This window comes from Cottoperca gobio, unplaced genomic scaffold, assembly GCF_900634415.1.
Source record: "Cottoperca gobio unplaced genomic scaffold, fCotGob3.1 fCotGob3_30arrow_ctg1, whole genome shotgun sequence".
Classification (NCBI taxonomy): domain Eukaryota; kingdom Metazoa; phylum Chordata; class Actinopteri; order Perciformes; family Bovichtidae; genus Cottoperca; species Cottoperca gobio.
Window position 1 is genome coordinate 137,586 of NW_021166920.1, and position 72,089 is coordinate 209,674.

At 45.0% G+C, this 72,089-nt stretch overlaps 2 protein-coding genes across 6 annotated transcripts; both read right to left on the reverse strand.

Moving 5' to 3' along the window:
* Positions 1–11,177: 11,177 nt before the first annotated feature.
* tab1 (TGF-beta activated kinase 1/MAP3K7 binding protein 1) lies at positions 11,178–24,762 on the reverse strand. 4 transcript variants are annotated; one of them, XM_029427321.1, is made up of 11 exons: positions 24,440–24,762; positions 22,906–23,036; positions 22,326–22,479; positions 21,660–21,755; positions 18,854–18,974; positions 16,963–17,079; positions 15,060–15,171; positions 14,028–14,172; positions 13,691–13,904; positions 12,811–12,964; positions 11,178–11,750 (listed from the first exon to the last, which is right to left on the reverse strand). In XM_029427321.1, the coding sequence occupies exons 1-11, from the start codon at positions 24,470–24,472 to the stop codon at positions 11,528–11,530; spliced, it is 1,500 nt and encodes a 499-aa protein (XP_029283181.1). In that variant the 5' UTR covers positions 24,473–24,762; the 3' UTR covers positions 11,178–11,527. The 4 variants fall into 4 exon arrangements, with proteins under 4 accessions (XP_029283181.1, XP_029283180.1, XP_029283179.1 ...); XM_029427320.1 differs by having other exon boundaries at positions 11,178–11,753; XM_029427319.1 differs by having other exon boundaries at positions 18,854–18,992.
* A 719-nt stretch (positions 24,763–25,481) lies between these two features.
* Positions 25,482–53,230, reverse strand: LOC115005502 (synaptogyrin-1). 2 transcript variants are annotated; one of them, XM_029427350.1, is made up of 4 exons: positions 52,791–53,229; positions 32,046–32,283; positions 29,593–29,738; positions 25,482–27,557 (listed from the first exon to the last, which is right to left on the reverse strand). In XM_029427350.1, exons 1-4 carry the CDS (start codon positions 52,890–52,892, stop codon positions 27,330–27,332), a joined length of 714 nt encoding a protein of 237 aa, XP_029283210.1. In that variant the 5' UTR covers positions 52,893–53,229; the 3' UTR covers positions 25,482–27,329. The 2 variants fall into 2 exon arrangements, with proteins under 2 accessions (XP_029283210.1, XP_029283211.1); XM_029427351.1 differs by having other exon boundaries at positions 27,416–28,969; positions 52,791–53,230.
* Positions 53,231–72,089: the final 18,859 nt, after the last annotated feature.

The following is a 72,089-nucleotide window of genomic DNA, read 5'->3' on the forward strand; positions in this document are numbered from 1 at the left end:
ACAACGTTCTCGTCAGAGCTTTCTTCTGTCTTCCCTGCCGTCGGGATGTAAAGAGTATTTCAACAAATGTCTCTGAAAACTCACCACTGTGTCCGCCGTGACAGCTTCCTCTTGGGTGACGATCTGTCACGAGGTTCTTTATAAAGGTTGACGCCCAGAAAAGCAAATAAAAAGATAAACAGGAACAGAAACACACACACACACACACACACACACCCTTCTCGTGTGATGACTGAGGGGATGATTGCTGTACATACAGAAGAAGTCTTCTCATTGTGCCTTTAAAAGAACGAGTCATTCTGTGTTCACGTCTTTACTGGGAGTCAGAAGAGAAGGTCAATATGTTTTATTAGCTCAGCTCGCGACTTCAACCACACAAAGAACATTTGTACATCAATTACTACGTTCTTGAATCAAACATCACGTTTCAATCGGACATGACTGAGCTGGAATATGTGAGTGTGTAACAGGACAACTCCTGCACGAGTCACGAGGAGACTTCCTGTCAAGTTTAGCTATCGATGCATTCATCTCAATAACAACTCCCTGCACTGGCATGTCTCACACACACACACACACACACACACACACACACACACACACACGCACGCACGCGCGCGCACGCACACACACACAGACACACACACACACACACGTACACACACACACACACACACACACACACACACACACACACACACACACGCACGCACACACACACACACACGCACGCACGCACGCACGCACACGCACGCACACACACACAGACACACACACACACACACACACACACACACACACGATTAACTGCATTACTAACTGCACTTACACTAAATGAGTTGGTGGACGCTTCCTCCCAGAACTCAAACCACCGACACACCTTTGATCTCCAGGTGATCAAAGAGCCACACATGTATTATATGCTTGGAATGAACCGTGTGTGTGTGTGTGTGTGTGTGTGTGTGTGTGTGTGTGTGTGTGTGTGTGTGTGTGTGTGTGTAAATCTATGTTGGAACACTTTGACTTCTTGTATTACATAAAAAAGGATGTTCCTATAAAAACATGTTGAAATAAATCATTTTGATATTTAAAACTCGTCACACATACAACAGTCACCGTCTCCTAGCAACAGAATGCTAAGTACCTGATGAGAAGCATGTCTGACATCATGTTCGGCAGATTGAAAGGATGCCACATTACGTCTTTAGTCATTCACAGCACTAACAATCGCAGCACTTTTAAATCACTCGTTGCACGAACACGTTCAGTTCTAGTTTCGTCTGTGAAGTCGCACCGACCTGTGTCTACCGATGTTTCCCAGAGTGCACTCTGTTATGATGTGTGCAGTGTCGATGCCGGAGCAGCCGCCCGCGCGAGGTTCCGTTACGCTGAACTTGACCTTTTTCAGAGTCACCCACTCGTCGTCTCCAGTGGATTAACGGGCGCTGAGTCACGAAGAGAACGGCCTGTTGACTTTTCGTGGAACACAATTCTGTCGTCCGATTGTCGGAGGAAATAATAAAACACATTATTTTATGATTTTGCAGCTTCACAGTTGGCTCACTTTGTATCAGCCTGCAGCCTGAGGGAGGCTGTCCACTCATGAGAACAAGAAGTCAATGGGCTCATTATTTGGCAGCAGTGATACAGCTCAGACGCACAATGGCTTATGGCCTACTCTCTTTTGAACACGTGTCTGTGTTCACGCAGTGAGTCAGGAGAGGTTGGCCTCACTTGTCAGGTAGACCTATACATTCAACAGCTTGATGAGCTTCCTGCAGCGCAACATTCTCAGACGCACACTCAGACTTTTGATCAAATACTGATATGAGGGGACTGTTGATGCAGCGGGGTCAGAGGTCAGAGGTCAGAGTGGACGCATCTAATCTGGAACAAGCTTTTATTCTTAAAAACATTTGAGCAGCACATGAGGTGTTTTTATTGAACAGTTTGAAACATATAGAGTTGATATTCCAGCGTTCTTATTCCCACTAAACTTACATTCGGCTACTTTTAGACCATAAGACAGAAGAGTATTGTTATCGAGTGAAACGTTATAATAATCGTCATTAATAAATGGTAATTAATAGTTAATGAATAAAGTGTTACAAATAGATATTTTTACAATTTGTTTGGTTATCATTAACAAATACTTAATACAGTAAAATGTTATAATGTGTGCAACAACAAACGGGTAAAATTAAGTTTTTCATTAATATCTTTAATATAAATATATTAATATATATATATATATATTAATATATTTAAAATATATATATTCATATATATTTTATATATATATTAAATATATTAATATATATATTAATATATATATATATATTAATATATATATATTAAATATATTAATGTATATATATTAATATATTAATATATATATATTCATATATATATATATATAAAATATATTAATGTATATATATTAATATATATATATATATATATATATATATATATTAATATTTATATTAATATATATTTTTTTTAAAGGGTGTTCTTCCTGCGTCCTTTGACATTATGTTGGTTATGTAATATGCAATTTATTTATCTATTAATGCTGATTATTCTAGCGTTAGTGTTGATACCTTACTTTGGGGAAAATACCTTTCTGTCATTGATTAAATCATTAATAAATATAGAACAATGCCTGCAGTTACACAATAACCCTTCATGAAGCCTTTACAAGCTGCAGTAACTAATAACTCACTCGTGTTCCTTGTTAAAGTCTTTCAGCTGCACCACGACCAGGCTGTGAAGCTGCTGCGTTACAGAACCTAACAGAGTTTACTCTTCGTCGCCTTGCAGGGTTTATTCATATCAGCATCATTTGCAAAACTGAAGTCCAATCAGCTTTCTGCATTTCCATAGAGCAGATAAACAAACTATAAACTTCAATTACATCTGTGAAGCTAAAGCTGCTAATCGTGTGTTCAGGGACTGGAGTCATTCCAAGACATCTAAAACTACAGTTTGCAAAACAAACATCCTGTGAACAAAGAAAAGGTTTATTTGCATCATGTTTCAGAGCAGAGAATCATCACCAAACGAGCAAGAGGGAACGCTGACGGGAGAAACTGAATACGTGAAAAGCTCAACGCTACAAAAAAGGTCAAATTTAAAACTGTGAGCGAAGACAGCGAGCTTCTGTCTCCACGTACAAACACTGACTGCTCAGGAGGCCCAGAGAAAGTGGGGAAATCTGCCAGCTTTCAACATGAATCTCATGTTCCAAGATGTACAAGTGTGCACACACACACACACACACACACACACACACACACACACACACACACACACACACACACACACACACACACACACACACAGAATGTAAAGTATTCTGCAACAGAGCCTCCTCAGATGACACTGGAGATATGAGGGTTACAGAGACGATCTGAACCGCTTCAGTCGGCTGCAGATTTCACCCCCACGACATCGAGCTTCCCTCTGATAAAATTCAAGAGTGACAGGACAGAAACCTGGAGACAGACCACCAGTCTGAACTCAAGGTTAAATACACATGGAGGTGTGTGTGTGTGTGTGTGTGTACAAAGAGAACTTGATCCAGCGCTGTTACACCTCTGAGAATATCATCCCGCTTCACGAGGGTTTCCTTTAACGATCCTTTAGTGATTTCAATCAGTGCTATTCACTGCTATCAATGTTCAAACTGACCTTTATTCACAGACTCCTCTTCCTCATGTAAGCTCATGAGTGAACCAAACAAATCCATCTTACTTCTACTTAAGTCTACTTTGTCCAACTCTCAGCGAGAACGCTAAAAGGGTTTATTTCCTAAAGATGTCAAACTAGTTCTTCAATCAAATGCCACAACAAACAGGTTCCATGAAGAACTGTGAAGAAACTACTCGTGTGAAATCTTCCTGAAAACACGTCTTCATCGGAGTTCATGCAGGTAACACACTTTACACTCACAGCAATGAGTCGCAGACCCCCTGTTGTAGGTCACACACGCACACGCACACACACACACGCACACGCACACGCACACGCACACACGCACACACACGTTTCACTTGGTGAGCAGAAATGATAGAGTCTTTACCTTTAATCTTGTCCACAGTCCAACCTGCAGCCCTCTCCAGGTGCACAACGCTCTGCCATCGAAGGTGAGAACACTCCGGTGGACAAACAGGACAGACAGGACAGACATGCATCTCCAACACACCCACATGCCGCCGGCGGTTACTTTTTAACTCCTATCCAGAGAATCGTAATAAAAAATAGGTCATCGCTTAATCAGTGACCGTCACCGCTGCTTAAATCAACAACCTGCTGCAGGATGTCCGAGAGGCGGTCAGGGAGTCGCACAACATTTAATATCGCTTGCCGTCTTGAATCATCCACGCATCAGGTTACAGTCTCCAACATGTGGACGCCACGCTGCCAAATTCAAATTCAAGTTCAGTCAAATCAAATGTATTTATACAGCCCAATATCACAAGTTACACATTTGTCTCAGTGTTTACAGACTGTACAGGATACGACACCCTCTGTCCTTAGACCCTCTGTCCTTAGACCCTCTGTCCTTAGACCCTCTGTCCTCAGACCCTCTGTCCTCAGACCCTCTGTCCTTAGACCCTCTGTCCTTAGACCCTCTGTCCTCAGACCCTCTGTCCTCAGACCCTCTGTCCTTAGACCCTCTGTCCTCATACCCTCTGTCCTTAGACCCTCTGTCCTTAGACCCTCTGTCCTCTGTCCTTAGACCCTCTGTCCTAATATCCTCTGTCCTTAGACCCTCTGTCTTTAGACCCTCTGTCCTTAGACCCTCTGTCCTCAGACCCTCTGTTCTCAGACCCTCTGTCCTTAGACCCTCTGTCCTCATACCCTCTGTCCTTAGACCCTCTGTCCTTAGACCCTCTGTCCTCTGTCCTTAGACCCTCTGTCCTCATACCCTCTGTCCTTAGACCCTCTGTCTTTAGACCCTCTGTCCTCTGTCCTTAGACCCTCTGTCCTCATACCCTCTGTCCTTAGACCCTCTGTCCTTAGACCCTCTGTCTTTAGACCCTCTGTCCTTAGACCCTCTGTCCTTATAACCTCTGTCCTTAGACCCTCTGTCTTTAGACCCTCTGTCCTTAGACCCTCTGTCTTTAGACCCTCTGTCCTCTGTCCTTAGACCCTCTGTCCTCAGACCCTCTGTCCTTAGACCCTCTGTCCTCATACCCTCTGTCCTTAGACCCTCTGTCCTTAGACCCTCTGTCCTCTGTCCTTAGACCCTCTGTCCTCATACCCTCTGTCCTTAGACCCTCTGTCTTTAGACCCTCTGTTCTCTGTCCTTAGACCCTCTGTCCTCATACCCTCTGTCCTTAGACCCTCTGTCCTTAGACCCTCTGTCCTCTGTCCTTAGACCCTCTGTCCTCATACCCTCTGTCCTTAGACCCTCTGTCCTCAGACCCTCTGTCCTTAGACCCTCTGTCCTCATACCCTCTGTCCTTAGACCCTCTGTCCTCAGACCCTCTGTCCTTAGACCCTCTGTCCTTAGACCCTCTGTCCTCTGTCCTTAGACCCTCTGTCCTTAGACCCTCTGTCCTCAGACCCTCTGTCCTTAGACCCTCTGTCCTCATACCCCCTGTCCTCAGACCCTCTGTCCTTAGACCCTCTATCCTCAGACCCTCTGTCCTTAGACCCTCTGTCCTTAGACCCTCTGTCCTCTGTCCTTAGACCCTCTGTCCTTAGACCCTCTGTCCTTAGACCCTCTGTCCTCATACCCCCTGTCCTCAGACCCTCTGTCCTTAGACCCTCTGTCCTCAGACCCTCTGTCCTTAGACCCTCTGTCCTTAGACCCTCTGTCCTCTGTCCTTAGACCCTCTGTCCTTAGACCCTCTGTCCTCAGACCCTCTGTCCTTAGACCCTCTGTCCTTAGACCCTCTGTCCTCAGACCCTCTGTCCTTAGACCCTCTGTCCTCATACCCCCTGTCCTCAGACCCTCTGTCCTTAGACCCTCTGTCCTTAGACCCTCTGTCCTCTGTCCTTAGACCCTCTGTCCTTAGACCCTCTGTCCTCAGACCCTCTGTCCTTAGACCCTCTTTCCTTAGACCCTCTGTCCTCAGACCCTCTGTCCTTAGACCCTCTGTCCTCATACCCCCTGTCCTTAGACCCTCTGTCCTTAGACCCTCTGTCCTTAGACCCTCTGTCCTCAGACCCTCTGTCCTCAGACCCTCTGTCCTTAGACCCTCTGTCCTCAGACCCTCTGTCCTTAGACCCTCTTTCCTTAGACCCTCTGTCCTCAGACCCTCTGTCCTTAGACCCTCTGTCCTCATACCCCCTGTCCTTAGACCCTCTGTCCTTAGACCCTCTTTCCTTAGACCCTCTGTCCTCAGACCCTCTGTCCTTAGACCCTCTGTCCTCATACCCTCTGTCCTTAGACCCTCTGTCCTCATACCCTCTGTCCTTAGACCCTCTGTCTTAGACCCTCTGTCCTCAGACCCTCTGTCCTCAGACCCTCTGTCCTTAGACCCTCTGTCCTCATACCCTCTGTCCTTAGACCCTCTGTCCTTAGACCCTCTGTCCTCTGTCCTTAGACCCTCTGTCCTCATACCCTCTGTCCTTAGACCCTCTGTCTTTAGACCCTCTGTCCTCTGTCCTTAGACCCTCTGTCCTCATACCCTCTGTCCTTAGACCCTCTGTCTTTAGACCCTCTGTCCTTAGACCCTCTGTCCTTATAACCTCTGTCCTTAGACCCTCTGTCTTTAGACCCTCTGTCCTTAGACCCTCTGTCTTTAGACCCTCTGTCCTCTGTCCTTAGACCCTCTGTCCTCATACCCTCTGTCCTTAGACCCTCTATCCTCATACCCTCTGTCCTTAGACCCTCTGTCCTTAGACCCTCTGTCCTCTGTCCTTAGACCCTCTGTCCTCATACCCTCTGTCCTTAGACCCTCTGTCTTTAGACCCTCTGTCCTCTGTCCTTAGACCCTCTGTCCTCATACCCTCTGTCCTTAGACCCTCTGTCCTTAGACCCTCTGTCCTCTGTCCTTAGACCCTCTGTCCTCATACCCTCTGTCCTTAGACCCTCTGTCCTTAGACCCTCTGTCCTCAGACCCTCTGTCCTTAGACCCTCTGTCCTCATACCCTCTGTCCTTAGACCCTCTGTCCTCAGACCCTCTGTCCTTAGACCCTCTGTCCTTAGACCCTCTGTCCTCTGTCCTTAGACCCTCTGTCCTTAGACCCTCTGTCCTCAGACCCTCTGTCCTTAGACCCTCTGTCCTTAGACCCTCTGTCCTCAGACCCTCTGTCCTTAGACCCTCTGTCCTCATACCCCCTGTCCTCAGACCCTCTGTCCTTAGACCCTCTGTCCTTAGACCCTCTGTCCTCTGTCCTTACACCCTCTGTCCTTAGACCCTCTGTCCTCAGACCCTCTGTCCTTAGACCCTCTTTCCTTAGACCCTCTGTCCTCAGACCCTCTGTCCTTAGACCCTCTGTCCTCATACCCCCTGTCCTTAGACCCTCTGTCCTTAGACCCTCTGTCCTTAGACCCTCTGTCCTTAGACCCTCTGTCCTCAGACCCTCTGTCCTTAGACCCTCTGTCCTTAGACCCTCTGTCCTTAGACCCTCTGTCCTCAGACCCTCTGTCCTTAGACCCTCTGTCCTCATACCCCCTGTCCTCAGACCCTCTGTCCTTAGAACCTCTGTCCTTAGACCCTCTGTCCTCTGTCCTTAGACCCTCTGTCCTTAGACCCTCTGTCCTCAGACCCTCTGTCCTTAGACCCTCTTTCCTTAGACCCTCTGTCCTCAGACCCTCTGTCCTTAGACCCTCTGTCCTCATACCCCCTGTCCTTAGACCCTCTGTCCTTAGACCCTCTGTCCTTAGACCCTCTGTCCTCAGACCCTCTGTCCTTAGACCCTCTGTCCTTAGACCCTCTGTCCTCAGACCCTCTGTCCTTAGACCCTCTGTCCTTAGACCCTCTGTCCTCTGTCCTTAGACCCTCTGTCCTTAGACCCTCTGTCCTCAGACCCTCTGTCCTTAGACCCTCTGTCCTCAGACCCTCTGTCCTTAGACCCTCTGTCCTTAGACCCTCTGTCCTCTGTCCTTAGACCCTCTGTCCTTAGACCCTCTGTCCTCAGACCCTCTGTCCTTAGACCCTCTTTCCTTAGACCCTCTGTCCTCTGTCCTTAGACCCTCTGTCCTTAGACCCTCTGTCCTCAGACCCTCTGTCCTTAGACCCTCTGTCCTCAGACCCTCTGTCCTTAGACCCTCTGTCCTTAGACCCTCTGTCCTCTGTCCTTAGACCTTCTGTCCTTAGACCCTCTGTCCTCAGACCCTCTGTCCTTAGACCCTCTTTCCTTAGACCCTCTGTCCTCAGACCCTCTGTCCTTAGACCCTCTGTCCTCATACCCCCTGTCCTTAGACCCTCTGTCCTTAGACCCTCTTTCCTTAGACCCTCTGTCCTCAGACCCTCTGTCCTTAGACCCTCTGTCCTCATACCCCCTGTCCTTAGACCCTCTGTCCTTAGACCCTCTGTCCTTAGACCCTCTGTCCTCAGACCCTCTGTCCTTAGACCCTCTGTCCTTAGACCCTCTGTCCTCAGACCCTCTGTCCTTAGACCCTCTGTCCTTAGACCCTCTGTCCTTAGACCCTCTGTCCTTAAATCCTCTATAATTAAAGGGGGAGAAATGGAAGAAACCTCACGGAGAGACTGAGGAGGGATCCCTCTCCCAGGACGGACAGACGTGCAGTAGATGTCGTGTGTACAGGATAAACAACATAGTACAAATACAACATTTGACAGAAATGATGTTGTGTTGGAAAAGAGAAAGTTTGGATGAATCCAGGAAAATGTCTAAAAGGCTTCCCGGTGTCCAGCAGGACCAGGGCAGCAGGCGCAGCCACGATTCCTGATCCTGACGTAAAGTCAGAACCTGAAGGTGCAGGTTGACCTGAAGATACTGTGACAGACGCATGCAGCTCCACGCCGCCCTCTGATGGACGCACACCAGCAGCCACAGGTGAGCTGTGAATGTGACCAGATAAGGTGCGAGTGTGAAGTTGTTGCTGTGGACCCTGAGCTGAGATGTACTGACTAACTGTGGTCGTAAAGACCTCGAAGGTTCAGTCCTTCTGAAGATGGCTGAAGACACCAAAGATGAAACCGTGCCAAGAGGCGTGGACACGCTTACCGCACCAACAAAGGCCATTGGACGGCGGCCTGCATCGACCAATAAGAAGGGACATTCCTCTTGTGATAGAGTTCATACGCTAAATGTAAAAACTCATTCGGGGCCTTAATTGTGTTCTGTGGAGCGACGCCGACGTCCTCACGAGGAAAACTTTATACCGTGTCCGTCTCTTTGCAGATATTTATACGCAACACTTCTCCACATTATTAGAAAGCTTTAAATATCAAGACACATATCGGATTATAAAATATGATTCAGTTTTAACATACAACACAGTTCTCACCAGTGCTCTACACTCTGCGTCTTATTTATACTTCATTAAATACTTTTCAGCATTTACATTATTGTAAACATTATATTGTAAATATAATATATATAATAATATACTAAACGGATATTACCTGTGCATCATGTGATAACACTGTGCAAGATTACACTGCTGTATTTACTGTCGTCCTACTTCGACGTGTGTTTCTTCCTTAGAGACTTGTACAGCAGGCGTGTCCTGTAATATTCATTGTCTTCGTCTCTTTGTCCTCTTATCCATAAATGCTCACCTGATCTCACCTGAAGAACACGCTGGTGCTCTCCCCACTCCTGCCTCTCCTGTATAAGCACTTTGTGTGTCATCAGTTAGACGCACGAGGGGAGATGTAATCTTTACTGTGTTCTGCTTTCGACTTCACTGCAGACTGCAGGAATAAAGCTTCTTTAACCCACTCTCTGTTTCACTGTCATCACTTTGAGTTTCAGATTGAGGTTTTGTTTTGTATTAGAAAACAAAAAGAGTTCAAAGTGTGAGTGCTCACGTGACTTCTCACATTTATTATTTTGTTTCTAACCCGTCTCCTGATGAAAGCGATTAGTTTCATAACAGTGTGAAGTTCATTAAGGGACCGAGATCACCTCCTGGAAGTAACGCAGGACGGTGAATAGAAGTTCAAGTCGTACAAATGTGGAATAAATACAAATACTGGAGGACCTTTTGCCCCAATTGTCTAAAATAATTGAGCATTTTCAAAATCTTGGAATTTAAAATATTTAAAAGTGTAAAATTTCTGTTTTTTATGTGAAATGAGAAAAAAATATTTTCAGTAACATGTGAAAATAACAAACAAGTTATTAATCATCTGTGTGTCCACACACACACACACACACACACACACACACACACAGTGAACAGCTGATCAAATATTAATAAATCTTATTTTTGGGTTTGAAAAATCAGTTAAAATTATTGAGCAAAAAAACATTATTTTAAAGCACTTGGCGAGAAGAGTGACTGCTCTGATGGATGGACCCCCCCTCGTCACATGATGGTCCATTAGACTTCACTGTGTTATGAACAGTCTGCTGCTGAGTCTTCCTCGTTCCTCTTCATCGTCAGTCCCCCTCTCCTCACACTGGAGCTCGCTTTGCTTTACGCAGCTCATGCATCACCTCGCTGGTGATCCCTGACACCTGCAGGTTCTTCTTTGTTGGTATTTGTGCCCGCAGATCCAGGGTAACATGCAATATTACCGCCGTCCGGATCTGCCTGACTTTACAGCGAGAGGTCAATTTAAAAATAATAATAATACCAATTATTTAGATTTTCTTTTGTTGCATTTTTAATACTTTTGATTTAAGAAATGTTTATACAAATTAAAGCCTGATTTTATATTTCTTTAGATAATTAATTCAATGCTTTTTAAGACTTTTCAAGGACTTTCACAGTTAACTCTTCACAGTTTGTTTCCTGCGCTGGTCAATGTGTTTGTGTTTCATTACATATTAAACATGAGCACGTGTAATATAAACATGTTAATGTGTTAATGTGGGGACGCTTCATGATCTCTGAGTTACATGTTTGACCCCCTGCAGTGCTTCTTTATATATTAGTGTCTGTTTCTAACTATAGGAACTGAGCGGTGCACGCACAGGACAGGATGCATGTTGGAGGAGGAGGGACGGTGGCCTGTTTTAATAAAGAGTCAAACACAACATCAACCCCCCCCCCCATGAAGAGAAGCCAGGAGAACCTGTTGAGTCACCTGGAGATATACTTTCATTACAAATTAAAAAGTACTTTCAAATCACATTCAGTCGACTGTAAGGCCTTACATTATGGAACGTCCTGTTTGCAGATACACGTTTTACATCATGGCTACAATCTGGATGCATGTTCACAATCACTCATCACCAGCATCTGAAACATCCTCGTGCGGCGCAGTCTCTGGGTTCCACCGTCTTCCTCCATGCGTCCCCTGCACCTTTAGGTCACTTGAGTCATCGTACATTAAAAGCATCTCAACCCTTTTAAAATCTTTGTCCTTTCACAAATCCATGAGCCAGAAAACAAAACCAGTCTGTCTCTTTCCAACTGTCACCCTCCTCACTGGGGTCCCAGTCCTCCCTGCGTGCTCTGCCCGTCGCCGTGGTCATTTCCCCACAGGCGGTAAAACTGACTGAAGTCCACGTACGGCGGGACCCTGCCCGTCTCGTCGGGCTGCGCCGCCTGGCTGCCTCTCTGCCGGAACAGGCTGCCGTCTCCAGAGCTGGAGCTGGAGCTCTGCGTCTGGGTGTTGGTGGACTGGAGGGTGGCCGTGGGGCTCTGACTGCTGGGGAGAGTGGAGAGAGAGAAGAGGGAGGAGGAGAGAGGGAGGGAGTGGGGAGGAGCGGTGGAGAGAGAGAAGAGGGAGGAGGAGAGAGGGAGGGAGTGGGGAGGAGCGGTGGAGAGAGAGAAGAGGGAGGAGGAGAGAGGGAGGGAGTGGGGAGGAGCGGTGGAGAGAGAGAAGAGGGAGGAAAGAGGGAGTTCAATTATGGGCTGCAGGATGTCGACGGACAGGTTGAAGGTGAAACGTGCTAAAGGAGAGAGGACACAGACCGCCGCAGCCCGAGAGGAAGAGAAACACAGACGTGAGTCAGACGGAGAGCGACAGGACGCAGTCACAAAGGAAGAGACGATCGTTGTGGGCGAGCAAAGGAAGGACAACGAAAGTGTAAACATGCAGTGAACATAAAGCGTGAGGAGCGTTAGAGCATGTTTGAAACCCTTCCTGCCAACACGTGGCCACCGTGCACCATGATTGTGTAATAACGTGCATTAATCTCCACGATGTTTCTGTCGTGTGCTGGGATTTACATTCAAGGTGAAGGTGGAAGTGCTTCCATCTAATCTTTTAAACGCTGTTTCTGTTGCAACTCTGACGCGTGTATATTCATACGCATGTTGTCCACTTCATGCTCATCTGGAAGCTCAATATTTAGATGTTCTTCAGCTGGTCGATCAGAGTCTGAGGACGGGAACTCACAGCGAACAATGGGGAAGGGAAAACTACGCTTACACATAAATAAGCAGAGCAGTGGAGGGACACGGGGGAGGAGAAATCAAGCTTACCTAAAATAAATACAGAGAGGGAAGAACGGGGGAGTTATCTGAAAACAGTCAGGGGGGGGTCACATGGTAGAAACACAGATTCCCAGTCTGTGCACTTAGACTCTTAGATTTCTTGTGATATTTTAGTGGATCTACTTTTTCGTAAATAAAAGGATCCGGCTGCTTCTTCAGCTCTTCACGAGAATACAGAGATTGTGAATCAGGGGACAACCAAGCTCATGCAGAGGAGTACAAATCAAGCGTACCCAGAGAAACAAACAGAGGGAACACGAGCTCACCCTGGCGTGGGGGTGCCCTCCTCCAGCGTGGAGGCCGTGTTGGTACCGTTGGTGAGAGTATTCTGGGAGGGCATGACCAGCGAGAGGGTGACGCTGGTTTTACTGGTGCTCTGGCTGTTGGAGTACGGCACTGACACGGGGTAGATACGTCCACCTGAAGGAGTCACACACACGTTCAGCACACGTTAAATTCAAGATGTTGAGATTACAGAGAGACACTCGCGCTGCAGCGTGTGATGGGGCATCTTGGGAACCTGGAGAAAATAGATTCTTTGTGTGTGTTTGGCTGCGTGTGGTGCTGCTGGCTCCGCCCCTCCACGTTTGATTTGTTTCTCAGGGCGGCTCAGCGTCTATTTAAAGACTCATTTGACGTGGAGTTTCCACTGGACTAGAATCTTTCTATATTTGAGAATAAATCCAAATAAAGCAGGTTTCCAACATTTCAATAAGCTCTTAATGATTCTGAGATCCTAACATCTAGTGCTTACTATAGAGGGTTAAATATATAAATACATATTAAATCTATGAAGCAGTGGCTACCACCTGGAACACGTTAGGAAAGAATAATAATAACAATAATAATAACAATAAATAATAATAATAATAATAAATAAACTCTATAAGATCTAAGCTATTATATTGTTTTCAGGCCTTATTTTAATTGTATTATTATTATTATTTTAACGTCTCAGACTCGTTTAAAGAGGCTTAGCGTTGCTGTAATTCACTTTATATTTTAGTTTTCTCCTTTTACCAACATATTTTCTTGTTTTGCACGGGTGTCTCTATAATTTCTTATAAACTTTATATTTATTTTGTATTCTTATGTTAGGGTCAGAAATGATCATCTTCCATCTTATTGTACCGGCCCCCGCCCTACCCTGTGTGGGCGGGAGTCCTCCGTCAGCCAGCGGGTAGTTGAGCGTGCGGATGAGCAGCGTCATGTCCTCGTGCCGAGAACAGTAGGTCGCCCTCTGACGGCCGGACACGTAGACGTCGTGGTGCAGCCGCTTGACGCGCTCCACCACCGACTGAGCCACCGCCTCCAGACTGGTCTGCAGGGCGAGCTCTGCTGCTACCATGGCAACGATTTCCTTACGGTGGACAGCAGAGGAGACGAGGAGACAGAAAGACCGAAGTTAGAGAAGGAGCAACGGATACAAACAGGAAGCAACGTTGTTGAGGTGGGAAGAAAGTGTCAGGATGAACGTGCTCACCTGATTGGCTTGTTCCGGGCCGTGGGCGGACTCGAGGGCGTTGATGAGACCTTCGGACATCAGCAACAAGAAGCCCGTCACGCTGTCCAAAGACTGGCTGCCGTGAATCTCTGGCTCCGCGACGACGGGCCTCGTCTTGGCCGCGCTGATGGCGTGGGAGGACAGGAGAAGGAAGTTAGAGTGCACCTGAGCGTAACACAAGAACCATAATCTCTCAGAGCGCTCGCACTTTGTCCACATCACATCACCTCTCTCTCTGTGAGTGTTACTGAGGATCATAAGTGGAATGACTCGGAGATATTTGAGCCTGATTTGCTCGGAACAGTGCAGACAGGAACAGGAAATGAGAAGGGGGGGGGGCTGGGAGTTCAAGAGGCTCAGCTGTGGTAACAGAGTCAGATCTGATAACAAAGACTCCACTGTCCAGACACACACACACACACACACACACACACACACACCTTTAAAAGGTCTCGTTAGCTGCTCCACTGGAACCTCACTTCTTAAAGGGACAGTGCACTTATTCCATTTCTAGCTGAGACGTAGTTAACGAGCTCGACTCCGCCCTCCTGCCTGTCAACACGATATGAAGCAACGCCGCGTGACAAGGAGCCGAGAGCATCTCAGTAGTTAGAATAACTTGCGGAGTGTGAAGAAATATTTAGGTTCAACCTGTTTTGTGTATGTTTGTAACATTTGCTGAAAAGATCAATTACTTTGGTTTGTTGACCTTACAGATGTTACGGATCATTTAAAGCATTAATAAACACTCAATAAATGACATCACAGTAAGCAAAGATACTAATATATCTACTATAATACTAATAAATCTAATATAATACGAATATATATATATATATATCTAATATAATACTAATATATCTAATATAATACTAATATATCTAATATAATACTAATATATTTTCTAAAAACGCTGCCGCCCACCAAATAACTTATTTCAAAAACTCTGAACGTTATTAACTTCTGTGTCTGCTCAGGTTCACGGTGCAGTTCTGAGTGTTCTGACTTCACCTGAGTAGGTCGATTTCATTGTAGTTGAACTTCACGCGGTAGTCTCCGAGCCTCCTGGTGCTGTTCTGACCCGTAATCTGCCCCGCCTGCCGCACACGGGCTGAATCCACACCTGTATAAAGAGCGAGAGGAGACGCATCAGAGACGGGCGGAAGTGGAGGACAAACAAAGGAGACGAAGCTAATTCTCCATTAAACTCATCACAGGTGACTCAACCTCCCGCTCTTCTGAGGTGATCACAACGTATGCATTTCCTGTTACACACACGACCCTCGTTACTGGACCATTAGCTCTGCAGCCCACCGTGCACGCTCCTCGAGTGTGTCAGTGGAAGCTGGTGCTGAATGCAAAGCACGGATGTGAAGTAAATGTGACTGTGACAATCAGATTTGTGTCTGGACTAAGATACAAGTCAAAACCAGAGTCAGTTAAGTAAAAACTAACTGAAATACGTCAACGTTTGTCCTCATTAGACGCAAAACATGAGCAAGTAGGGTCCAGGTTGAAGAACACAGAAGTCAGCAGAGCGCAGGACAGAGGAGGCCGCCCAGTGGTTTACATTCCCAAAGTGTTCATTAAAACGTTGTCCGAGTCTAAAATGTGAAGAAGTTGTGATAAGTATCGAACAAGATAATAATATTGCAGAAAAAGAATCTAAAAAACGAGATGAAAATAAGAAAAGTTCATATAACTGTGGAAAATAAATCTTAAATAATGAAGTGCACCAAACTGACCCTGGAAGGATGGTCAGCCTGTCTGTCTGTCTGTCAGCCTGTCTGTCTGTCTGTCAGCCTGTCTGTCACCCTGTCTGTCTGTCTGTCAGCCTGTCTGTCTGTCAGCCTGTCTGTCACCCTGTCTGTCTGTCAGCCTGTCTGTCTGTCACCCTGTCTGTCTGTCTGTCACCCTGTCTGTCTGTCTGTCAGCCTGTCTGTCTGTCTGTCAGCCTGTCTGTCACCCTGTCTGTCTGTCTGTCAGCCTGTCTGTCTGTCAGCCTGTCTGTCACCCTGTCTGTCTGTCTGTCAGCCTGTCTGTCTGTCAGCCTGTCTGTCACCCTGTCTGTCTGTCTGTCAGCCTGTCTGTCTGTCAGCCTGTCTGTCACCCTGTCTGTCTGTCAGCCTGTCTGTCACCCTGTCTGTCTGTCAGCCTGTCTGTCTGCCTGCCTGTCAGCCTGTCTGTCTGTCTGTCAGCCTGTCTGTCTGTCTGTCAGCCTGTCTGTCTGTCTGTCAGCCTGTCTGTCTGTCTGTCACCCTGTCTGTCTGTCTGTCACCCTGTCTGTCTGTCTGTCACCCTGTCTGTCTGTCTGTCAGCTGTCTGTCTGCCTGTCAGCTGTCTGTCAGCCTGTCTGTCTGCCTATCAGCTGTCTGTCAGCCTGTCTGTCTGCCTATCAGCTGTCTGTCAGCCTGTCTGTCTGCCTATCAGCTGTCTGTCAGCCTGTCTGTCCGCCTGTCTGTCTGTCACCCTGTCTGTCTGTCAGCTGTCTGTCTGTCTGTCTGTCTGTCTGTCAGTCAGCCTGTATGTCAGCCTGTCTGTCTGTCAGTCAGCTGTCTGTCTGTCTGTCTGTCTGTCAGTCAGCCTGTATGTCAGCCTGTCTGTCTGTCTGTCAGCTGTCTGTCTGCCTATCAGCTGTCTGTCAGCCTGTCTGTCTGCCTGTCTGTCTGTCACCCTGTCTGCCTGTCAGCTGTCTGTCAGCCTGTCTGTCTGTCTGTCAGTCAGCCTGTATGTCAGCCTGTCTGTCTGTCTGTCTGTCTGTCTGTCTGTCTGTCTGTCTGTCAGCTGTCTGTCAGCTGTCAGCTGTCAGCTGTCAGCTGTCTGTCTGTCTGTCTGTCAGCCTGTCAGCTGTCTGTCAGCTGTCTGTCAGCTGTCTGTGTGTGTGTGTGTCTGTGTGTGTGTGTGTGTGTCTCACCCAGTGCAGCCAGCCTCTGCAGCTCGTCTTCATTGTCGGTGCTGTGTGGACGGCCGATCTGGAGAACCTGGTTCTGCCCGTCGCTGCTGGACTTGCAGAGCAGAGCCCGGTTGGTGCCTGACAGTGAAACAAAGAAGGCTGAGGAGCTTCCTCAAACATGCTGCCTTCAGGAAACGTAGGTAACGCGAGAACTATGACTCAACACTTTCTGCACAACATGTTCTCGTGATCGGCAGTAAAACAACTGACAGCAGTGACACACGCTGCGTTCACGTTCCTACGTTTCAACGCCACCGGAAGAAAACACGATTGGAAACTTAAAATATCAAAATATAAGTGAAGAATTACAAAACTGGATCAAAATAATATTTGTTACTTTTCATGCACTTATGTTGAGTTTGAATATATTGTTGTATTTTATAAAGTTTTCAAATGATTTAGACTTTTGTCCTGGATTTATCTGCAGAGTCTGAGGTGACGTCTTGAAGACATAAAGCAGAGAACACACACACACACACACACACACACACACACACACACACACAGCTGGAAGAGCTTCTTAGAGAAAACGTACTTATGTTTAAACCTCTGGGATTCATGTTCTGTCAACTTTGAACTCTTGACCCTCACACAACAGAGCAGTGCGGAGACGGTCCCCCCCCCCCCCCCCACATGTTCTGCTCTGTGTCCTTCAGGACAAAGGAAAATGAAATCCCAGAGGGGGCTCTGCTCTGCTGCAGAAGGTAGGGTGTTAGAAACAGACTCAACACAAACTACAGTTACTTTTAATTAGTGCAGCATTACGATAAGATTCATCCCTTAATTAATGTTTACATGGAACAACTTCACTTTGAGGATTCTTAAAGAGAAATACTAAGGAATAACAGGGGCTGCTGTGTGTGTGTGTGTGTGTGGGGGGGGGGGGGTTCAAGGTAACACGGGGTGAGAAGCTGAAATTATCATTTTGTGGGTGAAGTTCTCCTTTCAGGATCTTCAAAGGTCTGAAGATAAGTGCAGTCAAATATCAACAACACATCTGTTCTGTATCTTACACACACACACACACACACACACACACACACACACACACACACACACACACACACACACACGATGAATGAGTTCTTTACACACTTTAATGTGCGTTAGTGTGTAAGCAGTGTGCAGCCTGGAGATCCGTCTCTGTATTGGACAGTACGCAGGTTGTCCTGCACTCAAACAAACTACCTGAGCTTTAGTCAACAACCCTTAAAAATGTCACATTTCTCTCCCTCGTAATATCAAAGTACCTCAAATATAACCCCCCCGTGTTGAGGGGCCTCCGCACTGCTGAAGTGCCCTCGAGCAGCACACGGAGGAACATCATTGCACATGAGACTGCAGCTTTAACATAAAGGCTGCACAAAGTTGTGAAACTAAACAAGACAAACGAGATAAAAGGCTCACAGTGGACGAGCATTAGCCCCCCAGCTGTTTTTATGTAACAGCAGAACTCGTTATTGTTGCAGTCACTGAGAAATATTAAGACCTTTGAGTTTCACGTGTTATTTGTTTCCTCTCAGGGTTGCTTTTCATTCCACCGGTGCATTTTCTTATTACTTGGACGTGAGCTAAATGTGTCCCTGCTTCCTCCAGTACCTCACAAAGCTCCCCCCCCCCCTGGGAAAGTTCCTGCGGTGGAGATGAACTCTCAAGTCCTGATCTGCTTCCTGTGAACACCACGCAACGAGTCTCAAAGCCTTAAAGCACAAGCTGTGTGAGTCTGACATCTACTGGTGTAAAGCAGCCGTCTTGTTATTACTGCATCTCTCAAGCTGGGAGTAAGAAATGTGTGTGTGTGTGTGTGTGTGTGTGTGTGTGTGTGTGTGTGTGTGTGTGTGTGTGTCCATACCGACACTGGCGATGTAGAGCTTGTTGTTGAGGATCAGCGCCACCACGGCCGTCGCTCCTCCTGACACCTCCTGCTCCAGCTCCTTCAGACGCTCCTGCACCTTCTGACTCTGCGCAGAAAGCTGGTGGAATGACACATTCTGACAACCGGGGGGAGGAGAGGAGCAGGGGGGGGAGGGGGGAGTGAGGAAGATAAGTGAAGAAAGTGTAGTGAGTGGGAGGGGAGAGAATCAGTAGGGTTAGGCAGAGAGGGAAGGAGACGTGTGATAAAGGAGCATTGAGCAAGAGACAAGAGGGAAGAGGAGGCAGGCAGGTGGGAGGCAGGAGGGAGGCAGGCAGGTGGGAGGCAGGAGGGAGGCAGGCAGGTGGGAGGCAGGTGGGAGGCAGGTGGGAGGCATGAGGGAGGCAGGAGGGAGGCAGGAGGCAGGAGGGAGGCAGGAGGCAGGAGGGAGGCAGGAGGGAGGCAGGAGGGAGGGCAGGCAGGTGGGAGGCAGGAGGGAGGCAGGCAGGTGGGAGGCAGGTGGAGGCAGGTGGGAGGCATGAGGGAGGCAGGAGGGAGGCAGGAGGGCAGGAGGAGGAGGGAGAGGAGGAGGAGAGGAGGAGGAGGAAGGAGGGAGGAAGGAGGAGGAGGGAGGAAGGGAGGGAGGGAGGAGGCAGGAGGGAGGCAGGCAGGGGGGAGGAAGGGGGGAGGAAGGGGGGGGAGGAAGGAGGGAGAGAGGAGGAGGAGGAGGAGGGGGAGAGGAGGAAGGAGGGGAGGAGGAGGAGGAGGTGGGAGGCAGGTGGGAGGCAGGAGGGAGGCAGGAGGCAGGAGGGAGGCAGGAGGCAGGCAGGTGGGAGGCAGGAGGGAGGCAGGCAGGTGGGAGGCAGGAGGGAGGCAGGAGGGGCAGGAGGCAGGTGGGAGGCAGGAGGGAGGCAGGAGGCAGGAGGCAGGAGGGAGGCAGGAGGGAGGCAGGAGGCAGGAGGGAGGCAGGAGGCAGGAGGGAGGCAGGAGGCAGGAGGGAGGCAGGGAGGGAGGCAGGCAGGTGGGAGGCAGGTGGGAGGCAGGTGGGAGGCAGGAGGGAGGCAGGAGGGAGGCAGGAGGCAGGAGGGAGGCAGGAGGCAGGAGGGAGGCAGGCAGGTGGGAGGCAGGTGGGAGGCAGGAGGGAGGCAGGAGGGAGGCAGGAGGCAGGAGGGAGGCAGGAGGCAGGCAGGTGGGAGGCAGGAGGCAGGAGGCAGGAGGGAGGCAGGAGGCAGGCAGGTGGGAGGCAGGAGGCAGGAGGCAGGTGGGAGGCAGGAGGCAGGAGGCAGGTGGGAGGCAGGAGGCAGGAGGCAGGTGGGAGGCAGGAGGCAGGTGGGAGGCAGGAGGCAGGTGGCAGGTGGGAGGCAGGAGGCAGGTGGGAGGCAGGAGGCAGGTGGGAGGCAGGAGGCAGGTGGCAGGTGGGAGGCAGGAGGCAGGTGGGAGGCAGGGAGGGCAGGAGGCAGGTGGGAGGCAGGAGGCAGGAGGCAGGTGGGAGGCAGGAGGCAGGTGGGAGGCAGGAGGGAGGCAGGAGGCAGGAGGGAGGCAGGAGGCAGGAGGCAGGTGGGAGGCAGGAGGCAGGTGGGAGGCAGGAGGCAGGTGGCAGGTGGGAGGCAGGAGGCAGGTGGGAGGCAGGAGGCAGGTGGGAGGCAGGAGGCAGGAGGCAGGTGGGAGGCAGGAGGCAGGTGGGAGGCAGGAGGCAGGTGGCAGGTGGGAGGCAGGAGGCAGGTGGGAGGCAGGAGGCAGGTGGGAGGCAGGAGGCAGGTGGCAGGTGGGAGGCAGGAGGCAGGTGGGAGGCAGGAGGCAGGAGGCAGGTGGGAGGCAGGAGGCAGGAGGCAGGTGGGAGGCAGGAGGCAGGTGGGAGGCATGAGGGAGGCAGGAGGCAGGAGGGAGGCAGGAGGGAGGCAGGCAGGTGGGAGGCAGGAGGCAGGAGGGAGGCAGGTGGGAGGCAGGCAGGAGGGAGGCAGGTGGGAGGCAGGCAGGAGGGAGGCAGGAGGCAGGAGGCAGGAGGGAGGCAGGAGGCAGGCAGGTGGGAGGCAGGCAGGAGGCAGGTGGGAGACAGGCAGGAGGGAGGCAGGTGGGAGGCAGGCAGGTGGGAGGCAGGAGGGAGGCAGGTGGGAGGCAGGTGGGAGGCAGGCAGGTGGGAGGCAGGAGGGAGGCAGGTGGGAGGCAGGTGGGAGGGCAGGAGGCAGGTGGGAGGCAGGTGGGAGGCATGAGGGAGGCAGGAGACAGGAGGGAGGCAGGAGGCAGGCAGGTGGGAGGCAGGTGGGAGGCATGAGGGAGGCAGGAGGGAGGCAGGAGACAGGAGGGAGGCAGGAGGGAGGCAGGTGGGAGGCAGGTGGGAGGCAGGTGGGAGGCAGGAGGCAGGTGGGAGGCAGGAGGGAGGCAGGTGGGAGGCAGGTGGGAGGCATGAGGGAGGCAGGAGGCAGGAGGCAGGAGGGAGGCAGGAGGGAGGCAGGAGGGAGGCAGGAGGGAGGCAGGAGGGAGGCAGGTGGGAGGCAGGTGGGAGGCATGAGGGAGGCAGGTGGGAGGCAGGAGGCAGGAGGCAGGAGGGAGGCAGGTGGGAGGCAGGTGACACCAGGTGAGTCAGAGCACAGGAGACAGATATAGAAAAGTGTGAGAACAGAGAGGAGATTGTGACTCGATGTTCTTAATGAACTTACAGCAACAGTGACTAACATCTGAGAACAACGCCGACAGCAGCATCACATACAAGAGAAGCATGGGTGTGTGTGTGTGTGTGTGTGTGTGTGTGTGTGTGTGTGTGTGTGTGTGTGTGTGTGTGTGTGTGTGTGTGTGTGTGTGTGTGTACCTCATTGTGTGGTAGCAGGTAGTTGGACAGGTCAGCTTTCTCAGCCAGAGCGTCGTCTATCGTCTCAAAGTAGCTCTTCTCCACCACATCGAAGGCCTGCCACAACGAGAGCACGTGGGGGGGGTAATTAGTGTTGGTGCATGGTCTTTGTTAGGGCAGACACATCCACGCTGCAGTAAACTGGGTCCTCAGGTCGGCTTGTGAAAGACTTCCAGTGAACTTCAGGATTTGAAGGTTTTACTTTTCTTAAAGCACGACATGATTTACATCTGTGCACTTTTATAAAGCGACTCACCGTCAACAGAGCGCTCGGACCGCACACCTGCACTCCAACAGTTGCTACGAAGAACTCATTTGCATAAACGTTTAGTACGTCTCCTGATCGGCTCCAAACCTCAAACTTTAAAAGATCTTTGAGTTCATACTGTAAACGGAGTGAATGTGTTTGTACTGCGCCAACATTTCACATTTAAATGTGACGAAATATTCACTTTAAACTCTGAGAGAGAAGCTTCACTACTTGCTATCTGGTCATTGAAGGGCCTGGACGTGTTTAACACTGCACCAATGTCACAGACTGTTGTCCCCATTAGTCCCTGAAACATGGGAGCAGGTACAGGACGTTACCCTTCCACACGTGACGTGCGTAACGGCGTATGAACACACCTGCGTGAGGATCCTGCGGACGTCGTTGTCTGTGTGGCTGGAGTTCAGCTGTCCGAGCAGCAGTTCAGCCGTCAGACACTGGGACGCATAACTGGCCACTCTGCTGCCGTCGTAACCGTTAAACACGCCGTACAGGAAGCAGCCGTCCTCGCCTCTGATTGGTGGAGGAGGAGAAACTTCAATGGAGGGAAGAAACTAAACATCCTTCATCTAAAACTCTTAGGATTGTAACATCTTATGTTTAAGTCCCTGTAAATGTTGAAGTGCAGCTTCATACCACACTCTTCCTCGTGCGGTATGTGTCCGTCATCAAGCATCCAATAATAGGACGTGTAGTGTGCGTACAGGTGTTTGGACACACCTGACTGTGTGTAAGTCAGTGATCAGAAGTGTAATCACACACCTGATGTACTGTAACTGAGGATTATACATGTTGGAAAGAGACTTGCTTACAGACGGGTGCAAAAGGAATCCCTCTCCATCATAACGTACGACTGGAAGTGTGTGTTGTCTGCAGACATCCTGCAGACGGGTAATAACGTGCGACTGGATTCTCTTTTCTTATTTCAGGGCGTCTCACCTGAACCTGAGGTGTCCGTCCTCGTTGGGGTGGCTCTCGGTTCCTTTACCGTCCGGGCCGTACACACAGTTGGTCGCTGTGCCAACCCCGCACATCTGACACAGCGGCAGGTCATCTGTCCAGCTCTGATGCTGGCGAGGGAAAGAAGGAATAAAGGAAACATCAGCACACTACATTCAGACTCACTGTGTCTCCGCTGATATCCTTCGACGGTCTTGTAAAACACATCATGAGATGTTTACACTCGTTATGCTTCAAGGTCTGCAGCTCACACACACGGAGGTTATTATGACACCTCGTGGAAACCATCCATTGACTTCACTTGATATAATCTTTATGCAACAACAATAGATCTGCCTTGTTATGGTTTAATTAACTCCAGGCATTCAAACATCGTGACAAATTTACTTTAGAAATACTTTTCTTAAACATTAAGGCAGATAATCTCAATTATCTTGCATTTAAACCTTTGAGTTGCTCTAGAAAGTGTTGACTACTATTACACCAGAAGATTAATGGGATCAAAACCAACAACCAGCAGCTGTTTCCGGAGGCTACAAACTGTAATAACTCATATAAATCTGTATTCAATGCAATTTACAAAATGCATGTCCCCCAAAATAATGATTTTGTAAAACTTTTCTAGGAGTTCTTCACGGCATCCGTTCTTTTTGTGTTGTTTGTTACAGTTTGGCCCTTTGTTGTGCACCTTCTCCTGGACAGGATACGTGTTTGTGTGCATGCATTTGACAAGCCAGGTTTAACTTGTAATAGAGAGTAAATGTGCAGCTGCTGGTAGTTACTGTGTGTACCAGGTTACTGCTGACACCCAGCGTTAGCAGGGTGATAACATGCACGAGTCACCAACACTACGCTAACATTAGATTTCTATTTGTTTTTAATTCCTACATGTAAAAAAAGATGTAAATAAAAGTAAGGAAACTAAAAAAGCAAACTCTCTTTAAAGGACATCATTCAGTGTTTAAAGGAGCAGGAAGTGAATCACCACCTGCTCCTTTAAACATATATATTATATTAATGATACTTTGCATTAATCCTCACTTTGTTTCCTTGCTCTTTATATCATTTGAGCTATTTGGAAGTCAACCAAATATTCAAATGTTAGTGCTTTTAATTTGATCCAGAGTTTCTTGTAACTTAAAAAGGATGGACTGAGGTGGAGGAAGAACTTCTCTTGTTATCACTGAGTCATGCTTGTTAGCCGACATGTGTGTGAAAGATATGCCACATAGGTATTTATATCTTGCTATCATTAGTAATATGAGCGAGCTGTGCGTTGTGGTTACACACCAACTCATCGCATTACGTGAGAGTGAAGTGTATGTAGCTAGCTGCTAGCTAACCTCAACTAAACTAGCTAGCACTAGCATCACAGAGCGACACGAACCAACACTGAAGAGAACAGAACAAACAGAGAGGCCCCCCAGGGAGACGGCTGAGAGCTAGCCCCTCGTTAAGGTGTTTCAACAGGAACATTACGTGTGCGTGAGAGGGATAAAGAGAGTTCACATACGCTCTGCATCAAATTCCTACGCTGGGCCGCCATGTTGGACGGGACACGTTGCGTTCACGGGTTCATTTCAACGTCCGAATCTTTAAGTTTCGATGTGAAAAGCATGCCTAACGTCGCATTTAGTGGACAATAATTCATAATTAAATGAAATAAAAAATGAAATTGAATAACACGACACGTTAGTGGATGCTGTGATATTGCATCGTTACTAATTAATAAGAACACACGTAAATAAAAATGTAAAACCTTAACGCGGACGACTCTATATAATCACAGACTTTATATTGTTAGACCAGGTGTTGACACAGGTGTCGCGTTCTCTCCTATATGTCTGCCCTCCTCGTGCCTTGTGGCCTTTTATACCTTGATTATTCACCAATCATCAATTGTCTTTTAAAATTCCGACAGACGTTTAAGGCAGCATCCGTGTCATTTTTACAAACTCGTGAGTTTTTAATTTTAATTTCGATGTTTTCTCTGTTCACTTGTTATTTAAAACGTTTACGCTTCAACTCTTAATTTAGTTAATTTATAAAAAGGAGACTAAACTAATTGATACCACTTCCGTTGTGTTGCTACGCTGGATTTATTTGACAATATCGCCACCGTATGGGTTTATTATGAACTACAATAAACTACATGTTGCTGTTGGAGCGTCGTTATTTACAGCAAGAAGTACACTTGGAAGTTTTACTTTCCCCAAACCATTAATAGGTATTTGTAGGCCTATATATATATATACACATTTATTCTTGTAAAATAATGAGAAATTATTTTAAATATTTTATATTAATCAATTGATTGCTGGATAATGCTCCTAAATTAATATTTTAAAGCTTATTATATGCTTGGAATTTATGGATCTAATCTAAATCCCACTTATAAGCAGCTTCATTATTGTTTCATCTGTCTCCCTGCAGCTGCTCAATATCACAACTGGACTGAAAACACTTGTTTACATCTACAGTCCATTGATTTAAAAAGCCCTTTACTGAAACGTAGCATGTTATTAACAACCATAGAAGAAAATGCAAGTCGTTCATATCTTTATCAGTATTTCCTTTATTTTTATTGGTTAAAATCAAACACAACAAAAACATACATTTGCACACAATCTTTTTCTAAAATCTAACCTTTTCTAACGTTTTCACAAAGGAACGCCACACATTTATACGTCTACATGGTTGTACAGTATAAAGTATATGTGCATATATACTTTGGTAATTTGGTCACATTTTTTGTTGCTGTATTTTCTTTTATAGTTAGTATTATTATCTCAAAATAAAAGCATCTCCTTACCCTGAAAGCAACATAATGGACGACCTCACCAGATATCTTATCACAATAACACTCAACAGAACATCGATCTTCTTTCTTTTGTCTTTTCTTTTTTATACAGAACTAGCATAATGCCCTAAAATAAAGCAAAATCTTTTTTCAAACACTCTAATGAATTATAGATTTACATATATTTATAGAGATAGATATACTTTATTCTTTAAGAAAACGGACCAATGCATGTTCATAAATACTCAGGAAGTTCATGGTTGCCTCATCCGTAGATTTGTTGAAGTGAAGTGGAAAACACAATCGATAAATAACCTGTAAGTAAGTCTGTCAGCCTGCTGATATGAAACGCTCATGTTTGTATTAATTGGGATGCTCTTAATCAAGACAAATTATGGTTTTGTTCCGGGGTTTTATGCGCTTAAGGACAAAAATAAGACAACATTTAATTATCTATACTTTTGCTCTGAAGACGCCGAAAGAGAACTGTGACACTGTGCATGGTGGGTTCATGTTGCCCTGTGTTCCTTGGATGTAGCTTGGCAGTCAGCACTAAGGCAACAATAGAGGAAAGAAAAAGCGGGAAACAAGAAAAACAAGACTGTCCAACATCCACGCATAAAAAAAAGGAGACTTTCAACCCACGCACAAACACACTCCTGTGTCACAGCTGCCGGATATGCCGCTTGTTTGATATCCTGTCATGCACCTCTAAGGAGTTTCACCAGCAGAAACGAGTGTTGTCTGTTAAAAATCCATTTGCTATGTGCTTGCATGTGTGTTTGTGTGTTTCAACTAACACTGATTGCAGTCATTTCGCTGGAGGATGAAGGCAACGTGGTCACCAGCGCTGATCTGCTACAGAGTGACCTGTCTGCAAACCCCTGACCCCAAACCATTCTTCCATCTTGTCCCAAAACCTGGAAAGTTCCCCACAATTTCTGACTTCGAGATGAATTCAGCTTTTTATTGGAAATTAGCCCAATAACTGAAATGAAACAGGTGTGGAACCCCCCCCAGCTAAAAGCATTAATTGTTGCATCTACACATAAAGAAATCACGATGTCAAAACGGACACCATTTGGGTGAATATAAAACCAAATCCCCCAAACAGGGGGTTGTTCTGAGCCAGCAGGAGTTGTATTTGTCGTATTACTACAGGACCCAACGGTAATGTTTTGTTTTTGGGTCAGAAATTTACCCACCGCCATTTTAGCACTTTTTAGCATTTATTTCCGTCTAGACTTACTGGCCCAACGTGGCCTTTTGACTTGCTCTGTGCAATAATTATTGTTGAGCGCTGTAAACAACAGTTCTACAGTTAGTACTGGGTTTGAACCCGCATGTAACTATGTGCTGCTAAATGTTAAGACATGCTTTGCAGTTGTAAAAGTCTTCGTGTTGTACTTGTGTGACAGCTTTAAGGTAAAACACGAGCTTGCTGTGTCCGGGTCAAACGATCCCGTTGGTACTGGTATTGTGTGAATGCTATATTTACCCAAACTGTGATTTCTTTATGCAACAGAGACGAAACCTTCTCTAAATTAGGAACGATGGGTAACTTCACCAGCCCCCCCCCCTTAGTATATTTCCCTTCAATATCTCAGTAGTCCTGACGCTGGTAGCCTGTGGTGCCGTCAAAGGCCCCGTCGCTGTTGGCCTGTCCCCCCCCTTCTCCTCCTCCTCCTCCCGGGCTCTCCAGGTCGTCCCCACCGAAGGAGGTGTAAGGGGCTCCGGCTGCGTCCTGGCTGGGGTCCGTGTATTCCTGGGAGAAGAGGGCTGAGTCGGCCCCCAGCTTGTACCTCTGGAAGCCCAGGAAGGCCTGGCCCGCCTGAGGGACGCGGGGATCGGACAGGAAGGCAAAGAGGATAAAGAAAGATGGATGAAATGGAAAGATGTGGAAGCAGAGATGCAGAAGTGTTAGAGAGAACAAAGAGAGACAAGGAAACATTGATTAGTTGGCTTGGAAAGCTTGTGAAGCTTGTTAGATAGTTGGAGTCATTTAGTCAGAGCAGGTTAGTTCTACAGGCAGCGGTGCAACAAAGGCCATTGTTCAGCTCCAGGATGAGAAACACCGCCTCACTAAGGGACCGAGCGATGAAACGGCGTGTGCATTATTAAACAGCTGAAGCCCTGCACTGTAGAACACCACACATCTCATTTTATTGTAGATGATTACAGGTTTGGACGAAAGCCAAAGATGTCAGGAGTTCAGCGAGCAAACGCAGACACTCAGGGAGCGGAAGACAAAACCACAGAGTAGATTTATCTGCGTTTCATGAGCGTCTCGGCTCCATCAGAACACTTTACACTCTTTTGTCGGGTTGGTTGATCGGATAATATGAAAACAAGTCAATACATCTGAAGAATTCTTTTGTTATTGTTTGATAAAATAAAATACTTTTCAGAAACCTTAACGTTTCTAGATTGTTTGTTAATATGGATGTGGAACATCTTTCTATTATTTTGACCGATAACATGCATCAAGCCATAGAAATGAATCCAATGCAATAAAAACTGTTTATTACTTCAATTAAAGTGTCTTAAAAACTGTCCGGCTTAACTGTGAAGTCAATCTCAAAGAAACAACCTGCTGAACTTAATAAAACAGTTGCTGAGGGGATTATTCCACTTTAACGTCTGTCTGTTTAATATGAAGCTGGAGCCAGCAGCTGTGAACTTAGCGTAGCCTAGCGTAGCTTAGCATAAAGACTAAAAACAGGGGAACCAGCGAATAAGTGTATTTCTCAAAATGTTGAAAACTCTGAATGTAACAAGAACCAAAATAAATACAAAACAGTAAAAATCAATGCACAGTGAGATCACGTTTTAAATAAAGTTGTCGCGCATAAAAACTCCTTAATAACTCCGACCTCTACAGCAAAGAGACAAAGCACGACCCCAGCTGGGCTGGCGATGTTATTGTTGAGTCATAGTTATAGATCAACCTGCAGATACATTATGATTATGAACACGTTATTGAACTACGGCAGGAGGCAACAACTGTTGCTCTTACTGCTGCATTACAAATACAAACGGGCAAAACGTCAGCGGGCGCCGTTAAACAAGTGCAGTCAAGCAGCAGCAGTGTGTCGGACGAGCTGTGGAGGGTTAAGGCAGCGGGGGGGAGACAGAGCAGAGTCAGACAAGAGGCTGGTGGGGCTGGGGGGGGAACAGCTTGGTGTATTCCTCTTCAAACGACACATTCTTTAACTTCTCCAGAGAGAAGAGAGTCTGAGCGCCCTGTTGGAACAACATCTTATCAGTTCACATGTGCACAGATTGACAGGATCACACGCAGCCAAACACTGACCACAAAGAAGATGGAGGAACATTAGTCAATATTCAATAGTCAAACAAACAGTGAACTAGAATTACCGCCTCGTGGTTGTAAACCTCCGCCAACCAGCCAGGTTGCAGTTTACATCCATGTCCGTCCAAAAATGTCATCCTATCCTTTTATACATGTGAAGTCATCATAATTAGCATTAGAGTTCGTGAGTTATGGCCAACAATGTGTCTCGTGAGGTCACAGTGACCTTTGACCACAAACATCAGTTCACCCTTCAGTCCAAGTGGACGTGTGTGTCAAAATGAAAGAAATTCCCTGAAGCCGTTAATAGGACGGACAGACGTACAGACAAACCGAACTTTCTCAAAGTCCAAGGTGATGTCTTTATATTTCTTGTTGTGTCAGTCAAACCCAAACATACATCACTTTAACATGATATAAACATCTCCATGTTTGAGAAGCTGAAAACCACATTTCCGGCCATTTTTGATTTTGAATCTATTATCAAAATAGTCGGCAGGTGTTATGTCATGTTGTGTTGTACTGTGCACCAATGAGATGTGGAGGCCCTTACCCAGGTGAAGATGGAGAAGAAGGAGAAGGTGATGGCTGCCCGGGCAGCGTCCCCTCCCTCCCTCAGCGGGTTGTCCTCATGCTTGGTCACCTGCCACTGGTTTGCCAAGAAACAGAAACCTACAAACCACATGAAGGACCAGAACGCTGGGAAGAGAGACAGGTACACAAGAAAGTGTTAAAGTAATGATATAAATGTAATAATACTCATATGTCCAGTGCAGACACAAGAGGGCATCAATCTTCTCTTCCAAGTTTCAGAAAGAAAACAAATTACTCCAATGTTAAAGGATTCCTTGTGTGTAGTTTATCCCTCATCTGAATCGAGGGTCAAAGAATACAAAGTTCTTTATCCTGTATATATTGTAAAGCCCTCTAAGACAACGTCTTTAGACTGTATAAATAAAATGCTTTGACTTGACACTGACAGGAAAGGCAGGCCAAGAAAGCTTAACTTCTACAGTTGGAGATCTAGAGTGGGAAATGAAATTGAATATCATCAGCATAACAATGAAGGAGACAGTTGTGTATCATTTGAAAACAACAAGGGACCAAGGATTGACCCTTGTGGAACCCCACAAAAAACAGGAATTACCCTCAAAACCAGATTCAATCCTGCTGGACTAATATATCGAGGGGGTTCAAACATCATCCCACATCCACTGAAGTGAGACCTTTGAGGAGACAGAAGCTAAAACTTAATCAGTACATCATGTACCACCTGTTCTCTTGCTTCAGAAAGGTGCAAAGCCTTTCAGAGTACAACACAGTGAGTGTGTGAGGGATGAAAATAAGGAGAATTTAGTCTGTGACAGGAACGGCCTCATTAAGCTACTCAACACTTGAATATCTTGTCATTATGAGTTCACTGCAGCAGCGGTGCAGCCGAGGAGGAGAGGAATGTTCAGTCCGAGGCACCAAAGCACTCTCAGACGCTTGTTAGCACCAGAAAGGTGCTTCTCCACTTATTATCCACTCACAATGGATTTTTTATAGACTGGAAGTGCTCGTTTCTTCTCTGAGGTTGGGGCATTTTGGGGCTTTTAATGAGCTGACTAAATCTGTCTAGGAAAAAGGGAATAATAAACTTTTAACCTGATATCACATCCGCAAGAAAAGCACCTTGACCCCCTCCCCCAATACATGCCGTCCGGTAGCACAAGACTGGTGTGAAAGAGTAGAAATGTATGAGTTGTGCAGAGAGCAATGCTGACACACGTCTTTCTTATATCAGAATTTAATTTATTTTGTAACTTTTCAAAGCCGACTCATGCGGCTGCAGCGGTCGGTGGCACCATGAACTTTTTCTTGTTTACATGTTTTGCCTGTTTGCTTGCACGTACGGCCTAAGACAGAGATACTTCTAACAACATCGAAGAAGGCAGTGTTGGGATTGAGGAGCAGTGGACCTTGAGATGATAACTGCCCACGGCATCTTTACGACCACCCAGCCAGTGAGCCAGACGGATCAAACACCACCGAGGGCGGAATGACCGCCCCAGGAAGAGAGGGAGGAGAGCCGAGATTGACCCTAAGCTAACCCAATTAAACTTAAGGCTTTTCCACTACCCAGATTGCTCCTGGCTGGTAGTTTGGGAGGAAAATAAGATGAAATAAGACTCGGGCTAACCCATCAACGTCAGTCATGAGCGACTGTTGTGCCCACATCTGTACAGAGACTTTGCTCCATCGTGGCATGTTTTTCTTGGGCAGCATAAATGGACTACAACTGCGTTTCGTTGTGCGACCCTTCGTGCAGAATAAGAATAAATGATCCTTGCATCTCTGAATATGCACAAGCATGTTACGCATCTCTCTGATTAATATAGCAACAAGCCCAAGAAGTTCCTTTAGGTTAAAATTGGTTTCAGCTGGTTTTATTTGACGGAGATAATCTGTTTAACCTCTATGCTATCTCTCCCCAGCATCCTGTGTCATCTTGTAGCTGTCTCGTTAGTAACATCAGGCTGTGTGTTGGGTTGCAGTACGGACATCCAGACCCCTGTAAAATTAGATATCTCAAAACCTTAGGAAAGATTTCCATAAAACAAGATTTGTTTGGTGTGCTTATCTTTAGGGTACATTTGCACAGTCAATAAATCTATTTCTGTAAATCATGTCTCTGTGTACACAAAGCTAGAACACTCTGATTGTCTTTTACTCATTTATTTTATTAGCGTTTTTAAGTTGTTGCCTTACAAACTGTGACTTTATGAATCAAAGAGTTTTTCAACTTGAAATGATTTGTTCAGGTTCATCATTTCTCCAGCAGTCAGTGTCTTCATGCATCCGTCTGTGTTCGTGTTATACACTCAAGATTTAAGGTATGTGGGAAGTAAATTTAGGGACATTAATTGATTTTATTTTATTTCTATTGACTAGTTCAGTAATAAATGTGTAAAAGAAAAAAGAAAAACAAGCTGCGATGTATCTTTAGTATGAATATGAGTTTACCTGACAGCCCGACATCAGCCAGCACGGCTTTCTTGCGGTCTTTGACACTGCTGATCTGGGGGAAGTAGACGTCCAGAGCCAGGAAGGCCATGCAGCAGAGGAAGGCCATGGAGCCCATAAAGACGCCATAATTACAGGCGTTCTGGTTGCGGTTGAAGATGCAGAATTCCTCCATTTCGTTGGGGCGGTTGATGTAGCCCTCGTTGGCGATGCAGCCGAAGATCACGATGGAGAAGACCTGCAGGGGAGAGGAAGGGACCGTAAGAGTATCGTATCTCATGGTACTGTCAGCATGGAAGACCATCAATAAACAGGAAACAATTTAGGTGAGACCTGTCTTTAGTTATATTTACTTCACTTGCCTATTGACCTGTAGGAGAGTCTGTCTAAGACACGTTGTTGTACAGCTTTGGGAATTTGAGTTCTGTCTGGTAAACAATTACAAGGGCTTTTATTTTGAAAGGCAAGAGCAGAATGGATCTGGTATGCGCTGCCTTTGTCAAGATTAACAGAAGTAATAAAGTTTGTGATTTTGGTTTGGACTACGGAGCCTCCACGATTACGGACACTCGTTTTGAACTTGTCTCCTCCGCACAACGTGATTGGTTGATGCTTTTATTCAACCAATCACGTTGAAATCAACCTTACCGAAACAAAAACACCGATCAACTACAAAATCATTGATAACTATCAACAATTCATTTTCTCTTATAAGATTTATCGATATTTCAACGATAATAACTATTGAAATAAATACTAAATACTAAATTGCAGTAATAAAACAACCCTTACTTAAATGTAGACATTGTACACAACAATTTAAGTAAATACTTGTCTTGTTTTAATTTCCTCATAATAATCACCGTCATGCTTCTATATACATATATAATCCCTGTATTCAGCATGTACATTTATATACATATATAATCCCTGTATTCAGCATGTACATTTATATACATATATAATCCCTGTATTCAGTGTGTAAATGTATATACATATATAATCCCTGTATTCATCATGTACATTTATATACATATATAATCCCTGTATTCAACATGTAATTTTATATACATATATAATCTCTGTATTCAGTGTGTAAATTTATATATATAATCCCTGTATTCAGTGTGTAAATGTATTTACATATATAATCCCTGTATTCAGCATGTACATTTATATACATATATAATCCCTGTATTCAGCATGTAAATATATATACATATATAATCCCTGTATTCAGCGTTTAAATTTATATACATATATAATCCCTGTATTCAGCATGTAATCTTGCATACATATATAATCCCTGTATTCAGCATGTAATATTGTATACATATATAATCCCTGTATTCAGCATGTAATATTGTATACATATAAAATCCCTGTATTCAGCATGTAATCTTGTATACATATATAATCCCTGTATTCAGCATGTAATCTTGTATACATATATAATCCCTGTATTCAGCATGTAATATTGTATACATATAAAATCCCTGTATTCAGCATGTAATCTTGTATTCATATCTAGTCCATGCAGAGTCTGCGAGCAACTAGAGGAGCCAGGTTGATAACTTCAGAGGAAACATCCCCAGAAGGATATGTGCAGGTTCAACACACCACATACAACAGTAGGGCTGCATGTAGGTCAGGACACCATAACGCTGAAGTCAGCAGCAGCCACGAGAGTGACATCACATCACACCTGCGACCTACATAAACGTGCTGAAAGAGCAAGTCTGTAAGAAAGAGGAGGATCGTAATACAAGTCGAGCAACATTTCTTCCGTGTGTTTTCGAGGCGGACTCTGGTTTTGTGCTTTGTTTTAGAATAAAACTCTGTTTGTCTCCAGTGAAGTCTTTTCTCACTTGTCTTCAGATACTAGTGGATTGTGGTGAAGACTCAAAGTGTTGGTGAAGAGGTCCAGACTCTTCCTCTGAATAGCTGAGCGTATTTTCATCCCCTGATCTGAACTCTGTCCTCGGTGTATTCGTTCAGCAACACCTCACCCTGTCACCATGTTCTGTAAGATTTAATAAAAGCCTTTACAGCCCAAAAGAACTGCTGTCGTCAGACGGTATATTTAGACTGACTGGGTAATTTATGAATAAGGAAAAACTTCATCGCGCTGCTCTCAGCCCATAATGTCACGACAGCCCTGCAGCGGAGTTTTATGAATAATCCCTCATGTCTTTATCAAATAGTTTGGCTAAATGTGCCTCTGGGTTTTCTCTTAAAATACGGGTTTAACTGCGGAAAGATTCTCTGCTAGTCTGCATTTTAGTGTGACAGCCACTGAACACACAACAGTACAGTTGTATGTTAAAGTTAAAGTTGTGTGAAAATATGATTTAATCTAATTTGGCAGAGTAACCATTAATTGCATTTTTAAACTCCATATTTTATCGCACCGAAATGTCTTTGAAATCACATTCTGTTGTATTATTGTGTTTTCTGCACAACTTTTGTATCACTGTGGTGATCGTGGTCATCATTATATCTCTGCTCATAAGTCTATATCAGGGGGGGGAACCTTTTTCATGTCAAGGGCCATTTACAGTATATCTCAAAAGTGAGTACACCCTTTAGATTTTTGCAAATATTCTGTTATATCCTTTCAGGGGATAACATTATCCTACTGAAACTTTGATATAACTTAAAGTAGTCAGTGTGCTGCTTGAATAACAGTATAGATTTATTGTCCTTTGAAAATTACTCAGTACACAGCTGTTAATGTCTAAACAGCTGGCAACAAAAGTGAGTACACCCCATAGTGAACATGTCTAAATTGTGCCCAAAGTGTCAATGTTTTGTGTGACCACCATTGTTATCTAGCACTGCTTTAACCCTCCTGGGCATGGAATTCACCAGAGCTGCACAGGTTGCTTCTGGAATCTTCTTCCACTCCTCCACGACGACATCACGGAGCGCACGGATGTTGGACACCTTGCACTCCTCCACCTTCCTCTTGAGGATGCCCCACATGTGCTCAATCGGGTTTAGGTCTGGAGACATACTTGGCCAGTCCATCACCTTAACCTTCAGCTTCTTCAGCAAGGCCGTTGTCATCTTGGAGGTGTGTTTAGGGTCATTATCATGTTGGAAAACTGCCCTACGGCCCAGTTTCCGAAGAGAGGGGATCATGCTCTGCTGCAGGATGTCACAGTATATATTGGAATTCATGTGTCCCTCAATGAAATGCAGCTCCCCAGTGCCGGCAGCACTCATGCAGCCCCAGACCATGATGCTGCCACCACCATGCTTGACTGTAGGCAAAACACATTTGTCTTGGTACTCCTCACCAGGGTGCCGCCACACACGCCGGACACCATCTGACCCAAACAGGTTTATTTTGGTCTCATCAGACCACAGGACATGGTTCCAGTAACTCATGTTCTTGGATTCATTGTCTTCAGCAAACTGTTTGCGGGCTTTCTTATGCATCGGTTTCAGAAGGGGCTTCTGTCTGGGGCGACGGCCATACAAACCGATTTGATGCAGTGTGCGGCGTATGGTCTGGGCACTGACAGGCTGACATCCCACTTCTGCAACCTCTGCAGCAATGCTGGAAGCACTCGCACGTCTATTTTTGGAAACCAACCTCTGGATATGACGCTGAGCACGTGGACTCAACTTCTTTGGTCGACCCTGGCGAGGCCTGTTCCGAGTGGAACCTGTCCTGGAAAACCGCTGTATGATCTTAGCCACTGTGCTGCAACTCATTTTCATGGTGTTGGCAATCTTCTTATAGCCAAGGCCATCTTTGTGAAGCGCAATAATCCTTTTTTTCAGCCGCTCAGAGAGTTCCTTGAGGTGCCATGTTGTCCAGCATTCAGAGAGAATTGTGCCCAAAACACCAAATTTAACAGCCCTGCTTATCATTTACACCTGAATCCTTGTAACACTAACGAGTCACATGACACCAGGGCGGGAAAACAACATCATTGGGCACAATTAGGACATGTTCACTATGGGGTGTACTCACTTTTGTTGCCAGCTGTTTAGACATTAACAGCTGTGTACTGAGTAATTTTCAAAGGACAATAAATCTATACTGTTATTCAAGCAGCACACTGACTACTTTAAGTTATATCAAAGTTTCAGTAGGATAATGTTATCCCCTGAAAGGATATAACAGAATATTTGCAAAAATCTAAAGGGTGTACTCACTTTTGAGATATACTGTATTTGTTACAACATCCTTCGAGGGCCGTACTAATTATTGAACTCATAACCTCTGCACGTTGTTTTAAGACGCAGCTCATTCATTTCATTCTGTATCTTCTGTTTTATTATAAATCCTTTATTAGTCCCACAACGGGGACATTTATCTCGTCACAGCAGAAGAACATATGAAGTAAAAAAACACAATAATTAAATAGAATAAAAGATAATATAAGTACCAAGTGATATAAATAAAGTGAGTATTGCACATGGCAGTGATAACTGCACAGCAGTGGTGGAACAGTGTGTTCTTGGTGGGGGGGTCTACCTCTCTATCTGTCCATGTTTGTATGTTCCGCTCTGCAGAAAGCTGCTTGTTGGGACAAACTCCACCGAAGAGCGTTAACTTTATCCAAACACTCGTCCTCTCAGCTCCTGCAGTTTGACATGTCTCGTGCTGTAATGATGCTCGAGATTATTTTTTATCACCGCAAGTACGTGCGCACAAATTCGACTCACTGGCCTTTAACTTCCACAGAGAACTAATCATTCGTCCATTTCTCCTGGAAAGTGACATTCCACATACAGCTTTCTCTTGTTTACACTCGCCACGCTGCGTTCACTGATGTCAATGACTCTCGTTTAGTATTGAAGTTTTTTGACATGACCTGACCACGTGATGACACGTTCCACTCGTGTTGTGTTCAAGGACCCTGACCTTGACCAGGAAAAACAGTCAATCGTGTTTATGAATGACCTCGAGGTCCGGATCAAATGGTCTCGCGGGCCGGAGGCCGGAGGTTCCCCAACCCTGGACTATACTGAACTGGAGAGCGTGACCACCTTTTTATTGGTTTACTTTCCCCCCTTTGCATTCTTTATGGACGAGACATTGCATATGAAAATCAAGTAACTAAAATATTGTGTTGACAGATTGCACAGCACATCTACATCTATGTCACTGATGTAATCACATATACGCATTATACATGTTCCTACATTTACATCACAAAGTGACAGGGGATGAAATACACATCTCAATGGATTCAAGAGTTTTGACAGAAGCCTAAAGAAACCAGAAGGTTATTTTACTTTATAATATACAATTATTTATTATCAGAACACTGCTGCACGCTACTTTTGAGCACGAGTGCTGCTGCCAGCTAACTTCCGGTTAGCCATATGGGAGTGGTGATGGCCTAGTGGTCTAGTGGTACACCTTCAAACAAACAAACAAAACACTAGAAGGTCACGAGTTCAATACTAGGCACCATTGTACCCCTGAGCAAGGCACTTAACCCTGAGCTGCTCCAGGGAGACTGTCCCTGTACTTAGTTCAATGCAAGTCACTCTGGATAAGAGTGTCTGCTAGATGACCTGTAATGTAATATGCTAGCCTCCGGTTAGCCATATGCTAACTTCCAAGGGGATAAAACTAATTCACTCGTGTAGACTTATTATTGGTATAACATTTATCAAATGCTGATAGTGAAACGAATCATTTTGCAGATGTTTGACACTTCCACTGTTTAACTTCATTGAAAATAAATCTCACTGATCTGTATCATCGTCCTGGTTGAAGCTCAGCCCTACAAAGAACACAGACTAACATTTCTCCTGCTCTTCAGCAGAATCTTTGAAAGTAAAATTGCACTTCAGGTGGATATCAATATCTATTTGTCTCTTTTTCGGTCTGAAAAACACTTATCTGCTTTCCTGCCAGGAGTGAGAGGAAGAATATCTAACTTACTCTCTCGTCTGTGTCGATGAAAGCAGCCGGTTAGCTTGTCTCTCCACGCTGAGTTGCATAATACAAGTCTAATGTATTATAATTATTATTATTATTATTATAAGCATTGATGATTGTAATATGATATATATATGATATGATATATAATATGAATATGATCATGTTTAAGTCCCACTTGTGAATGTGGTTCCGGAGAGCTTGGGTCTGTCTACGGTGGCGACAAAGTGGAGTCAGTCAAAGTGTCGGAGGAGGTTCTGATCCTTTACGCTCCTCTGGAGGTCTCAACTGGAGACACAAAGCTTTACAAAATGGAGTCAGTAACCAGAGCAGGTTCCTAAGATACCATCTCATCCCTGTCTCCTCTCCTCCCATCAGTACAGCATCTCTCTCTCTCACTCTCTCTCTCTCTCTCTCTCTCTCTCTCACACACACACACACACACACACACAGTGTTGGCGCTCCCCCCTGTAGCGCAGTGTAGAAGTCTCCTTTGTACTTCACCTGACAAACCCTCACACCAAAGCAGAGAGAGATCTGTCTGGAGCTCGGGTCGGTCAGCTGCTTGGACAGTTTACCCAGCTGCTGTGTCTGTGTGTATGTGATACATGACAGCGATACAAAGGGAGAGCACACACCAGTCTGACGGCCCTGAGCACGAAGGCCAGCAGCCGGGCGGGAACAGGGACGTCAGTCAGGACGGGGATTACAGCAGAGTCTCTCCTTCACTCTTTATCTGCAGCCAAATCCACTGGTTCACACTCGGGAAGACACATTCCTGCCGCCGAAGCAGAGTATAATCTGTTAAATGAACTAAACGCAGACTTCATTATTTAAAGACTGAGATCCATTGGAGACCTTCCTCTGCTGTTGTCTTTGAGGGAATTCCCTGTTGTCCATGCTGTGCTTTACAGTTAGCACCAGTGTGTGTATTGCACTGTACACCGTATTAAACCTGATTCTCGTGTGGTTAGCATGTGGACGTTAGCGTTCATTCAAAGCCTTGCTGCTTCAGTTGAACACACAGTACTGAAGGGGAAGTCTTTGAGGTTTTACTGCAGCACAATACAAACTGCAGGGTGTTGTGGATCACGTGACTCTTGTTCATAGTTGAAATGTTTTACTAAAATCTGGTTTGTTGAAGCTCTCTTGAGTTTTCTGTGTACATGTAAAGAAAGAGCATCAGATAGTTTTGACAGCTGTAAGTATTACTACCTGCTGAAGTAATGCAACATACTGAGTCAGCTGTATTAACTCAGTATGTTATGGTATTTATATAAATATACATATACATACATCTGTAGATATCTGTGGACATCTGTAAACATCTGTAGACATATGTGGACATCTGTGGACATCTGTAGACATCTGTGGACATCTGTAGACATCTGTGGACATCTGTAAACATCTGTGGACATCTGTGGACATCTGTGGACATCTGTAGACATCTGTGGACATCTGTAGACATCTGTGGACATCTGTATACATCTGTGGACATATGTAGACATCTGTAGACATCTGTAGACATCTGTGGACATCTGTATACATCTGTGGACATCTGTAGACATCTGTGGACATCTGTATACATCTGTAGACATCTGTGGACATCTGTGGACATCTGTAGACATATGTAGACATCTGTAGACATCTGTATACATCTGTGGACATCTGTAGACATCTGTGGACATCTGTAGACATATGTGGATATCTGTGGACATATGTAGACATCTGTAGACATTTGTAGACATCTGTGGACATCTGTGGACATCTGTAGACATTTGTAGACATCTGTGGACATCTGTAGACATCTGTATACATTTGTGGACATCTGTGGACATCTGTAGACATCTGTAGACATCTGTGGACATCTGTAGACATTTGTAGACATATGTGGACATCTGTAAACATCTGTGGACATCTGTAGACATCTGTGGACATCTGTATACATCTGTGGACATATGTAGACATCTGTAGACATCTGTAGACATCTGTGGACATCTGTATACATCTGTGGACATCTGTAGACATCTGTGGACATCTGTGGACATCTGTGGACATCTGTAGACATATGTAGACATCTGTAGACATCTGTATACATCTGTGGACATCTGTAGACATCTGTGGACATCTGTAGACATATGTGGATATCTGTGGACATATGTAGACATCTGTAGACATTTGTAAACATCTGTGGACATCTGTAAACATTTGTGGACATCTGTGGACATCTGTGGACATCTGTAGACATTTGTAGACATCTGTGGACATCTGTATACATCTGTGGACATCTGTGGACATCTGTAGACATCTGTAGATATCTGTGGACATCTGTAGACATCTGTAGACATCTGTGGACATCTGTGGACATCTGTAGACATCTGTGGACATCTGTGGACATCTGTATACATCTGTGGACATCTGTATACATCTGTGGACATCTGTGGACATCTGTGGACATCTGTAGACATTTGTAGACATATGTGGACATCTGTAAACATCTGTGGACATCTGTGGACATCTGTAGACATCTGTAGACATCTGTGGACATCTGTATACATCTGTGGACATATATAGACATCTGTAGACATCTGTGGACATCTGTATACATCTGTGGACATCTGTAGACATCTGTGGACATCTGTATACATCTGTAGACATCTGTGGACATCTGTAGACATCTGTAGACATCTGTAGACATTTGTAGACATCTGTGGACATCTGTAAACATTTGTAGACATCTGTGGACATCTGTGGACATCTGTAGACATTTGTAGACATCTGTGGACATCTGTAAACATTTGTGGACATCTGTGGACATCTGTGGACATCTGTAGACATTTGTAGACATCTGTAGACATCTGTATACATCTGTGGACATCTGTGGACATCTGTAGACATCTGTAGATATCTGTGGACATCTGTAGACATCTTTAGACATCTGTGGACATCTGTGGACATCTGTAGACATCTGTAGACATTTGTAGACATCTGTAAACATCTGTGGACATCTGTAGACATCTGTGGACATCTGTGGACATCTGTAGACATCTGTAGACATCTGTAGACATCTGTGGACATCTGTATACATCTGTGGACATCTGTATACATCTGTAGACATCTGTGGACATCTGTAGACATCTGTATACATCTGTGGACATCTGTAGACATCTGTGGACATATGTGGATATCTGTGGACATATGAAGACAACTGTAGACATCTGTAGACATCTGTGGACATCTGTAGACATCTGTAGACATCTGTAGACATTTGTAGACATCTGTAGACATCTGTGGACATCTGTGGACATCTGTAGACATCTGTAGACATCTGTGGACATCTGTATACATCTGTGGACATCTGTATACATCTGTAGACATCTGTGGACATCTGTAGACATCTGTAGACATCTGTAGACATCTGTATACATCTGTGGACATCTGTAGACATCTGTGGACATATGTGGATATCTGTGGACATATGAAGACATCTGTAGACATTTGTAGACATCTGTGGACATCTGTAAACATCTGTAAACATCTATGGACATCTGTAGACATCTGTGGACATCTGTAGACATTTGTAGACATCTGTGGACATCTGTAGACATCTGTATACATCTGTGGACATCTGTAGACATCTGTGGACATCTGTGGACATCTGTAGACATCTGTGGACATCTGTAGACATCTGTAGACATCTGTGGACATCTGTAGACATTTGTGGACATCTGTAGACATCTGTAGACATCTGTGGACATCTGTGGACATCTGTAGACATCTGTAGACATCTGTAGACATTTGTAGACATCTGTGGACATCTGTAAACATTTGTGGACATCTGTGGACATCTGTGGACATCTGTAGACATTTGTAGACATCTGTGGACATCTGTAAACATTTGTGGACATCTGTGGACATCTGTGGACATCTGTAGACATTTGTAGACATCTGTGGACATCTGTAGACATCTGTATACATCTGTGGACATCTGTGGACATCTGTAGACATCTGTAGATATCTGTGGACATCTGTAGACATCTGTAGACATCTGTAGATATCTGTGGACATCTGTAGACATCTGTGGACATCTGTGGACATCTGTAGACATCTGTAGACATTTGTAGACATCTGTAAACATCTGTGGACATCTGTAGACATATGTGGATATCTGTGGACATATGTAGACATCTGTAGACATTTGTAGACATCTGTGGACATCTGTAAACATTTGTGGACATCTGTGGACATCTGTGGACATCTGTAGACATTTGTAGACATCTGTAGACATCTGTATACATCTGTGGACATCTGTGGACATCTGTAGACATCTGTAGATATCTGTGGACATCTGTAGACATCTTTAGACATCTGTGGACATCTGTGGACATCTGTAGAAATCTGTAGACATTTGTAGACATCTGTAAACATCTGTGGACATCTGTAGACATCTGTGGACATCTGTGGACATCTGTAGACATCTGTAGACATCTGTAGACATCTGTGGACATCTGTATACATCTGTGGACATCTGTATACATCTGTATACATCTGTAGACATCTGTGGACATCTGTAGACATCTGTATACATCTGTGGACATCTGTAGACATCTGTGGACATATGTGGATATCTGTGGACATATGAAGACAACTGTAGACATCTGTAGACATCTGTGGACATCTGTAGACATCTGTAGACATCTGTAGACATTTGTAGACATCTGTAGACATCTGTGGACATCTGTGGACATCTGTAGACATCTGTAGACATCTGTGGACATCTGTATACATCTGCGGACATCTGTATACATCTGTAGACATCTGTGGACATCTGTAGACATCTGTAGACATCTGTAGACATCTGTATACATCTGTGGACATCTGTAGACATCTGTGGACATATGTGGATATCTGTGGACATATGAAGACATCTGTAGACATTTGTAGACATCTGTGGACATCTGTAAACATCTGTAAACATCTATGGACATCTGTAGACATCTGTGGACATCTGTAGACATCTGTAGACATTTGTAGACATCTGTGGACATCTGTAGACATCTGTATACATCTGTGGACATCTGTAGACATCTGTGGACATCTGTGGACATCTGTAGACATCTGTGGACATCTGTAGACATCTGTAGACATCTGTGGACATCTGTAGACATTTGTGGACATCTGTAGACATCTGTAGACATCTGTGGACATCTGTGGACATCTGTAGACATCTGTAGACATTTGTAGACATCTGTGGACATCTGTGGACATCTGTAGACATCTGTGGACATCTGTAGACATCTGTGGACATCTGTAGACATCTGTGGACATCTGTGGACATCTGTAGACATCTGTGGACATCTGTAGACATCTGTAGACATCTGTGGACATCTGTGGACATCTGTGGACGTCTGGGGACATCTGTAGACATCTGTTGACATCTGTAGACATATGTGGACATCTGTAGACATCTGTGGACATCTGTGGACATCTGTAGACATATGTGGACATCTATAGACATATGTGGACATCTGTGGACATCTATAGACATCTATAGACATCTGTGGACATCTATAGACATCTGTAGACATCTGTGGACACCTGTAGCTGTCTACAGCACGCAGAGAGGACGCATGATTTGAAATTTGGAGTTTGTGTCTCGTCTTAGCATGCACAACCTTTCTGTCCCCCCCCATCCCCTTTTCCCCCTCTCATGCCTCGTCCGTCTTGAACCTCACGCACTCCTCTCTCCATGGAACGAAGGATGTGTGGAGGTAACACCTCTACCCCCCCATCTCCCCATCAGCCTTTTTCATTAAGGAGAGAGATGAGGAAGAGATGAAGGGATTGCGTAGGGGACGAGCGGAGGGGACGAGCGGAGGGGACGAGCGGAGGGGACGAGCGGAGGGAAGCGTTGCGGGGCAGAAGGGGAATGGAGGCGGTGTTATTTTTAGACGGGCTGCATCATCGCTCGCTCCCTCCTCTCTTGTCTTCTCCCCTCATAACTGGCCCGGCCTCTGCCCACGAGCAGTCTTAGAAATTAGTGCTCTGTGACACACACACTAACACACACACACACACACACACACACTCACTCAACCATGTGCAGCTCAGTTAGTCCACCACTTCACATGCCCGGCGTACTTCAAGATTCAGGTCAGGAAGCACAACATCACACACATGATGCACAAAGACACACACAGTCAATCACATGATGTCAGGAGAATAGACCTCGGCAGCAGACGCACACTGAGAAGAAAATGTTCTCTTGCCACTTTAGAATATATTTTCCTTTCAGATTACATTTCCTTGCCTCTCGCAGACATTCTGGCTTTGAGGCTTTGCATGTAAAGCACAACTGCACTGTATTATCATATGCATATCACACACGGCTGCACTGGGAGGGACTGCTCAGATCAGGTGTAAAGAAAATCAGGTCGATGACACTGAGACAAAAGCTCTGGAGAAGAGGAGCCATAGTTTTCCAGGGGTGAACGTCTTTGTTGCACGTTTTGCCCTTCTCTCTCTCGCTGCTCGTTTACTGCTGGTTAAGGCATAAAGAGCCCAGAACACACAGTAGTAGCTTCACATATAACTGGTGGTGCTCTGTGTTTCGGACCTGCAGGGCCGTCAGGTTTTACTGCGACGACAAAGTTTGATTTTATGATCTTTCTCTATTTTCTTGAAATAAGCATTGCTTTCAGCACAGCCTAGTTTGTTGGGTTTGAAAACACGCATCGTCTTCAGGGTCACAATTGTATCTGCTTCCACATGGCAGGAGGCAGATTGAATTACTGAGCTTTCTCTGCGTCTGCAAGCACAGATGCAGCTGGCTTTGTGATGGCTGGAGCGTGTCCTTCAAATGCATATCGCAAGATGTGACGGTCGTATTTATCCCATGCCTGTCCCGCTCACACACATGTAAGCTCTGAAGGATACTTTGTAAACATGCATATGGAATTGCAAACGAGTGAAATGTGGAGAGTGCTTGAACTCATTGCACCGAAAACATTCTTCTCTTGCTTTCGAGCCATGAGAAGGAGCATGTGATACGGTTTCATACATGGCTCTCCTCCCCCCCGCTCCTTTCTGCGGGGATTCTGTCGTTGTATGACTTCTTTAGGTGCATGTGGGGAGGTTCCCACAGGCAGATCACAAGGCTCCTGCTGGGGATGAAAGCCGGCATTGTGAAGGAAACCACGTGGCTCTCCGATCTTGTGACCATCAGAGGGTTACTTACAAATTGAACATTAAGTATGCCGATTGTCAGAAAGTGTGTGTGTGTGTGTGTGTGTGTATTAATGCAAGAGAAGGGTTAGGGTTTCTCTTGTTACCTCTCTGTAAGTAACTTTCTTCTACTTTCTCTAAAATATGAAATTCTGGCTTTTGGGTTATTGCCACACACACACACACAGACACAGACACAGACACACACACACACAGACACAGACACAGACACAGACACACACACAGACACACACACACACACACACACACACACACAGACAGACACACACACACACAGACACACACACACAGACACAGACACACATAGACACACACAGACACACACACACACACAGACACAGACAGACACACACACACACACACACAGACACACACACAGACACAGACACACACAGACACACACACACACAGACACACACAGACACACACACACACACACACACTGCGTAGGCCTGCATCATATCAGTGCAGTCTGGCTGAACGTGAAGGATTTAAAGCTGAAAGGCTTTTTGGATCCATTGTAGAGACAGGACAATTGAGGCGGGCCTCATGTCACCCCGGGATTCACACACTGTACCTCACACACAAACCTGTATTTGAACTAGCAAACACACACACACACACACACGGCCCAGCGATGCATTTTGTCGAGGTCTTTGTAACCGCGGCCTTCAAAACAGCGATAAATCAAATATCATTCACCTTCAAATGTATGAAACAAAGTCCAAACTGTGATGACACCTCAAACATCTGGACCTTCAATCCTTGTTGGGGGTGAGATTATTACTACTTTTTAATGATCCTGCCTTTTTACGGGAATATAGGTTTCTAAAGTAGTTCAGGAGAAAAGTTTTAGATTGAAGCTGGAAGAAAACACAAATTAGATAATGTTGTAAACAAACTGGTTTTTATGAGGCGTCATATGTGATGTTGGGGGGGGGGATCTCCCTTCAGACACATTAAGTCTGTAGCACTCAGCCTGCCAACCTCCACCTCTGTCCGTCTTCTCTTTTCTAATGTCGAGCTATAGTACAACCAATAAGACAACACGCACGGCGCAGACCTCCACCAAGGCCCGGCCTACTGTGCCCCGTGATTCAGATATGCTCCACAATGCAACAGGTTCTTTCTTTGCCCATGCTACACCGGTCCACAAAGTATCAAGAACATCAGGCAGAAGTTTTTCTGTAATCTTGCTGAGAGACAGAAAACATAAACTCCTTCACAGAGGCAGTGAGTTCTCACGGGGAGAAGAGACTACGAGTCAGCAGTGAGTTAGCTGGACGGCTGAACAACACCGGATCACTGCTGGAGTACCTTAATGTGAGTGTGTGTGTGTGTGTGTGTGTGTGTGTGTGTGTGTGTGTGTGTGTGTGTATATGTGTGTTTATTGTCTGCTGCAGCTTGTCGGCCTGGACTAGGGGATACCTATCTGCTGCTATCACCATGGCAGCCGCTGCTCATGTAATGGGTGAGAGAGAGAGACACACAGAGAGACAGAGAGAGAGAGAGACAGAGAGAGAGAGAGACAGAGAGAGAGAGACAGAGAGAGAGAGAGACAGAGAGAGACAGAGAGAGAGACAGAGAGAGACAGAGAGAGAGACAGAGAGAGAGAGAGACAGAGAGAGAGAGAGACAGAGAGAGAGAGACAGAAAGAGTGAGAGTGAGAGAGAGTGAGACAAAGAGAGACAGAGAGAGAGAGACAGAGAGAGAGAGACAGAGAGAGAGAGACAGAGAGAGACAGAGAGAGAGACAGAGAGAAAGAGTGAGACATATAGAGAGTGAGACAGAGAGAGAGAGAGACAGAGAGTGAGACATATAAAGAGTGAGACAGAGAGAGAGAGAGAGACAGAGAGAGAGAGTGAGACATATAAAGAGTGAGACATATAAAGAGTGAGACAGAGCGAGTGAGACACAGAGAAAGTGAGACAGGGAGAGTGAGACAGAGATAGTGAGACAGAGAGAGAGTGAGCCAGAGAGTGAGACACAGAGAGAGTGAGACATAGAGAGAGAGACAGAGAGAGTGAGACACATCAAGAGTGAGACAGATGGGTCTGAGGGGTCTGAGGGTCTGAGGGGTCTGAGGGGTATACAGATAGGGATAGTGTGTGTGAGAGAGAGTGATACATATAGAGTGAGACAGAGTGAGAGAGAGACAGAGAGAGTGAGACAGAGAGTGTGTGTGAGACAGAGAGAGTGATACATAGAGAGTGAGACACAGAGAGAGTGAGACATAGAGAGAGTGAGACAGATAGGGATAGTGTGTGTGAGAGAGAGAGTGATACATATAGAGTGAGACAGAGTGAGAGAGAGACAGAGAGAGTGAGACAGAGAGTGTGTGTGAGAGAGAGAGAGTGATACATAGAGAGAGAGACAGAGAGAGTGAGACAGAGAGAGTGAGACAGAGTGAGAGAGAGACAGAGAGAGTGAGACAGAGAGAGAGTAAGACACAGAGAGAGAGAGACAGAGAGAGTGAGACAGAGGGGAGACCTTGTCAAAGTACAATTGAAGGAGAGACACTGCAGCACTGAGGGTACACAATGAGACTCAGCTCACATTCACACTCTGCTCTCTTTTCGGTTTTTTCTTTACTATCTCTCGACATTTGAATTCGGGAGGCAATTAGTGAGAACATGATCAGATGATTCCAGAAAACAAGGTTTCATCGCAGTGAGGGAGCAGACGTCTCCTCAACCTTATAACGCGTAACAGAATGAAGTGAGAGAAGAGCTGCATGTGTTTACAGAGCAATATCACTGCATGCTACTTTAAACCTGTGTGTTTGCATGTTTCAGCCCATTCACTGCACATTACTTATAATCCAGCACTGGGAAAACTAATGAAGAATATATATATATATAGATATACACACTGTATATATATCAATGTTTATTTTGTTCACATTCACAAATCTAACTTCCACTTGCATACGGAGAGGAATGCTCCGACTGCAGCGCCTGCGGAAGGAGCTGAGCAGCGCTGCGACTCCATCGGATCGGCTTTATCGTAGCTCTTGCAAACCATTAAAATATGCAGAGGATCGTCTTAGCACTCTGTCAACGTGATGCTAAACACACTGTTGTTTGTTATATCCTGTTGCTATTGATTGAAGGTATTGACCCCCGGTGAGGCAGTTCTTTACTGATACGTGTTCTGTGAGAAGCATCCTTCCTTTTCCTCTTTGAACTCCTTGATTTCATCGTAAACTCTCTGCCTGTCCCAATGTCTCCAATACATTGATTCAGACCCCTCAGACCATTAGAAGCATCAGACCCATCAGAACCATCAGACCCATCAGAACCATCAGACCCCTCAGACCCATCAGAACCATCAGACCCCTCAGACCCCTCAGACCTCAGACCCATCAGAACCATCAGACCCCTCAGACCCTCAGACCATTAGAAGCATCAGACCCATCAGAACCATCAGACCCCTCAGACCCATCAGAACCATCAGAACATCAGTCCCTCAGACCCATCAGAACCATCAGAACCATCAGAACCATCAGACCCTCAGACCCATCAGAACCATCTGATCCCTCAGACCCCTCAGACCCATCAGACCCCTCAGAACCATCTGATCCCTCAGACCCTCAGACCCATCAGACCCCTCAGACCCATCAGACCCATCAGAACCATCAGACTCTCAAACCCATCAGAACCATCAGACCCTCAGACCCCTCAGACCCATCAGACCCTCAGACCCATCAGAACCATCTGATCCCTCAGACCCTCAGACCCTCAGATCCATCAGACCCCTCAGACCCATCAGACCCCTCAGAACCATCTGATCCCTCAGACCCTCAGACCCATCAGACCCCTCAGACCCCTCAGACCCATCAGACCCATCAGAACCATCAGACCCTCAGACCCATCAGACCCATCAGACCCATCAGACCCCTCAGACCCCTCAGACCCATCAGACCCCTCAGACCCATCAGACCCATCAGACCCATCAGACCCCTCAGAACCATCAGATCCTCAGACCCCCTCAGACCCATCAGACCCCTCAGACCCATCAGAACCATCAGACCCCTCAGACCCATCAGAACCCTCAGACCCCTCAGACCCATCAGAACCATCAGACCCCTCAGACCCCTCAGACCCATCAGAACCATCAGAACCATCAGACCCATCAGACCCACTTCCTGTGTCTGTAAACTCAGGTGAGTACTTCCCCCTGGAAACAACACGGACACAGGATTAAGTCTAGTTTACGATCTGTATTGCATTACTACACAATACTGCAACTTCTTGCAAAAATAATACAGCGTATGGATTATAGAATGAATCATTTACATTTTTTACAAGTTAAAGAAATAGTTCAGAGCTGTGACGATTAATCAATTCATCAATTAATGCTGTTCTTCATCATGTGATCTGATCTTTGGGTTGTGGACCATCGGTTGGACGTCACTTACTGTGGGAAATTACAGATTATTTTAATGTTTTCTGACATTTTATAGAAGAATGGCTTCCATGCCATCCTTTACCGCCTTTATTATGAACGCTCAGCGGAGTAGACCCTGAAATTAGCAGCCCTATGTACTGAATCACTTTTAAATTGGGGATTGTTTTTTAATCAAACAGAGAGATACGAAGAGATTCACTCCCCGAGCTGCAGCCCTGCTCTGGTTACCTGTAAGGGTTGGAAAATAGAACTTCAAAAGGTCAGTTAGGGAGTACAGATACTTCAGGAGATAAAGTAACAGGGACTGGAATTACTTTCAAAAGCTTCAAATCAGAAGCTTTTGTTAATATATTCTCTCCCGACTGTTGGCCGGTCAGTGGAGAGTTCAGGGCCTTATTGACACTGACCAGCCAAATGCCAAAATGTATTAACAGTCCTATTGCCAGACAGTCGGGTGTTACTCTCGGCTCGTTCGTCAACGTAATGACAGAAATGCTTATTTAGTTTAGTTCACCTTAATATACACAACGCATGCTCCCAACATGACTACTGCCAGCACTTAGAGGCTTTTATACAATGCACACATGCACAGTAAAAAAGGTTTTAAACTGTGTCGGGATTCTGACATGTAGGGACTAACAAACTGCGTGTGTGTGTGTGTGTGTGTGTGTGTGTGTGTGTGTGTTTACATGGAGCTGGCAGAATGTTTGTGTGACTGAAATCAAAATGTTACTCACCAATTACAGAATCACCTGACCTCTGACATGCTTTTCATCATCACGGCTACATTTCAAACGTTAACCCACGTCGCTTATATAACAGAGGAGACAAGAGAACAGCTGAGTGCTCTTCAGTTAATCAACTCGTAAACATCAAGAATCTGATTTGATGAAGTAAGTCAAGTGCTGTTATAAAATATCAATGTACACTAAGGTGGACACACACACACACAACTTTCTTCTTGGGCAGAAACAAAGTCTGCGTTGGGCGTGTCGGCTCCTGAAAGTCAAGATGCGTCTTCAGTGGAGATTAAGCACAAAGCAGAACTAAACACATTTAGCTGCATAATGATGTCAGAAATGTTTGAAGTTGCCCTGGTGATAACCCAACATCCTTGAAAGGTAGCAGAACTACGCTTAAAGCATAAACCGCAAAGATCCAAGCTTCAAAAGCAATGCTCTTTAAAATACAGATCAAAAGCAGAACCACGGGCACAGAGACGGCGTCTCCACCACGTTGAGTTTAATCAGAGTTCCCCAGACCTTCTTCAGCATCACCTTCAAGGACTGAGGGTCACATTCAAAGACCCAGCGTGTATAAAGGTTCATTCCTGTTACACTGAGCATTTATAACAACGAGCAGGAAACACATCGAACACCTTCACCGTCTATTTCAGTCTATAAACGTTTTACTTTAAGGATCCGTAAGAACCATGTTTAACTCACACACACACACACACACACACACACACACACACACACACACACACACAGACACACACACACACACACACACAGACACACACACACACAGACACACACACAGACACAGACACACACACACACAGACACACACAGACACACACACACACAGACACACACAGACACACACCCACACACACACACACACAGACACACACACAGACACACACACACACACACACACAGACACACACAGACACACACACACACACACACACACACAGACACACACACACACACACACACACACACACAGACACACACACACGACATCCCCCATGACCAAATGTTTAAAGTGTTGATGTTTCCTCCCCCACAATGCACAGCAGCAGTATTAGCACCATCACACAAAACATCACAACTCGGCTGCGGCTGTTACTATGGAGACACGTTGTTGCTCGGGTGACGCTGAGGGAGCGAGGCATCTCACAGCCCCATAAGGTCACTCCATACCTGCAGACAATTGTCTTAATCACATGTTATATAACATAGATAAGAATCTATTAATGAGAAATGTGAGAATAAAACACATGAATATAATGAATACACATGTGTGTGTGTGTGTGTGTGTGTGTGTGTGTGTGTGTGTGTGTGTCCTGACTCTCAGGAAGCTCCATCTGATGCTAACATGAAGTGTTTCACAGATGAGCCACATGACTCGCCTCCTCACGCTCACGACCTCGTCAGAACACAGTTCACGGTTTGCGAACGTTACGTTTCCTCTCAGTCACACAGAAGAACACTCTTCTTCTCTTGTACTGAAGTCCACGTGTGTCCACACGACTCCATCTTCATCCCTTCAGCGTGTGATAGTTAAGGACACGCAGACACAGAAACCGTAAAGAGAGGAGACTGTAGAAGATGTCCTTCAGTGTTTTACGCTCCACGTACAGAATAACCAGATAACTTCACACGTTCTTAAGAAGAGTAAACACTACACAGGAAACACACGTTACATCCTTCAATCTCATTTATTTAACCACAGATGCAACTAACAGAGGCAGATGATCTTATATTTCTGCATTAGTGGCATATTTCTCCTTCTTTTTGTGTGCATGTCTGTATTCTGCATCCTATTAGGAGCCATGATGCAAAGGCAGTTTGAGAGTCCTGACTGCGTAGTGACCACTTCACACTTCAGTCTGCAACGACATCACATTATTACTATTAAATACAATTCATAGACGGAGTTGCCACTTTGCCCGTCATTTGTTTACTGTGTGTTTCGTACCTTCATTACTAATGCTATCACTGACGTCCATACTGTGATTTCATATGACAGATCAAAGCTCCTGCTTGGAGAATCATCTCCTGATTGTGTACGTTTTATATTTTGATATGTATTTATTTGGTCACATATTTGGACTCCACATTAGTGCTCCTGTCTCGGGGAGGGAGGGGGGGAGGAGCTAATGATGAAATCCTTTGAGTGTGCCTGTGTTCTCACTGTGCTGATTAAACAACAGAGCTGCTGACGACAGTGCCTGGGCCTCATATAAACAGTACAGACGCATGCAATGGCACTGCTAAAGACAGCAGGCCTATACCTGATTTACAAATACAAATCTACTATAAAGGACATGAGTTGCATGTCTGGGCCCTTTCCAGATCAAATACAAAAGGTACTTCCAACATGTGAAGGTGAAGCCTTCTGTGTAGCCACTCTGAAGCTAAGAACCATGTGTGCCTCTCACTCACCCACGACACTATGCGCAGAACAGTCTGAGGCTGCTGGAAGAAGGTGACGGGGTCGAAGGCTCCTCCGGCTTTCCCGGCTCCGTATGCCTGCATCCCCTCCATGGTCCTCCTCCTCTCTGCACAGCCTCCTCTCTGGTCCTCCCCTCCTCCCCGCTGCTGGTTCCAAGGCACAGGGTGTGTGGAGCACCGGGCGACACGGACAATCCTCAGATGTGCTCGTGCTGCTCCTCGCGGCTGCGGCTGCTGCTGCTGCTCGTGTCACCTGGCGCGCACAGCCGCCCTGTTCTCTCTTGTTGGTGTTTTTAATTTAACCTCTAAATTCCCTGTTGTCCTCTTTCGGTATCCGGCAGAGACAGCGGTGTGCCAGTGTTATGATGATGCTCTCTCTCTCTCCCTCTCTCTCTGTCTCCCTCTCTCCCCAACACGTGCACGCGCCTCTGTTGTCACGCCTCGGACTGAGGAGCGCTCCATATCTAATAAACACACAGCGAGCACGCGCTTGTGCTCACGGGTTCGCCACAAGGAGTCACGCGCTTTTCCCATTTAGTTTGATATGTTTTCTTCTTCTTCCATGTAGGCAGCAGAGACGAGGAGAAGAAATCAAGTGGACTCAAGCAGAACAAGATATTCAATAAAGCTGTTATATAACTAAGATGACTTAAGGATCATATATTCGTCTAACGTGACTTAATATTGACTCAGGACATTGGTTTCTATCTGAACACTCCTGTAACCATATGATTATACATTTGAAAGCGATACAATAATCTTACAAACGCAACACAAATTGTCATAATAAGTGATTTGTATGAAAGTCCGCCCTCTCGTGGTCCTACCGGGCTTTGCTATGAAAGGTAAAGTTCCTTCAGACCATAAATTAAACTTTCAGGTAGTTCTTACTCCCAAGAACAAAATAACAACACACACACACACACACACACACACACACACGCACACACACACACACACACACACACACACACACACACACGCACACACACACACACACACACACACACACACACACACACACACACACACACACACGCACACACACGCAGGTATAGCCTAATATTGAAGAGTTTGCACAAATGAATAGTCTTGTTTATTTTTTATTACAGGTTTTTAAATGTGATAGTGTTTGACGATACATTCTTTGTTTAAACGTAATAAAAGATGGTTATTTTTTCAATAATGTCATTTTGTGAATTTAGAATGTTGCTAAAATAATAAACAAATGAATGTCATATTGTTAATTGATGTATATATTAGGATTTCTTTTACGTCAATAAAAAATCGTGTTCTTAAGAACAAATTCATTTGTTTTAAGATCTAACAGAAAATCATCCCAAACTGTGTCATATGTACAAACTGAAGAGAGAAATGTTTTAGCGTTTTCACCATATACATACAGAAATAATGGAAACGAATAATGGCATTTATCAGGTAATATCTGTGCATGAGTATAAATAGTGGTGGTAGTTGTCATAGACATATATATGTCTATAGTATTTGTATGCATCTTAAAGGCTTGTTTTATCAACTTATTTCTTATTTCTATTTTCCTTATAACTTCTCTATGTTTATATATATATTCTAAAATGGAGTAACTATAACCAAAATCCCTCCCGGGGATCAATAAAGTATTTATATCAAATGTTATACTTATGTGTTGTTTGAAGATAATTGTATGATTTAAACAAGATAGAAAAATAAACGACGCTTGCCTGACAGACAGACTCAGGGGGAAAAAACACAAAGTACTTCCTCACAACCAGCCAATGACAGCACAGCCACGCTCTGCACGCACGCGCCGGCTGGACCAATGAAACAGCTCCGTGGCTGGTTGCTAAGAGACGCGTTGTGTCCGTGTTGCCGAGGATCACGGAACAAGATATTTAGATTCTCAGCTGAAAACATGAAGTAGAGTTTCTTTATCGTCTTTAATGACACACCAGAGTTTACTTACGGTGTCCGGTACATATCCGCGGTGATGGTGAAGTTGAGGGCGAAATGTCTGCTTGTCGGTAAGGTTGTGTAAGTTTACTCTTTCCTTCTGCTAACGGTACGAGTGCTAACGCTAAAGCTAACCAACCGGATACGGTTGAAACACGAGAGACACGTACAACGCTTCAGATTCAGTGTGTTGTTGTGGCTCTCCTTTCTTCATTAGTGTAGTCACGTGACCTCAGATGTTGTGACATTTACATCACACTCACTCACACACTCACACACACACTCACACACACACACTCACTCACACACACCACACACACACACTCACTACACACACACATCACACACACACACACTCACACACACACACACACACTCACACACACACACTCACTCACACACACACTCACACACACACCACTCACTCACACACTCACACACACACACACACTCACACACACACTCACCACCTCACACACACTCACACACTCTAAAACACTCTCACACACACACACACACCCACACACACCCACACACTCACACACCACACCCCACACACACACACCCACACACACCCCACACACTCACTCCACACACCACTCACCACTACCCCTCCACTCACACACTCACCACACACTCACCACCTACAACTCACCCCTCACACACCCTCACATCACTCAAACACTCTCACAACCCACACACACACCCACACTCCCACCCACACACCCCCCCCCTCACACACACACCACACACTCACCAAACACCTCACTCGACCACACCACTCCCCACACACCCCCCCCTCCCCCCCCTGCCCCCCCCCCCACACACCCCCCCTCCACACACACCCCCCCCCACTCCCACACCACCCCACACCCCACCCCCCTCACTCACCCACCTCCCCACCCCATCACCCCCCCCCCCCCCCCTCACACGCCCCCCCCCCTCACACTCCTCCTCACCCCCGGGCCCCTCCCTCCCCCCTCCCTCCCCCCCCCCCCCCTCCCCCACCCCCCCCTCCCTTCCCCCCCCCCCCCTCCCTCCCCCCACCCCCCCCCCCCCCTCTCCCCCCCCCCCACCCCTTGCCCCCCCCTCCCCCCCCCCCCCCGGTCCCATCCCCTCCTCCCCTTTCCTCCCTCCCACCCCCTCCTCTCCACACTCACCCCCCCACCCTCCCGCGCCCCCACCCCCTCCTCCACTCCCCCGCCCTCCCCCCCTCCCCCCCTTCTCCCCTCGCACACCCCCCTCCCCCCCTCCCTTCCCCCTCCCCCCCCCCCCCCCCTCCGCCCCCCCACACCCCACCACCACACGCACACACACACCCACACACACTCACACACGCACACCCGCACACACACACGGAAAACACGCACACACAACAAACACAACCACTACAACACTTAAAACTACGCACACACAAACACTGAAAACCGCACATCACACATCGCACACACACACACACACTCACACACTCACACACACACACACACAGACACACACACACACACACCCGACACACAACACAGACACACAACAGACAACACAGGACACCCACAGACACACACACTCCCAACCCCACCAAAAACCCCCCCCACACACAACACAGACACACACACACAGACACCCACAGACACACACACACCACACATACACAACCCACCACAACACACACACTCACACATACACACACACACACACACACACACACATCCTGAGACATCTGAGTTTGTGTTTGTAACCTCGTGGATAATAATCTTTAAACTCTGACAGGAATGTGACCGTTAAAGCTCTCAGTACACAGTTATGACATCATTACACATCTAACACTCACACACACACTCACACACACACTCACACACACACTCACACACACACTCACACACACACTCACACACACACTCACACATGATGAAACACAACTGAATGCAACTCAATATGCTTTATAAGCAGGAATGTGACTATGACACTAAAGACATGCGTCAAGTAATAATAACAAATTAATAAACAATTCATATAATCAAGAAAATACATTGAACCCTTGTGGTGTGTGTGTGTGTGTTTTAGTGTGTGTGTGTGTGTGAGTGTTTTAGTGTTTTAGTGTGTGGTGTATGTGAGTGTGTTGTGAGTGTGTGTGTGTGTGTGTGAGTGTTTTAGTGTGTGTGTGAGAGTGTGTGAGTGTGAGTGTGTGATTGGGAGTGAGTGTTTTAGTTGGTGGTGTGTGAGTGTGTGTGTGTGTGTGGTGTTGTGTGTGTGTGTGTGTGTGTTGTGTGTGTGTGTAGTGTGAGTGTGTGTGAGTGTTTTAGTGTTGTAGTGTGTGATGTGTGTTTAGGTGTGTTGGTGTGTGTGTGTGTGTCGTGTGTGTGTGTGTGTGAGCTCCTTCATGCATCAGTTAGTTTGTTTAAGAGGAATTTTTCAAATGATCAAATAAACAAATTCTCAGGAATCTTCACAGAATTGTTAATAACAAAATTCATGTAGAAGCCAATAATTAATAATATAATATAATATTAATAATGATAAGATTGATAATAAGATAAATGATAATAATGATAATAATAATAATGATAAATAATGATAACTAATGCTAATTGATAATAATGATAATAATATGCTAATAATGAATAATGATAATAATGATAATAATGATAATAATAATAATAATGATAATAATTGATATAATAATAATAATAATAATAATCATAATAATAATAATAATAATGATATAATTGATAAATGATAATAATGATAATAATAATAATGATAATAATGATAATAATGATAATAATAATAATGATAATAATGATATAATGATTAATCTGATAATAATAATATACTCATGATCATGAAATAATCTGATAATATATGATAATAATAATACTGATAATAATGATATAATATAATAATAATAATAGTAATAATTGATAATAATTATATGCTAATAATAATATGACTAATAATATTAATGATATGTATATCTTTTTTTATAATAATAATAATAATAATGAAATAATATAATATGATAATGTAATATAATAATAATAATAATAATAATAATGTATCAAAAACATAATCATGAAATGATTTACAGAACAAATGATGTATATGAGTCAGGCTTTAATAAAGCAGATACATTACAGTCCTACTAACCAACATATGTGTGTTTCTATCCCTGTGTGTGTGTGTGTGTGTGTGTGTGTGTGTGTGTGTGTGTGTGTGTGTGTGTGTGATGTGTGTGTGTGTGTGTGTGTAGGAGATGCTGCGGTGGGGAAAAGCGCCCTGTCCCATATGTTCCACAGTGACGGTACTCTCTTCCAGAAGAACTACAGCATGGTGAGAGCTATGGTGTGATAATAACACACATACTGTACTCACATCACACCATCACACAGGAATCTGGTTGTAAACAAAGGTTGTAGGACAGGGGTCTTCAACGTTGTTTGGGCCAAGGACCCCCCAAACTGGTGTAGCGTGGTGCAGGGACCCCCTGCTGTATATATTGTGCACAAGAGGCTTGAAGAGGTCTCTCCTTTCCTCCACTCTGTCTCTGACTGTAGGTGTGTGTAGGAGGAGGGAATGTGAAAGACAAAGCGAAAACAAAACCTACAAACAGTTTTGCGACCCCCGTGCAGTACCTCCGCGGACCCCCTGGGGCTCACGGACCCCCTGTTGAGGACCTATGTTGTAGGGATTGGGCTGCCTTGATCGGTCTCTTTAAATATCTTAAATCAATCAAGTCTTAAACATAAGAGATGGGAAGTTGGATTTTATTTCTTCTTCTAACAAAGCGTTGTACAATCTCAAAGTAATCGGTAACACGAAAGAGTTGACGTCACACAGATATGATCTACACTACAGATGTACACGCTGCACTTAAATCAAGTACTTGTAGAGCAGAGTTGCATAACTAATCATGTACAGTCGCATGTTTCAAATGTACACAACCAACCAATCATTTTAGAATTATATTGAAATATCTAATATAATAATTAGAGGTCATAACATTTACTTTACCCAAGAGGTCATTATGTTCCAGTTGCAAATCATTAAGACTAACAATGGAAGCTAATGAATAATTATCATATTGCATATGAAGTTTCTTTACTCCTTGGAAGCTCTTCAAGGGCCTGCAGAGGTCTCTCAGGTGTACTACAGGTGTACAGGTGTACTACAGGTGTACAGGTGTACTACAGGTGTACTACAGGTGTACTACAGGTGTACTACAGTGCAACACCGCACAATGTACCAATTAATGCTGATGCACACAAGCTGGGAACTGTGTCATTAACCTGACGCTGTGATATGTGGGGTCATGGCTGCTCACTGATTCTCTATCAATGTTTCAAGAGCTGGTGGCTGAAAGCATGAACTGCAGCAACACACACATGCACACATTCAGTGTGAGGTTACAGTACACAACAGGTTAGTGGCTAAATACTGGACAAGAGTAGTGTGTGTGTGTGTGTGTGTTCAACTCTTGCTGTGTCAGCAGTATTGGGGGTTCTGAGGTGACGGGAACGTCGATAATTAATACAGCAGGATTCTGGAAAGCCACCAGAACAGGTACTTAACAAGCGCGTGTACACACACACACACACACACACACACACACTCACACACTGTATACAGACTTGTGATGCTGTGCGTGTCCCTTTATGTTGCACTAACACAGTGAAAATATAAAAGAAGAAAGAATCAATGCAGTGAGAAGCAGTTGAAATATGAGAGGGATGTGACATTGCAACATGCAGGTCACATGTACCTGCAGATCACCAGACACTGTATGAGCTGGATGCACGGAGACAAGTGCTCATGGGAAAGTGCTGGTCACGCGCTCTGCTGTTGCTATGCAACGGTTAAAACACTCATTTGAAGCCAGCCGCTTGTTTGATATCAGCTGAAACATTTTGAACTTGTTGCTCACTTGGCGCCAAATGCTTGATGTTGACAGAATGCACCTTCCTCAGCATCAAGCTGCTCCCTGCACACGTTTCATGAGTTACTATATGAAGCGACAGAAAGTCACGTCTTCTACATTTCAATTATCTCCCAACTTAGCAACATTTAGAAAGCGTTACCTCGACAGCAGATTCATATTCCTGAGAGATGAATCTGTAAACTCAGACGCTTCCCTTCTGTTATGTTTCTGAAACATGCGCTGGATATTGATGGATCCCACGGGATCCATATTGTTTGTGTTTCCCTCTTGTACTTAAAATGTCCCAGAATTTCTACATATGCCCAAGAAATCTGAAAATGTAACAGGACAGATTGACATGAAATGTTCCTTAATGAACCCAAGAGGAGGAACTCCTCACGCTGTGGTTTTTGTTCACTGAGAGCATGGTCGTGATGGGATTAGGAATAATAACACCCTTCGGCCCATGTAACATTTTCAATGAAACAATACTGTGACACGTTGGTTGTGTTGCACCAATCAGGTCCAACTTTAAACCGTGCATGGACATTTTTCATTTTACAATTATGTCGCACCAAAACCATAAACCTACTTTTTTAACTGAACAGGTTATATTTTAAACATCTTTTTTATTTACAAACAAATGGACAAATCTGCCCTTTTGCTCCAACTTTTTAAATTCCAATTCTGATCTCTGTTTAAGGGCTTTTTTAAAAGAAACTTGTTTAAACACTTCAGCAATGGCTGCATGGATGGAGCAAAATGGACAAAACTCAAGAAAAGTTGGACCTGCTTGGAGTCAGCACGATGTTATTTAGATTATTTTTATTAGAAACAAGCGATTCTTCAAAATACGGACATTTGAGCTTCAATGCCAGTGTAAAACATTAATACTAGCTATTAAACGTTGTAGTGCCTCGAAGGGCCAAATAAACGATTTGCTTCGGTTAGTGAAGCAAATCTTCGCATCACGTGGAGTTCAACTTTAGTGACCAGCGAAGTCGCAGCTTCAACCACGAGCAAAGATGTGCGTGTGGTCGACCACATCCATTATGATAATGGAAGGCGATGCACTATGTGCTGATTAAATATGACTCATGATTCTGTTACTGCTTGTTTCTCTTTTTTTAGAAACATATGTTAAAATAAAATTTCTAGTTTAAATTATTCAACTGATTTTTACTAATCCAGGATTTGTTTTAAATTGTGCACAGATGGGAATAATTTAAACCTGGTTCAATCTTTATAAAGAAAGTTTAGCTCTATTAATAATCCTAATCTTAGTTAAAATGTGCAAACCACAAATAATATTTTGCCTTTTTCTCTCACCACGTTCTGTGTGCAGCACCCGTCCCACAGTGACTCCTCCCTGGCCACGGGCAGCTCAGAGGGCAGCCTGCAGACCACTCTAGAGGAAGGGCTCAGCTTCAGCGTGTCCCCACCTCGAGATCTGGACCTCCCCAGTGCCTCTCCTATGCCCCCTCCCCAGCCACCCCTTACACCCCCAGGAACTGGCGTCGGGAACCCAGGGCCAGCCTTTGCTAAAGAGACGCAGTACTACTTTTACCCTTCAAGCCACCAGAGGGCACCAGAGGAGCCAGAGCAGCTGCGGTGGAGGAAGCACCAGCCCCGGCTGCCCCCGGCAGGACTCCATGGACCCTTCAGACGAGGATGTGGGCACGGGGACGGGTGGGGACGGCTGCCGTCAGACCCTCAACAGCGAACACTTGTCAGAAACACTGAACAGCCTCTCACTGACGTCGCTGCTCACCCCGGGCTCTCTGGCACCCCAACTGGTGAAGAAATGTAACAGCACGGGCTCACTGGACCAAACCAATCTATCTGCCCGGAGTAAAGAAGGCCGCCACCTCTGCGGCATAGATGCCCATGGTTTCTTGTCCAACCCCTGGACGGAGGGAAGAGAGAGAGGTGAGGAGGACGACAGTGACATCACAGACTTCAGCATGAAGAGCAGCAGCCGGTCTACAGACACAAGCTCCAGGAAAAATAGATGAAACACTCGTTACCTCTCTGTAGTGGAACTCTTTAACCATTGCTGGACCTTGAACAGAACAGAAAAATACCTGTCAACCCGATTCTGAAATTCTCTCTTGTCTTTGAATCGTCTGTTCTCTCTCTTTCCTGCTCGGATCTTGTTGCATGGGATCAGTCATCTAAAGAACACAGTTGCTTCTCAGTTTTGACTTCCTTTCTTGTCCACAGGACATGTGGTTGCTTTATGAAAGGACTAAACGATAATGACCAAGGACATCACCAGGATTCAGCCTTGAACCGTGTGGTAATCCGGGGCTTTACATGTGAGCCATCCTGAAATACAGAATATCTGGAAAGCCATTAGAGACACTGGCATGACAATAATTAATGAACATTTCTGAACTTCTGTTATTTATATGAATACTGCTAAGAAATGTACTTTTCAAAAACAGACATAGCTTGACCCGACGTGCAAAAACAGTGTTGTTAACATAGATGGTAAACTCTGAAGCTTCTTTTGAGGAAGAAGTGAACTTTGTACAGTTTCTTTTGTAATAACCATCGCTAACAGTAGCATCGCCGACCTTCTTTCCTCTGAGGCGGATTTGTTGTGGGTAACAGAGAATTGAAAGGTCTTATATTTTCTGTGTTCTTTTTCAACTTCAATGTATTGGAGTTGTGTGAATGTAGACACGTCTGTGTCCGTGTGTGAGGGAGAAGGAGATCAAGGCGAGCAAGGAGCCTGGAAAATCTGACAATTGACAAAGAGCCTCTTTGAATAGAAGGCTGATATGTGGCTGCTGCTGAGAACACATGTGGGTTGTCAGTGTAAGTGTTGGCCACTTTCAGAGTGGACCCTTTGTGCTTTCTACATCCCCATGAAAGGGCTAAAATGTATTAAGTGCAGACCTGGGAAAATAGGAAAATTATCTTTTGCTACCTAAAAGTGTCTTTTAGGTACACCCATTACTTTCAAAAACCTTTCTGATGCTAATAAATATATATATATATATATATATATATATATATATATATATATATATATATATATATATATATATATATATTATATATAATATATTATTATATAATATATATATAAATATATATTATATTTATATATATAATAATAATATTTATATATAATATATTATTATATATATGTAAAAATATAGATATATATATAAATATATCTTTCTATATAATGATATTTATATATAATATTTTATATATTATCTTTCATTATAAATATATATAATATATATCCTATTATATATAAAATATAGTATCATATATATAATAATATCTTTTATATATAACTATCTTACTTTATATATCTGTAAAAATATAATAATATAATAATATATAGATATATATATATTTGTATATATCTATATATATTTGTATATATATATTTATATATAGTATATATATAAATAGTCATTCCCACATGTAACAAATATACTTTGCAAGGCAGGGGGTAAAACACTATAATGAAAACATATTAATTTAACATGTATAATATAGGCTTAACACTAGCAAACAGTTTGATGTCATCCGGTTCTTCTTCTGTGCAACACCAACAATGTCTCTGCTTCAGACAGTTTAATGGCACCAGAGTATGACAATGGTTTAACGTATGTACCTCAGCAAACTGCGAGCTTTTAGACTCATGATGAAGATGAAATTAGGAACAGAAGCATCTGTTTCATATGCTAAGTGGCTCAAAGATGCTAATGACTTTGAGAATACTTAATAGTTGCAGTTATGTCATAATTCCAACCATGATAGCGCCATGGCTTTGTTGATCTATCAATCGTTCCACTGCTGGAATATCTAAAGAGCTGTTGGATGAATTAAGTTTTATACCGACATTTATGGGGTCCGGAAAATGAACCCTAATAACTTTGACTGTCCCTACATGGATTGTCACAAAACGCACAGACGTTCATGTTCCCCACCCTTTGAGGCCCCTTCATTTTTCATCCAGCGCCATAATCATGTCAGCATTAAGTCCAGTTCTATGGTTTTTGACAAAGTACCTGGAGAATAAATTACATTTCCGTCAGCCTAGTGCACTTTGCGTTTAGTGCTAATTAGCAATTGTAAGCATCCAAGCACGCTAAACTAAGATGGTGAGCAGGGTAAACATTACACCTGCTTAACATCAGCATTGTCATTGTGAGCATGTTGCCATGCTAGCATTAGCATGTAGCTCAAAGCACCACTGTACACAGAGCTGCAAGCATGGCTGTAGACTCTAACACAATAAACCCACTGACACCCACCGACATCCGACTTTGTTCTTTAGTTGGAAACATTACAATTGGCATTCATTTCAAGAACAAATTACTGTGTTTTAGTCACTGTATTTATCGGCAATGATGGAAACATTCAACACAGTCATGTTACCTCGCCGATGATCATTCAAACTTGAGAAAACCAAAATTAAAACTCATCAAAAGCGTCTTTGTTAGTCTTTGCACTGTTCTCCCATCATGTTGCCATTTCAATACAATGAGCCTTTGAATCAAACTCCAAGTGAGCCACAGAAGAGGAGATTCAGGGAAGAATCCAGTGTTGGCTGACAACAGCGGCTAACGTTAGCTTGATAGCTTGATAGCAGTCTTGGCCTATCGACAACTTGGCCACCAAGTGCAGTTACTGTCATTGGTGTAGTGGAGTGAGCATCCAGTGCAGCTCTGTTTATGAGGTTCGTATCAAGAAGCTCTGACATTAATTCAAACAGTGGACATTGATATTACTTGCACTGCTCTGTGGGACCAGTCTGGAGATTTAGTGTGAACTGAATGACATCAAACTGCCTTTATAACCCTCTGCCAGTGTTAAACGTCCCAGAATACACTTCAGCAGCTGATGGTATACTTGAGGCTGTGTAAAATACTGGATCCACGGTTGTTGTAGGTTCAGTGTTCTGTCATATTTCCAGTAATTCAGAAAATTCCCCGTGTTCGTTTGCTGCATTTAAGCCAAATGATTATTTGACTCAGGTCTGCTTGAGTGTAGCAAGATATCAGAAAAGAGCCCATACTATGGCGAGCAGTGTGCTCACAAAACGTGTATTTCTGAGCTTTTGTCAGACATTTTGACAAATTGTAACGACCCATCGTACAATAGTTGTGTCAAGTAAATCCAGAGCAGGTAGACCTCAGGTGGACCTATATGCACTCACACACAGCATCGCACACACACCACACATTAACGCACATACATACAGTACATGTCACAAACACATACCGTCACACGTGTCATACAAAGATGTCAACGTCAAAATACTGCAGGATGTTTCTGTAGTTGTTTGAGATGTCTTTATCTCTTCCTCTACTCTGTCTTCATTCCCTCCTTATTATCATTCTCTGATATGATCTCCCTTCCACAGGGAAGCTGGAGTATGAACTGACGATTGACCCCCCCCTCTATTTAAGATATGCAATATGCTACAGTAGATGTACAGTATGAGGCTCGTATAGACAATATGGTGACAGAAGATTATATTTATGAATTCATGTATTAGAATAAAATATCACCGAGATTCAAAGGCCACTGAAAGGATGATGATGTATTCATGTATTCCAGAGTGTTGGAGTGTGTGTGTGTGTGTGTGTGTGTGTGTGTGTGTGTGTGTGTGTGTGTGTGTGAGTGTGTGTGTGTGTGTGTGTGTTATCTCTTGTTTTCCTTCATCCTTCCGAACCAATTTTCTTTCTCCAAAATGCATGTGTTTTAGTTATTTTTCTGTTTTCTTAAATGTCATTCTAGTGTCATATAAAAGTGAAATAGCTTTTCAACCTCTGACTCCTGGAGTTTCTCTTTGTTGGTCTCAGTTCCTTCTTCTTCCACAGTGTTCCTGGTGTAATGGTTAGTGGGAACATATCTGAAATAATTGCTTCTTGTTAAATGAATAATTGAGACTGCATATTTAACGTCTTAGCATGACATGTGTTTGTCTAGAAGCTGGAAGGCGTGTTGTTATTACACAGTTGATGGAGTTCCTTTCAACAGCACATTTGAAATACCTTGAAGCAGTATAGAGCTTTGCGTTACACAGCCAACAAAGCTGCCGAGGAAGACGAGCACAAACCACTCAGACAAGTAGCCTTTTAAAAATCTAAATTTCACTATTGAACCAGTTTTGTCTACTTCAACCTTGTTGTTTCTTTTCTTACAGCTTTAATGTTTACTGTTCCTGCCGTGCACTGACACATATGATGTAATGCAGTATTACAGTTGTCCTTGGAAGCACCTTGTGTAAAGGTTGTGACAGTTGCCCAAAGTTTAAAGGCCCTACGAAATGATAAACATGATTCTACTGATGATAGTAAATGCTATTTGTGGTGTAAAATGATGTGTTATTTATGACACAATGATCGTAGTATGTAATAAATCATGATTTAGTATGTCGACCACCGATGTTTACATTGCCGCTACCGGAAACACCCGACGCCGTGTTCTGACGTCACAAGTAGAATACAGTCCACCAGTTGAACACACAGACAGCACGGCAGAAGCGGCAGACGTGGCGATGTCGGACTCTGGCTCGGATATTTCGACAGAATCGAGTGAGTGAGTCGTCAATAGACTCGTTGCACCTTCAAGAAGAGGAGTTTATTGAAGAGGATGACGGTGTCGTGGATTTACATCATGCGGGCGAGTTTAACGTGGTGGAAACAGAGCAGCGCGAGACAGTGTTCAAGATGGAGACACAGACGGGAGCGGACAAGCGGATGAACGTGACGGTGAATCTGGATTTGGCGGAGATCCTGTGCGACAACAGAACACAGACAGGTATATACATTTAACTATAGTTCATAGAACTTCTCAATATATAGTAAATACATCATAATAAAAGGTAAAATTATCCTTGATTGTAAATAGATCGATAGTTATCCTATATCGAGTCGATAGCTTGGTTTCCTCGAATTGTTATGAACCCGACTAGTTGTCTGCACATTGCTCATCCCTAAATATTCAATCACTTCTCTACTTGGACACATCGATGTCTGTAAAGCTTGATAACTTGATTCTCTCTCGAAGTTTCTGCGGTTGAGGTTGTATCGTTGTGTCTGATGTCAAACGTCATATATTACGAGCTGTATATAAAGCATTAGCTATGAGCTAACAAACAGACCGGAGGTCAGCGCTGGTTTATAAAGTATAGTCTGTATACTGACCGTCTCACCTATAGTGCTTACGAGCAAAACACAGGCATATAAATAGTATGACGTTAAGAAGACGTTAATATTGGCCTTTTCTCTGGATATTGCATATTGTGTACATGTCCTTACCACTCTTCTTTTGTACATTTAGGTGTTCATGTGAAAACTGTACAATTATGGAAACAATTGAAGAGCTGCTGCCAAGAAAAGGATGTCATGGAGGAACTCAATGAATATGAGGGACATGGTGCAAACAACCTGCAGAACAGATCACCCAGGACTCAAGTCAAAGTGTCTGGATGTTTGGGTGTTGCAGACAGCCTACCACAGGTATGTGAAGAGGGACAGACAACGAGCAGGTGATGAGCCACGTAATGAGGAAGTTACTTGTGTAATGTGTAGAGCTCAGAAACTATGATGTATTTATGGGGAGTCGAATGGTCCCTCTGCCACAGTCACAGAATACACAGATAAATAAGGTGGAAGTGATTACCATTGACATAACCATAACGCGTTATCTGCTATTTTAATTCAGCTATTATACAATTTTAATTCTGCTGTATTATATTATTGTTATAATGGTACTTCAGACTCATGTACATCTACACTGTGATTATTGTTCTGTAAATGTATCAGCACTTTATTAGAGTCAATAACAAAACACAATGTCAGTTCAGTGATTGGATCTGCTTCTCTACAGCACAACAGCATCCCTCTGGTTTGGTTCTTCCACCGACTGCTGAGTGGAGCTGGGACTTCCAAAGGTTCCTCATCAACATTGTCTTGGCACAAAGCGTAGAGTCTCGGTCAAGAGTTCAGTAACACACTCTGCAAAAGATATGTTTTATAATCAAGCATTATATATAATATGTATGTGTGTGTGTGTGTATATATATATATATATATATATATATATATATATATATATATATATATATATATATATATATATATATATATATTATGATGCTGACCTTTGGAACAACCAAACTGGATTGGAACTTGCAGTCCAGCTGACCTGACACGTGGTCGCGCCTGCATGAACTTGTGGTGTGTCCGTGGAGGGGGATCCGTCTGCACAGCAATTTTTTGTCTGAAATGTACAAAACACAACTTTACTAATAAATCTTTCAAACCAGCTTGAAATTGTATTGCATGTTTATACATGTCTGCGTAAAGAACATATCTAATAACATTCATAATGAAAGATGTGGTTGAATTGATTGAGAGAGCAATGATATCAAATCAAACAAATATATGAATTATGTACATGCATGTGGTGATTGTATGTTTAACACGTCATGTGCAGGTCTACTGGTACTACAACTGTAATGTACAGATGACGTACAGTCTGTATACTTACTGGTGTACACACAGCTCCCTCCCCAGTGTGGACGTCCAACAGATGGTCGCTGATCATACAGGTGTCCTCAGTTCTGTCAGTGGCTTCATTCACCAATGTTTCAACACCTCTGTAATAATAGGGTGATCGTTAAACGTTAAATAGACTCACGCTTTTACTCAAACTACAGAATAAAATGGGGAAGCCTGTTATAAACATTGAATCTATTCTTAATTAAGTTAATGAAGTGTAATTAGCTAAAGTTATTAATACTACCAACAATAACACACAGATATTGGCTAGGGCCTGGTGTATTCTGTATTCTGTATTCTGTACTCGTTACATACAGTAGGCCTAGACCGATTATGAGTTTATTCTTGAAACAATAAATACAGTAAACAAGTAGCACGGCTTACCTTCGCTCTCTCCCTTCTGGAGAATACATTTCGTCGTCTCTCTGGTGGAGGACTCTGCACCGGCGGACGTGTTTGAGGCGTGCTGGCTTGTGCTGGCTGGGGTCTCGGCAGTATTGTAGGCACAGCATCTGCGTTCAGTTTTAAATTCTTTTTGAATCTCATTTCCTTGGTGAGCAGTTTGTTGGAAACACGATCTCTCAAAGTGCTGCCCACAAATTGTCGGTTTCATCGACGCACTTGTCTTGTCCATAAATGCAACATTTTATCCTCTTTTGGCCACAGAAAGCTGGAGACGGCCGCACACCCCCACACAACACATCGCTTCACAAGTATCCATGGCGATCGATTGTTGTCCGTTCTTTCTCCTAATAATTGACAGCAGTCTTTGCTGCTTCAACGCAGACGAACACTGGCGGCGGCTGTAACGCAGACGAACACTGGCGGCGGCTGTAACGCAGACGAACCTACTGGCGGCGGCTGTAACGCAGACGAACACTGGCGGCGACTGTAACGCAGACGAACACTGGCGGCAACTGTAACGCAGACGAACACTGGCGGCGGCTGTAACGCAGACGAACACTGGCGGCGGCTGTAACGCAGACGAACACTGGCGGCGGCTGTAACGCAGACGAACACTGGCGGCGACTGTATTCTACTTGCGGGGCGGCTGTATTATACTTGTGACGATTGTTGTTAGCGGAAGTCATTTTTATGCTGTTATGATCGTGATTTATTACGAATACATCAATATTAAAAATATATATATGGCACATTTCACAATAGATATGCAACCAGCCCAACAACACTGACGACAGATCATTTCGTAGGCCCTTTAACAAATGTTGATTTGCTGCAAATACTTTCATCATTACAATTTCTGCAACCGTTGGATTTGTCTCATTGGGCGTCTCATCTGAAAGCTGCAGTTGGTAACTTTAATATAAAATTACTTTTTGTCATATTTGCTGAAACCGTCACAACATCCTGATAGTTGTGCATGAGACAGATAATGTGTGAAAATATTCATGTTCCTCCTTTAGGAAAGAACCCAAATGCAGACAGGAAGAGTTCAGCCATTTATTGACAAAGTGAAGACACAAGCTTGTTGACAGGTTCAGGTTCAGGTGAGCAGGAGGATGTGAGCAGGAGGAGCAGGTGTGCAGGAGGAGGTGAGCAGAAGGAGCAGGTGTGCAGGAGGATCAGGTGAGCAGAAGGAGCAGGTGTGCAGGAGGATCAGGTGAGCAGGAGGATCAGGTGAGCAGGAGGAGCAGGTGAGCAGGAGGATCAGGTGAGCAGGAGGATCAGGTGAGCAGGAGGAGCAGGTGAGCAGGAGGATCAGGTGAGCAGGAGGATCAGGTGAGCAGGAGGATCAGGTGAGCAGGAGGATCAGGTGAGCAGGAGGAGCAGGTGAGCAGGAGGATCAGGTGAGCAGAGGATCAGGTGAGCAGGAGGATCAGGTGAGCAGGAGGAGCAGGTGAGCAGGAGGATCAGGTGAGCAGGAGGATCAGGTGAGCAGGAGGATCAGGTGAGCAGGAGGATCAGGTGAGCAGGAGGATCAGGTGAGCAGGAGGATCAGGTGTGCAGGAGGATCAGGTGAGCAGGAGGATCAGGTGAGCAGGAGGATCAGGTGAGCAGGAGGATCAGGTGAGCAGGAGGATCAGGTGAGCAGGAGGAGCAGGTGAGCAGAAGGAGCAGGTGTGCAGGAGGATCAGGTGAGCAGAAGGATCAGGTGAGCAGGAGGATCAGGTGAGCAGGAGGAGCAGGTGAGCAGGAGGAGCAGATGAGCAGGAGGAGGTGAGCAGGAGGAGCAGGTGAGTAGGAGGAGCAGGTGAGCAGGAGGAGCAGATGAGCAGGAGGATCAGGTGAGCAGGAGGAGCAGGTGAGCAGGAGGATCAGGTGAGCAGGAGGAGCAGGTGAGCAGAAGGAGCAGGTGAGCAGGAGGATCAGGTGAGCAGGAGGAGCAGGAGGAGCAGGTTAGCAGGAGGATCAGGTGAGCAGTAGGAGCAGGTGAGCAGAAGGATCAGGTGAGCAGGAGGAGCAGGTGAGCAGGAGGATGTGAGCAGGAGGAGCAGGAGGATCAGGCGAGCAGGAGGAGCAGGAGGAGGTGAGCAGGAGGATCAGGTGAGCAGGAGGATCAGGTGAGCAGGAGGAGCAGGTGAGCAGGAGGAGCAGGTGAGCAGAAGGATCAGGTGAGCAGGAGGAGCAGGTGAGCAGTAGGAGCAGGTGAGCAGAAGGATCAGGTGAGCAGGAGGATCAGGCAAGCAGGAGGAGCAGGTGAGCAGGAGGATGTGAGCAGGAGGAGCAGGAGGATCAGGCGAGCAGGAGGAGCAGGAGGATCAGGTGAGCAGGAGGAGCAGGAGGATCAGGTGAGCAGGAAGATCCGGTGAGCAAGAGGAGCAGGAGGATCAGGTGAGCAGGCGGATCAGGTGAGCAGGAGCATGATACATACAGTATGAATGTTGCCATATTGTAATACAATACTGTGAATATATAATTCTATTGCACTGACACATTGTCTTTCCAATGAGCTCCATTCAGGCTGAACTCACAAGCTTCCCAGATGTCACAGTCCCATCTGTAGGGGACCGAGCAGTCGTTCATCATCTGGACGGATCACAGGAACCTGGCTTACATACAATCCGCCAAGAAACTAAATTCCCGGCAAGCTTGCTGGGCATTGTTCTTCGGCAGGTTCAATTTCACACTGACTTTTCGTCCAGGTTCCAAGAACGGTAAACCTGATGCTCTGTCCAGACTGTTTTCCATTGACCAGGACTCGGCCGCCCTTGATACTATTGTTCCCTCTTCCAGCATAGTGGGCGTTGTTACGTGGGAGATAGAGGGAATTATCAGGAATGCTCAAAAGGATCAACCTGGTAATGGTCCAAATAACCGTCTGTTTGTTTCCGATACAGAATCGGGAACAAACAGACGGTTATTTGGACCAGGTTCTTCAATGGGTTCATGCCTCTCGTTTTTCCTGCCACCCAGGGGTTAACCGGACTCTTTCCCTGCTTCGCAGTCCCTTTTGGTGGTCTTCGATGGAGGTTGATTCCCGAGCCTTTGTTTTTGCCTGCATGGTCTCCGCCCGCAGCAAGGCCTCCCACCAGGCTCCTTCCGGTTTGCTTCGGCCGCTCCCAGTTCCTAGTCGCCCGTGGAGTCACATAGGTTTGGATTTTGTTACTGATCTGCCGCTTTCCCAAGGAAACACAGTCTACTATGTTTCTACTACCCCGGATCACAGAATATCTTGTCGCTCAACTCCTGCCTACCTGCCTACCTGCCTACCTGCCGTACCAGTATTCTCTCACCATCTGCCTACTAGAAAGTATTGCTTTAATAAACTATTTAAACTTACACCGTTTCCAGAGTCTAGTGTTCTGCGCCTGGGTCTCCTCTGGACGTACCCATAACACCAGAGTCATTGTGTAAACGTGCAGTTGAAACTCAACATTGTTACAGTTCTGAGAAAACACACATGTTATCTATTCAAGCAAAACATGT

What these genes read in the sequence shown, in the direction of transcription:
- tab1 (XM_029427318.1), bottom strand. Translation starts at nt 24,472, where the DNA reads ATGGCGGCCCAGCGTAGGAATTTGATGCAGAGC. An exon ending in GCTCTACATCGCCAGTGTCG is followed by an intron (nt 17,080 to 18,853) that starts GTATGGACACAC and finishes TTTCACTGTCAG; the next exon opens with GCACCAACCGGGCTCTGCTC. An exon ending in AGGACTCCCGCCCACACAGG is followed by an intron (nt 12,965 to 13,690) that starts GTAGGGCGGGGG and finishes TGACTCCTTCAG; the next exon opens with GTGGACGTATCTACCCCGTG.
- LOC115005502 (XM_029427350.1), bottom strand. Translation starts at nt 52,892, where the DNA reads ATGGAGGGGATGCAGGCATACGGAGCCGGGAAAGCCGGAGGAGCCTTC. An exon ending in GGCTGATGTCGGGCTGTCAG is followed by an intron (nt 29,739 to 32,045) that starts GTAAACTCATAT and finishes CTCTCTTCCCAG; the next exon opens with CGTTCTGGTCCTTCATGTGG. An exon ending in TCTTCTCCATCTTCACCTGG is followed by an intron (nt 27,558 to 29,592) that starts GTAAGGGCCTCC and finishes CGCGTCCCTCAG; the next exon opens with GCGGGCCAGGCCTTCCTGGG.